This window comes from Eucalyptus grandis, chromosome 8 (genome assembly GCF_016545825.1).
Source record: "Eucalyptus grandis isolate ANBG69807.140 chromosome 8, ASM1654582v1, whole genome shotgun sequence".
NCBI classification, from domain to species: Eukaryota; Viridiplantae; Streptophyta; class Magnoliopsida; order Myrtales; family Myrtaceae; genus Eucalyptus; species Eucalyptus grandis.
Genome location: NC_052619.1, coordinates 20,825,136 through 20,886,083, shown reverse-complemented (window position 1 = coordinate 20,886,083; position 60,948 = coordinate 20,825,136). Strand labels below are relative to the sequence as shown.

The window sequence follows — 60,948 nt, the reverse complement described above, 5'->3', positions numbered from 1 at the left end:
CGACTCGCAATCCCTTATAAAAATCGACAATCCAATCTCAAGCCCGAGATTTGATTCGCGATTTAAAATTAAAATTGGTATCCGATCTCATGCGCGAGATACGGCCGATTTTTGGATATCAATATTATCTTTTATGTGATTTGCTATTGTCAAGTTGGTTGAGTCAAATCTTATTTTCGTAAAAAAAAAAAAAATCAAAAAAATCTTAATTAGGATTAGGTTTGTTGTCATCTTGCATATTTAGGATTGCAATCTTATTATGAATTTTTAAATAAAAAAATCAAAAAAGAAAGTGCATTCATTTAGGTTGTTAGTTTTTGAATTGCATGTTAATTATGTGTTAGCTTTAATTTCAAAATTAATTAAAAAAACCATAAAAAATCATTGTGCATATTAGATTAGAATTGCATGCTTCATTTTAACTTTAGATCATCTTTTTAAGATAAATGGCATTTTAGATTTAGATAATGTCTTAGTTTAAATTAGGATTTAATATGACTTAATCCCTAGTTTAAATTAGATAGAATCTTAATTTAGCTAGATCATTTGAAATTTCATAAAATTTGTCTTAGGATAAATTAGTTGCAATTTCTAGAATAGATTGCATTTTTTTTTTTTTTTTAATAAAAAATGTCACATGCATATGTCATGTAGAATTAGGGCATTCTTTGCACGTCATTGCATGCTAAGATTGCATATTATAGATTTAGATAATTTCTCCTAAATAGATTGCATGCTTATTAGGAAAATAAAAATCATGTGCACGTCATATAGAATTAGTTTCATACAATGCACGTCATTTAGTGATTTTGTTAGGTGCATTTAATTAGAAATTGCCCGTCATTAGAATTAAGTCATTTAATTTAGATTGCATATTTAAATGTTGCATTTCTTTAATTTCGAATCTCATAAAAAAATACAAAAATGTTATTTAGAATAAATCATCTCATGCTTAGAATAGATTACATGTTTGGTTATGTCATATTGCTTAGGTCATATAGCTAAGTCATTTTGCTATGTCATATCATTTCATGTTAAATTAGTGGCATGCATTGCATAAAGCATGATTCTCATTAATTAAGTGAAAACAAAACAAAAAATTGCGTGTTAATTAGAAACCATATCTAGGGTTGTTGATGTGGATTTTAATTTAACATTGCAGATGCTTACGTTGCTTTGAGGTAAGTCCCGATCATTTATTCATTTCCTTTATTAAGTGTTAAATTGGTGGTTTGCGTACGCATGGTCACCTCACATGTTAAGAAATTAAAATCAATTAAGCCGCCCAGAGAAAACATTTTTTGAAATTAAAAGAATGGTACCGAAAGGGCATTAGAGAACTCTAGTGTAACCAAGTCCCCGTACCCATAATCTCTGGTTCGTAGAAGTGAAGTAAATCTCCCATTACTTTACTTGGGTTTCTAATCGACCCACCAAAAATAGATTAGTGGCGACTCCTAATTGAAAATTAATTGCATGTTAAAACTTGAACCTAAAGTCGCGAATTGGTATGGGCTTGGGAGAGCCCGAGTTAAGTTTAGGCTTAACAATCCATTAGCCAAACCCTAGGTGGTTCACACTCGAAAAAAATTGGTCGCGACAACGGTCATTCTAACTATTCATTCTTGACTTTCAATCATGGCCTTACAGGCAAGTCTATATGTAGTGGTATTACGGCCCCACTCGGTAATGTTATATGTAGTGGCATTACGGCCCCACTCGGCAATGTTTAGATTTGATGGCTTTCTAGGATCAACTCACAACCTCTCACGGTCATTTTCCCATAAAAAACCAACACTAATCAACTTTGGGATAAACCCCCACATAAACATACATTCAATCAATCGATACAAACTGGACCTACCAACCAATTACGGTGCCAAAAGCCAACACCGGGTATTTTCAAGTTAAATACCAAAACTTCATCAATATCACTCAATTCCACACTTTTAGAATAATTAACCATAACCATCAATCACTCAATTTCTCAGTTTAAGCTTACAATTAACACAAACCGACCGCACTGCTGCGATTAGCGCGAAATTCTAACGACCGGCCATCCCGACAAAATTTTCGAAATTATTAAATAATTGAATTTAATTCCGAAAATGAATATTTATAATAATATAATTTAATAAAATAATATTTATAAATTCGAAATAATTAATTAGGGCTTAAACAAGATTACACTAATTTAATCATACAATTAGCCCTAATTAAACATCCATTAAGCTAATCATACAATTAATCTAATTTACATTAAAATAATCTAATCTATCCACCTAAACCTAATTAGACTAATCTAAACACCCCATTAAGCGTCATTAACTCACTAAGCAAGGATTAGAGGATAAACTCATCGGTTTTGTGTGCCGGTGAGTTCACGGTGACCATGACACCAAGGCGGTCGATAAACCCCAAAGCGGCGACACCAACGGAGGCCGGGAAGGGCTTGAAAACGGGCCACGAAGTCTCCAAAACCTTGCTGTCTTCTGCTTCTGATCTGGACTGAACTGCAGAGAAGAAACCAGCAACTTCAACGGCGAAAACGGGCTGATCAGAGCTCCGGCGAGCGGGTGGTTGGCAACCGGCGGCTCCCAGGGGTCAAAGGGATCTTGCTGGAGGTTGGTATGGGTGGAGGTAGGGTAGAAATGGGGAGAAAATGGCTGAAAACCGCGAAACGGGCGAAACAGGCGGAACCAGGCGAGTCCAGACGGTCCGGCGAGCGGCGACTTCGGGCGGACGTACGGGACGACCGGAGAATCGTTCCGGCGAGCGACGAGGTGCTACGAAACGGGCTGGATGTCTTCTTCGCGGAGATGGGTGGCTCGTTTTCTGATTCAACGGGAAGTTAACTTTTTACTCTGATCTTTGGCGAAAGGTCGGCTGGAGCAGAAACTGGAACGAGGGGAAAACAAGGGGAAAAAGAGGTCCGGCGGGCAAGCGACGGTCTTGGGTGGCTGAGGGCTGATCTCCTCTGGTTCTTTGAAGTTCAAGATGGACAACAAAAATGGAGAAAGCCTTGAATTAAGGGAGAAGAAGCTGCTGAAGAGTGGGGGGTCTCCTTGGGCTCTCTAGAGCTCAACACTTGCCATCTTCTCATTGGCTTTGCCCCACCATGACACCACATGACCTCAGCCACTCTCTCTCCTCCAATCTTCCTCTACAAGCTTGGCAATAGGTGCAAAATGTGGTGTGCCATGGGAGCTACGAATTTTGGACATTCCCCCATTCAATCCATTCAATTCTCTCTTAATTCCAATCAATTGAAGCTCAATTGAAGTTCAAATAAATTGGTCCATGTGTCCTCGGCCTTCTCATGACATTTCCCCGCCAAATGATCCAACTTGCATCCCGAATATTTGATTCAAAACGGCCCTCTGACAATCCCGAACAAAAACGGCCTTACTTTGCTTTTCCGCCAAAAATCTCGGTTTGTAGAAAAATCTTCTGAATATGAGTCGACGTTCTTAAAATGAATTGTGACATGCCAGAACCTTCAATTTCTGAATCCGGGTTTAAAATCAAGGTTAATTTCAATCTGGCGCGATTTGAGCGCGTCTTAATCTACCGGGTAGCTTTTAGGAAATTTTCAGTGCAATTGACCCGTGGTTGATTATTTTCAAGCCACGACATAATCTTCGACACATTGGCGACTTTCGATTGTCGTGAAAATCTCGAGGTTTCAAATACGGACACAGGGAACCCAAAACGACAGAATAATCAATTTAGTGCCGGTCGACGAGGATATTGAAATCAGGTGGAATCACCCACACTATAATTACATATCTCAGTCGAATAGACCTGTGCGATCTCTGTTCGGACAGATGGTGTCGTAATGATCCTTGCAGATTTATACGGTCGAGCAGTCGGTTCATGGTCAGATTCTCGAGCCTATTGCATTTAAATTCCATAACGGCTCACCTGATAGACTAGTTATCTTGTGAGTGATCAGCTCGGAGAATTGAACTATAAGCGCGTCGTTGAAAAGTCCGTCTTATTTAATTGAAAACAGAATCAGAAATTTGGGATGTCACACTCAAACCTCATACAAAGATCAGTGTGCAATGGAGCCAACATTCATTTATAATCACGGTACACTCTTTTACAAAGAAATGCTCTCCCGAGAATCTAATCGGAAAATGCATACAAGAGGGATTTTCAAAGTATTAGTAGAGTGCAGCAATAGGGAGGAAAATCTGGGCGTATAAGTGTAACCTCCCATGGCGGAATTCTACGTGGAAGGATAACTTAGATTGGGTTATCAAATATCTCTCCGACTCTAGCTTCTATCAATCGGTGGCTCGCTTTGGCTTTGCCGCCTTATGCTACCTTATTTGGAAGGAGAGGAATAACATCATCTTCCACAACCAAACCTTATCCCTCCCGGCTTTAAAGGAACATCTTCGCATGGCTATCAAGGATAGAGCCTTTATCTTTTCGAAGGTCCCGGATACGACTCGTAACAGAAGACTACAACTCAGTTGGGGAATCCATCCTTCGATATTTGACTGAGGCGTTTCATTTTGAGTAATGAGGCGTCCAATCTCTTCAGCTTTGGATGCATCCATGGTGTCCCTTCTTCGCTATCTTTCAATTTCCTGGTTGTATTCCTTTCCCCTGTGCGGGTTCCTTCGTTTTTTCCCCTTCTCTTCCTTTTTGGCTGTTGTTTAGCCTTCGTCTAGCTGCTATTTCTTTCGTTCCTCTTTATGCAGCTCCTTCCCCCCGCCCCCCTTCCCTGGCACCCTTCCACTCGCTTGGCTGATTGTCTTTTGAGTGCAAGCCTTGGTGTCAGGGTCTGTTGCTTTATTGGTGTGTAGCTCACCGGTTCTTGATCTATTATATATTTACCCTTTACAAAAAAAAAACAATAGGGAGGAAAATCACCCAAAAATTCATAAACCTAATTCAGTCCTAAACCTTTTTTTGGGCAATTCAATCATTAACATTTTCTATTTGTGCCGGTTTAGTCCATTCAATCACTTTTGGGTGGCTTTTCTATTTGTCTTTGGTTTAGTCCATTCAGTCAATTTTGGGTGATTGGCACCGATGTGGCGCTACTAGCATTGATGTAGCATTTTTAAAATTATATTTTAATAATGTTTAAATTTTAAATTTTCTTTTCTTTTCTTTAATTTATTCTCCCTTCCCTTCGAGCTAGTGAGGGTCCCCAGCCGATACTCGCTGACACTAGGCGCGCGCGGCCCTTGCTGGATTTGGCTAGGTGAGGGCATTGCGGCCTCGCCCAAATCAGGTAAGGGCCTCAACACCCTCACTAGCAGCACTAGGCGAGGATGTCATAGCCCTCTCTTGGTCCGGGCGAGTGAGGCAATTATGGCCTTCGCTCGTGGCCTATGAGGGTCGGCTGGCCGACCCTCGTTGGCCCTAAGGGAAGGGAGAAAAAGATTAAAGAAAAGAAAAGAAAAGAATTATAAAAAAAAATATTATTTTAAAAATGCCACATCGGTGTCGCGGTGCCATATCAACATCAATCGGCTAAAATTGGTCGAATGGACTATACCTTGGCACAAATGCAAAGTGTTTATGATTGAATTGACTAAAAAAAAAGGACTGAATTAGTCAAATTACAATAGATTTAGGATTTTTTTTTTTTTTTTGTAATTCTCCCAAAAATATGTTGGTAAAAAGAATCACCAGTCACTTGATTTTTTAGTAAGGAGTTACCGACACTTTCATTAAATGTATGGTATATTTACCTCAAATTTCGTAGTCAAAATATAAAGTGTATAATATACTTAATTAAGTGGAATGTATTATTACACGCATCGGACCTTCGTGGAATTCGTGCACACTGCTGGCAATTTGAGTTTGGACAGATGGAGTCCTCATCCCTTATTTTTTAAGGGTTAATATCCTAAATAACACTAAACTAGTATATCTATGATAAATTTACCTCAAACTAATTTTTTTTAATACCAAAAACCCCACACTAGTACACTTTTGACAAATTTACCCCAAATTCATACACTTATAACAAATTTACTCTCTGTTAGTTTCCATTAAAATTTACCGTCAAATTTCTAAATTAGATAACACGTGATAATTGACTAATATACTAGTTTGGAATTTTTACTTTTCGTTTGTTACATTTATACAATTTTGTAATTTTTTTGAGATATTAATCCAATTTAACGGATGATATATTTGTTACCGATGTACCTTTTGGGTTTTTGGCATTCAAACAAATTATTTTTGAGTAAATTTGTTATAAGTGTACCAATTTGGGGTTCTTTTGATCATTTAAAGTAAATTTGTTACATGTGTACCGGTTTGAGATTTTTTATTATCAAAACATTAGCTTTAGGTAAATTTATCAAACGTGTATTAGTTTGAGATTTTTCAGGATATTAACTCTAAAAATAATATGTGAATGGAAGTGTGGTCCATTAATTCATGTTTTGTCGTTACATCACTCCTTTTTCTGGTGCGTGGAGAGTGGAGCATCGGTGTATTGTTAGCTTTCTATTCTGAATAGCCTTCGTCCTGTTGTGACGTGGGGGAATATAATGTGGGACACTGGCTGACGTTTCTCAATTTACTGAAGTTATCTATAAATAAGACTAGGAAAAAGCACTAAACAAAGAAAGTTGATTAATTCCACGACACGGGCAAGAGCTCTGGCCATTAATGACGAGACATACACTAGGAAAAAAAAATGAAAGCACTATAAAAGTGCAAAATAGGGACCATTACCAATATAAAGGACCGCGATGACAACAAACCTAATTAAAAAGTACACAATATATGCAACTGATACACATTAATTTGGACAAAAGAAGACATAATGCACGACAAAACAAGCAAAAGCAATATTAAAAAACAAAAAATTTCTCCTGCCATCACTATCGTCTTTCCTATTGGTGTGATATTTCGATACATGCCCACACCTGTTGACATGCTGCTTTAACAAGATGCAATATCTTTCTCTTGGATGGACGAAGCATAGACTGCGCTAATTTGAACGAAATCAAACATGATTGGAGATCGAAGTAAATCACAAACTGGGATAAGAAGATGCAGAACTAACGCCCTTGGGTTACGTGTTGGTATCTAACTAACCAAGAGTTGGGCTTTGCTTGAGCTTTGTCTTCTTCTCTGAAAAGCAATGAAGATAAAAAATCAGATGCTTGTCGGTTCGCAAACATTTTAGCCATTTTAGGCCATTATTTGAAAGAATGTCCACTTTGTTCATTTTTTGAGGAAAAAAGACTCTTGTCCATGCCCTTATTTAGAATTTTCTTGAATAATAACTATCAAGCTAATACAAAAAATGCAATGGAAATGAGCCACCTATCTCAAGCCAGATATGAGCGTGTAGAATGAACTAGGGGTGTTACTTTTAGGGCAAGTTGGTTCCCACCCTAGAACTGGAAATCACCAAGGAAGGGCCGACTCCACAAATTGGGAATTGGGAACTACCCATTGGTTCTTGAACCCACCCAGGAAGTAGACCACCAGTCCAATCTAATTCTTGGGTGTGTCCATAAAACCAACCATGGAGTTGCGGGTGAGAGCATCGTGACTCGTGAGAGACTGAGAGAGGAAAGGGTTGAGAGAAATTAGGGATGAAATTAGAAATGAGAGAGCGTTGTGAGTTGAGTCGCACAATCACGTGAGAGTGAGAGAGAGAGTAGGAAGCGACAGAGAGTGACCAATAGAGGTTCGAAGGTGAGAGGTGACTGGGAGGGACTGAGTTGAGATTTGAGAGGATTCATGAAAGACGAGAGCGAGATGAGGCTTTTGTGAGAGAATTGAGGGTTAGAACTAGAAATGAGAGAGAGCATCATGAGTTGAGTCACATAGTCACTTGAGAGAGAGAGAGAGAGACAGCATAGGAAGTGACCGAGAGCGACCGAGACCAACTATTAGAGGTCTAGAGGTGAAAGGTAATTGAAAGCGAACGATAGAATTGGCGGCCGAAGGTGAGAGGCAACCGAGAGCGACTGAGTTGAGACTCGAGAGGATTCATGAAAGAGGAGAGTGAGATGAGCCGTTTGTGAGAGAAATTAGGGTTAGAAATAGAAATGAGAGAGAGCGTCGTGAGTTGAGTTGCATAGTCACTTGAGAGAGTGTGTAGGAAGCAACTGGGAGCGACCGATAGAGGGCTAGAGGTGAGAGGCGGCCGAGAGCAATCGATAGAATAGATGGCCAAAGGTGAGAGGCGACCGAGTTGAGACTTGAGAGGATTTGTGAAAGAGAAAAGAGTGAGATGAGATGTTTGTGAACATCACTCACCGAAGGAGATTGCCAAATTAGGGTTTTTGAATTTTTTTACATAAAAATTGAAATATATATAATATATATACCGGTTTGGTCTAAATAGTCTGGGTAGGCAATTCCATACATGGAATCGGGAATTGAACTAGTACTCACCAGTTTCAATAAATTGGAATGAGGAATTGGACCAGTCCTCATGGGAATCGCCTAGAATTGGCTAGCTTTGAGCAATTCAAGTGGTTCCTGATTCTTTTGCACACCCTTAAAAGGAACAAGGTGGTCAAAATCAACTTGATTGTTTTTTCTTTCTAGAGCGAAGTTACGTGGAGTGAAGTTAGCATGAAAGTGATGAGCAAATATTCCCTTGGGCTTTTGAGAAAGCAAAACCGACAAAGAAAAAGAAAGAGATAACGTCAAATCACATGGGATTCATAATGATTAATGTAATTAGTGCGCTCGATTAACATTAGTGATGTTCATATGTAACGTGGATTTAGATAACAACCAAATAAGCTGAAACTCTAGATGCAATGCCTACCACATCCACCTTACACTTTCGAAGTGCTAAGAAAAATGGGTTAATACATTGAAAAACCCCAAATTGGTACACTTGTGACAAATTTACCCCAAACTATTTTTTTGACCATGAAAAACCTAAAACTAGTACACCTGTGACAAATTTATCTTGACTAACTATAAAAAAAACCCTAAACTGGTACATTTATGACAAATTTACCCAAAACTAATTAATTCAACCACACAAAACCCTAAACTGATAAATTTGTGACTAATATACCCTCCGCTAAATTAGATTAATACCATAAAAAAATCACAAAAATTGTAAATTGTAACAAACAAAGTGTAAAATCCCAAATTGGTATACCGGTCAATTGTCACGTGTCATTTAACTTTATAATTTAACAAGAAAATTTAACTAAAACTAACAGAGAGTAAATTTGTCACAAGTGTACCAGTTTAGGGTAAATTTGTCAAAGGTATACCAGTTTGGGGTTTTGATGGTAAAAAAAATAGTTATGGGATAGATTTGTCACAGGTGTATCAGTTTGGGGTTTTTCAGGATATTAACCCAAGAAAAAATGGATAAAAAAATGATTTGTAGTGGAAACAAAAGATCCATGCTTCTAAAACATTGTGCGTGCACTTTAATAAGAAGCATGTAGAAATGAAAAGGAGGGCTAATCGCATTACTTTGTATCGTGCCCAAAACAATCTAGTTCTATCAAATCAAGAGCATAAACATGAGATTTTCTCATAACATGCCTCACGTATTCTAGTTATGATATTCTTCAATTCCAGCCTAATAAATGTTGGACCTCTAGTTTAGACATACTACTAATCTCGTGTCAAACGGTTGAGAGAAATTTAAAAGAGTTTACTACTGCAATCTTGCTAGTAATTATTCTTGTGTGTGACTTATTTGATTGATCTCTATCATCACATAATCCTCTCTCAATCACCACTCATTATTAGTCTCAGATCTCATTTATTTAAATCAATTCTGCTCATTAACCTTGAAAATGTTTTAGAGCATTAATTAGGGTATTCATTCTATAATCATTAAATAATATTATTCTAGACATTAATTATGTAACTATTACAAAACTTTAATGGATTGGTTGGACCAATAAAATGAAGTATTCATTCAACTGTTAAATTTGAAATTGTTTAAGAAATTTAATTTGGTCATTTGATTCGGAAATCGTTTTAGATTATTAAATTGACCATTGATTATGAAATTGTTTTAAAACATTAATCTACCCATTGATTCTTAAACTATTTTAATATAATGAATTTTGCCTTTAATTTTGAACTCGTTTGAGATCTTTAATTTTGCCATTGATTTTAAACCCATGTTAGATCTTTTATTTGGGTTTTAATTTTAAACTCGTTTCAGATCATCAATCTGGCCAATGATTCGGAACTATTTCAGATCATTAATGTGGTCATTGATTCTGAAACAATTTTAGATATTTAATTTTGCCATTAGTTTTGAAACCATTTTAGAACGTCAATCTTTAGCTCGATTCAATTTGATTGCCGCAATTGCAAACATATTTTTAGTATTGTCTCTTTCGTTCAAATGCCATTTTGAATTGGTTATGGTGTGTGACATGCCTAGGTTCTTCATTGAGTTGCAGTACGACTTGCATTAACACATTAGTACAACCAAGAAAACCGATTGTCCCAATCAATTTCCAATTTCTAAAATCACGAGTGACATCTGACAATACATTATGGCTATCCAGATAGTGTGAATATTTTATGAATATAATGAACCTGTTAGCTTTTCCTACCATGTATTCGATCCTTCTATCTTATTATGTCCCTGTCAAATAAAGGTCATGGAATTGTTTGTCAAGCTATCAATTCGATCGTATGCCCAAACCTAATTGACATGTATTTCTACAAGACGTGAACCGTTCCTTCTTGGTTATAACCCCAGCTGAGGATTTTAATGCACTTTCATGATTAAATCGCATGGTACATTAATATTCTATATTGTATATATAACAAGAAGATGGATTCCATATTGCGCACACATGTGCCTTCGTATATGAATAAACTATGATCATCAAGCATAGAGAAGGTTCAACAAAGCATCAATATGTGCATTTGTGAACCATAGCAATCCAACATATAAGTCAGTATCATGCCTCAAGTCGAAGGAATTTACATAAGACCAAAGCACGAGTGATTAATTATTGACCTTGCAAAAAGCTTCCACATTTCTAATCACTCTATGCTTGTCATCTTTAGTGAACTTGTTTGATATAGGCATTTATGTTCTAGCTCAGGTATTATAATACCCAGTGACTTGTGGCTCATCATTCCCTTAGAATCCAATATCGATTGGTGGAACTTGAAAACACATCGGTCTCAACAGAATAGTCAATATTCTCTCAATAATCTATCAACTGGCAACTATTTAAAGACTTAGTCTAATTATAAACCTATCTCATATATTCTTAATACCTTAAGAATAAGTTCAGTCGTAATTGATCTTATGAATTCATTCATATAAGCCGAATAATGAATCAATATGTTTTTACTATTAAATAAATAATGCAACTGAAATCCTTAACATGTAACTATTATATGATTGCTTTAGGGTATATAGCCAATATAATTCTTCTTATAGACTAAATAATTTAAATGGAATGCGTTTATTCACACCTAGATTAAGTCTTTCTTATGAATTCTTGCATGAATTAACCTATTCTTTTGAAAATGACTTGCACTTTGATTTGACAAGGATAACATCACTAAACAAATGGATTGCACAAAAGCACCCAATGTAAAAAGCCCTACTTAAGCAAAATATTTTTTGCTCCAAAGTAATAATAAAAAATAAGCTATTGGCATACCGATTAATTAGTTAAAGGTGTTTTTCTTGAAAGTTTTTTTTCTTTGAATTTATACATTAGAACGAATCACATTACTTTCAACTGGAAAAGAAAAGCTTGATCTATTTTCATGCCCGGGCTATGAAAGGAAAGGTAATCCTTATTCAATTGTAATGTGAATGCTTGGGGCATATATAATGTGACTTACAAATTATTGGTGAAGACATACATGGATCGAAACCCTTTTCTCAAATCAGCACAGGCATCTACGTAGTTGCATAACTAATAGGTCTTGTGTGGACTATTACAATTGATTTATATGTCGAAGCTATCCTCTCAAATTACCCAACAGGCCACACTCCAAATTTGGATTTCTTTGATTCCCATTGGATACTGATTTATTCCTAGTAAGCAAATCATGAAAGGCGTAGCAGAAAATGATGCGAATGTTAACTACCATAGTAGTAGGGAACAAATCACGCTAGCGACATTTGTTGGTAGAGCCCACCGGGCCCCACCCGCTCCTACTCTCCAATTTCCTTCCACATCCCTCTCATCTTCTTTGCCGACAAAGCTGAAAATTAATATCATCCCAAGAAAAAGAAAGTCACGCCTCGGGTTGCGACTGCCATTTCCTGGAAGGCACATCCTGTACTTTATTGGGGAGCCAATGGAGTAGCTTACCATTTAAGGTCTCGGTTCATCCTTCGGCACCTTCATTTCTCAAAATTCCAAGCAAACACACCAGCACCTGCCTCGTTTTACCAAAATTCTAATGGCTTCTTCTTCTTCTTCGAAACGTAAAAGAAATTACGATGTTTTCTTGAGTTTTAGAGGCATCGATGTTCGCAACAACTTTCTTAGTCATCTCTACACGGCTCTAGACCAGAGTGGTTTCTTCACTTATATTGATAGCGAGGAATTGAGAAAAGGAGAGCAAATATCGCCGGCGCTTATGAAGGCAATTGAGGAATCGTGAGTTGTGATCATCGTTTTCTCTGAGAACTATGCATCCTCATCGTGGTGTTTAGAGGAGGTGGCAAAAATCATGGAGTGCAAGGCACAAAAGGATTTGGTTGTGTTGCCGGTGTTTTACAAAGTGGAACCAAGAGAAGTGAGAGGGGGGAGAGAGAGTTATCGGAGAGCTATGGTTGAGCATGAGTCCAAGTTCGGGAAGGATTCAGAGAAAGTGGAGAGATGGAAGACGGCTCTGCTTGACGCCGGTAGGTTGTCCGGATGGGACTTGAATAATGGGTAAGTCGTAATTGATGTGAGGCATTGCTTTGTCATTGTTTTTTATATGGTAAATCGCATGATGTTTCTTGTTTTTTTTTTTCTCTCTCAATGAAACTTAATGATGTCCTTGTACCACTGAATCAACGCGTGAATTACTTTTCTTGTATTTAATCAGAGATGAGGCGGAGGTTATAAAGAGAATCGTGAAGGAGATCTCCAGGCAACTAGACCGAACACCCCTGCAAGTTGCTAAGCATCCAGTTGGGATACATGCCCGAGTGTTAAAGCTAGAATCAATGTTAAATCTTGAGTCTGATGATGATGTTCTCATGATAGGATTATGGGGACCGGGAGGCATTGGAAAAACAACTTTAGCTAAAGCCATTTATAATGTTATTTTTAGACAATTTAAGGGTTCTTGTTTTTTAGCAAATGTTTGAGCAGCTTCAAAAGATTCCAAGAATTTTGTTCCTTTGCAAAAAAAATTGTTGTTCGAAATATTACAGAAAAAAGGATTATCAGTGTTTAGTGTTGATGGAGGCATTAATTTAATACAAGATAGACTCTGCCACAAAAAAGTCCTCCTTGTTCTCGACGATGTCAATGACATAAAACAATTAAATGCTTTAGCTGGAGAGTGTAAATGGTTTGGTAAAGGTAGCAGGATCATCATTACTACAAGAGATAACCATGTGCTAACTTCCCATGGGATAGATAAAGATCACATCTATGAGGTAAAAAGTCTAGAGGATTGTGAAGCTCTTGAACTTTTCAATAAGCATGCTTTTCTGAGAAGCAACAAAATGGTAATACGGGGGGATCTCGTGGATAGTGCTTTGCATTATGCTAATGGATTTCCTCTAGCACTTGAGGTATTGGGCACTTTCCTATGTGGCAGAACAGAATGTGAGAGGGAAAGTGCATTGAATAAGCTTGCCAAAAGTCCTGATAAAACCATCAATGATGTTCTTAAGATAAGTTATGATGGACTAGAGGACTATGCAAAGGAGATCTTCCTTGATATTGCCTGTTTTTTCAAGGGGCGACATACAAAGTATATTATGAAAGTTCTTGACTCTTGTGACTTTGACACAACTATTGGAGTACAAGTTCTTGTTGAGAAGTCATTGATAATCGAAGAGAATGGCACCCTACATATGCATGACTTGATTCAGCTAATGGGCATGGATATTGTTAAGCAAGAATGTCGTGATGATCCGGGAAGGCGTAGTAGGTTGTGGCTTTTTGATGATGTTCAAGATGTTCTATCAAGGGATAGGGTAAGATCTACTACTATAGAAATTGATTTTACTCTCTTATTCTGTAACATTGTATATTAATTGCAATGCAAATTCTATAAATACAGGTAACAAATGCAGTAAAAGCCATAGTTTTGGATTTAGCTGAGCCAGAAGAGATATACATGGGTCCTAATGCTTTCGCAAACATGAGAAGGTTGAGGGTGCTCATCATGAATAATGTGCATAACTCTTTCCAAGGCCTTATCTGTCTTCCTAATGAACTAAGATGGTTCGAATGGCCTGAATGTCCTCCTTGGATTCCAGAATTTTCCTCTGGTCCAAAGAAGTTAGTTGGACTTGATCTACACAAAAGCAACATCCAAATAGTGAAGGAGCAATTTAAGGTGTGCATTTAAATGAAAAGTCTTTATTTCCTTTCTTTTATATATCCATATCCATATGCCTACGAACATGAGTGTGTATTATAAGTGAAAACTTAGAATGCAACAATTACTAATTATAAAGATGCTCGTTAATGTGCTTTAGAAACATCTACATCTATTAAACTGTTTATATTTGATTGAGGCATCGTATTCAGGATGTCGATCTACTTCATGAACCAACGTAAGTGGAATCTTCCCGTTTTAGGGGAGCATTAAACACTATCCTATGTGAATCTTGATGTTGATTCGAACAAAAATATTCAAGACAAAACTCCAATCTCATTTCAAGATATTACAGGTACTAAAAATTATAAGAACAATGAACTTAAGTATTGGTAACCTTTGAGTACTGATTATCAGAACGAAAACTTACAGGAAAATAGTTTAACGAAGGGATGATATATGTGCTTATATTTTTCTAATATAGATAACCTGAGGATTCGGGTTTTAAGTCTTTGAAATAACAGATCCTGAATATGTTTTTAAAGATCCTATGCTGTATAACAGAGATAAACTGACTAGATTCTTTTCAAAATTGCATGTAAAAAGAGAAATATTTTCTAACTTATTTGCCTGATCTTGAAGTGAGTGAACTCTAAATGCCTTTGACTGAACCTCCCATTGTTCTCTTTCCAACAGCATGCAGCCAATAATGAAAATACATATATGTAAAATGTTTAATGAAGGATCTTTATAGGAAGATAGTCTTTACTTAAGACGATCCAAGCTCGACGATTCTCAATCAAATGGCCAAAAAGTCCCATGTCTTTTTTGGTTGGACTAACCTAACGAATGGTTTCTAACATGTACTTCATTTTTAGAGGGAGGAAGAACGTATACTACAAGAAAGCTATCTTTTCTTTTATCGATAACAAATTCACTTTCAAATATAGCTAGAGACTTTTTTCTGAAAAATATCTCCTTCTCGTTTCAAGTATGGAACTTATTCTCCTCCTTTTTCTCAACCGAGCCATCCGACGTCCTTACTTCATTTCTTCCTAAAGTAAGAAATCGCAGGAGAAAAGGTGACTCTTCACGTGTTAGGGATACTCTGGCCTAGCAGTAGAACAGTAGGGTAAAAAGATCATCTAATTCCATCTCCTGCTTTTCAAACCAAGGCTTACGATCGAGTCTTTAGTCTTTAGAGGCGCTAGCGTGCTAAATCTAGCACTCGAGCCTTAATTCTCAAGAAAATTTCACACAAATAACTTGTTCCCCTTTTCCACACCAAGTCGATGGAATAAAGGTAAAGATCTCGACAAAATTGAGAAAAACTATTAAGAGTGGGGCACTTACATTCTTTATGCTTTCTTATTTTTTATTGATTCATATTGCTTTATGTGCTCGAAATATTAAATGTACTTATATTATTGTTCAATAAGCATTGCAAATTTTATGTATTATGTTTTCTTTTAATCAGACGATAAATCTACATGATGAGGTTCGAATCAACTTTGAATAAAATTTCACGTAAACCGCAGCAGAGAAATTGATTGATGTGGATATGTTTTTGTTATAATTTTTTTCATATATTAAATTTCTCTTGCGAAAAGTTCACTTAGATAACGATATGTAGAATGATATAACAAATATAGTGTTAGATTCAGGCAATGGATGGGTGTTTTACTAGTTTTCTATCAAATTTAGTATTTTTAAAATATTTGTAAGCTACATAAAAAATTGATAAATTATTTAAATAGTTGATAATTTAAAACTATCTAGTAACTGTGGTTACATTCTTAAAAGTATTGGTAAGTTACCTACACGTTAACAACTCAACAGGTTTTCAGTATAAACTTTGTCAGCAACGAAATTTGACAACTACCGACACCTTTCACCTTTTACCAGCACAACATAGTGTTGCAATTTTTGGCACGACAGGAATAGCATATTGTACCTATTTATTTGTTTAGGAAAAATGTAAGAACGATTAATTTACCCATGGACAAATAGAAGTAGTTACTACTTCATCGGAGTTTTCCAATAATGCTTATGAATAATGATGGGAGGTTCCCAGAATGTGGACATACCACTAGTTTTTATCAAAAAATTGGAGCCAGATTTTAAATATATATTTATTTTAGATTTTTTTTTGCCCATAATGTCTTTCCTAATTGGTTTTATGGTTCTCGCAGGATTTTAAAAAATTGAAGTTCATTTATTTTAGTGAATGCCAGTCATTGGTTTGTATGCCAGACCTCTATTGTACTCCAAATCTTGAGGTATTGGATCTCCATGGATGCAAAAACTTGAAGCATGGCCATGAATCAGTTGCATATCACGGCAAGTTACAGCTTTTGAATTTAAGTGGGTGCTCAGAACTTCGTCACTTGTCTGATGTGCTTCAAGCCAAGAATCTCCAATTCCTCTATCTTCATGATTGCTCGAAATTGCAAACATTCCCTGATATTCTGGTTGAAATCAAAGGTATTCGAGAACTTGATATGGTAGGGACTTCAATCAAAGAACTTCCGGCATCCATAAAAAATCTTGTCTCTGTGGAGGAAATGAATTTAATGGATAACAAGGAACTGGCAGTCCTTCTGTCTAGCATCTATAGTTTGCAAAATCTTAAAACTCTGACGCTTGCAGGCTGCTCAAAACTAGTCAAGTTTCCAAATAAGGAGGATTCGAGTGATCCCCCTATGAAGACGGGATTTCCTGAGCTATGGTGGTTAGACCTTTGTTACTGCAATTTATCAGAAGTAAACTTCTTGGAGAATCAGTCAAGTTTTCCTTCCTTAAGAAAATTGCTTTTGTCAGGAAACAATTTTACTAATCTTCCTACATGTGGACAACTATATAAGTTGCTCAGTTTGGATTTTTCGCATGCCCAACCACTAAAAGAGATTTTCAAGTTTCCTGAGAATTTGCGTCACGTATTTCACCTTGACGCTGCTGACTTATCTTCATGTCATGAACTGGTCCCTAGTGGGTTCACCATGAATGATTTGTTCAAGCCTGAGGTTAGACTCTCTCTCTCTTAATTTGGAGTTGTGTACATGTTGGCTGCATGGAGATTTTGTATATTACAAAAGGTTGAAAATCCAGGATCGGTGGGCTAATTAAGAAAAGCAAAGGTTGCCCTCTCTATTTATAGAACTCTAGTTTGCTTTGGAATTATAAGGATTACCCAATGAAACACTTAAAATAATACTTGTTCATCCAATTACAGAATCTTCGACAATACATATCTTGTTTCCACCACAATTGTACACAAGATCTTTGTAATGCTACCGTTAACTATGCCTGAACTCTCGGACTACCTACTTAACTCATTGTTTTGACCAACAAAAAACTCATTGTAACTCTTCTTTGTAGGTGCCAATTTCTAAAAGCTATCTAATAGTCTACATGTATGACAGCATCTTCATCCCATAACTGGTCGCCAAGATCTTCTTCTACCAGAAAGAGAAACACCAGAGTCGTTGCTTCCTGATAAAGAGGTTTCCATATCTTTTATGGCTTCAAAGGACTTGTATAAGAAGTTCCTAGTATTAGTTTTCTGTGTTTTATTTGAAGTAGAACAAGGAAAGAATGAGGCCAGCATTGAGCTTTCAGCATATGTAAATGGCGAAAGGACGAGGCAAATATTTTCGAAGCCTTTCAGTTCATTGGATCGGGACCATGTGTGGTTTGACTATTTTAAATCAGAGTGGCTGTGGGGACAGGATGCTTTTGGTCCAAATGACTGGAGCCACTTCCAAATTATTATCAGAGCATCTACAGAACAATTTGATGGTGGAATTTTGAAAAAGTTTGGATTTCAACTAATATGCAAGCCACTAGAGGATGAGTTGGAGGTTTTGCTTCAAGACAATGAGTTGCTAGATCCATCTTTTCTCTATGAGGTTTGGCATTATGACAGTCAAACAAGCACAAAGGAAGAAGGTTCTAGTGAAATAAAAGATATGCTAGATAGTTAAACTAGCACGAACAAAATATAGTTCAGGTAATTTGTCCGCAAAGGTCAAACATGGCTGACTTCTCACTTCAGGTCTCTCTCTCTCTCTCTCTCTCTCTCTCTCTCTCTCTTCTCTCTCTCTCTCTCTCTCTGTGATTGATACAGAGTCTGTTGGCTGCACTATATATTTGTATAATGCAAAAACTAAAAATGCTAGATAAAAAAAAAAAACAAGAAGGTCATTCTGCACCTATATGTAATAGCGGTGGCTAGAGCATGAAGATAATCAAACAAGCACTAGCGAAGACTGTTCAAATGAAACACAAGATTTACAAGATAGTCAAACAAGCACAGAGGACAATAGTGTAACCAAATAAGTCCACAAAGAATTGAACACGGCTGACTTCTCAATTGAGGTCTGTGTGTACGTTGGGCGTACTGTGTTTCTCAACTGAGGTCTCTCTCCCGCGAGTGCATGCGTTGATTCTGAGTGTATATTGGGCGCACTATGCTTGCATAATGCAAAAGCTGAAAATTCTGAAGAAACGAACAAATATAATATAAAGTGATTCTGCACATATATGCAATAGGGGTGGCAACAACACTTCCTAGGGAATGATTTCTATCGCAAGAGTATTGCATATCATGAAAGGAAGGATCAATATGTCCAATTATTGTAGAACTCTAGCTTAGGTTGAATTATAAGGATTATGCTCAAATCAAACTCTTCTACTTGAACTGATTGCAAATTTGGGTACTTCTAACAATTTATCCATGTAACAGAAGTATCTTTATTTCAGAATTTCACCTGTTCTCCTGATCATCAAAATGTTCTCCCTGGAGGAGAGATGCCAGAGGAGTTGGTCCTCGTTGAAGATAGTACCATATTATTGGTGGTTTCACAGGATTTGGGTGACAAATATCTAGGATTGGCTCTCTGTGTTGTTTTCAGTGTAGAAGATGGAAGCCTGGGAGAAACTCAGACCAGTGGCTTCTTCTTGTCTTCACTGTCTGATTCATATGAAAGCTGGAGGGCCGAAGTTGTTGCACATCCATTGAGAATACACAGGAACGCATGGTTAAACTAAATGGATGCAACGAAAGATTATCATTGCGGAAACTCAGAATGCAAGTCGTCCCAATTTTTATGGTATTGTAGTTTTGTTGGATAGTTTGGTCACGACGTCTGAGGCCATCAAGAGAAATCGGTGTAAATGAATTTATAACTCAGAGTAACGTTCCACATTGCCTTTTCCTTTCTTCATGATTTTGTGAGGACATTTATTGAACTCAAGTTGCATAATAACATTGACAACCGAGTTTCCTTGTGAGATCTCAATCACAAGGCACTCTTACTGCAATGAATTATTACCGCAGTCCTCACGATGCAAATTCATTGCAAGTGTTTGTATATTTCCTTGTCAATTCGCTCTTGATCTCATTGATAGATCTCACATTCTGCACAACATGCTTAGTTACACATCATTACTGACCTCGTAGTAGTCTTCAACAGTGAGCACTGTTAACTAGGGTGTCAGAAATCCTCGAACCAAACCGAAAATTTCAAGTCTTTTCGGTTCGCGTCTCATTCAGCTTCTCCTCCTTTTTTGGTTGACGGCGAGAGGCTGCCCGCCATGACCAACCTGACCTCATCATCTGTTGCGTGCCAGAGCTTCCTCTACCTTATGAGCTGCCTCTACATGACCGATGGCCCTTGGTCATCGCCGCTGTGGCTCACTGGAGCAGCAGGACGAACGAGCATGATGGTTCATCTGCGAAGCATGCATTTGGTTCCACAATGACCAACGACTGCAGTAGACAACGACCAAAAAAGATATCAAAAGAACCGGTGCGCGCGAGAGAGCAAGCAAGGGCTCGCTCGGCCATGGAATAACCTCATTGGTTTCGTTTTCCTCGTCCCCCGTTTACTTATCAAGCAGAAAATCGATCGATTCCTTGGTCAACAAATCAAGTAGAAGGTGAGGTGGATGAGGAGCGATTTCTCCTTGTTCGCTTTTAACATCTAATAGCAAACACGTGCCTTTGAACTGATGATTCGAATGGATCAATAAAGAAATCACAAGAGCTGCCATTGTTAACACGAGGGCAGAGCTTTTAATCGCAAAAATAAGAAGAAGAAGAGGAAATTTTGTACTTTTTATTTTCAAAACAAAAGTGAACTCTTCTCATCGCTGCTTTCACTACTAGCTGATTGCCCACCCGTCCCAGTCCTTCGCCGCCTACCGGTCACTCTGCCCGGCCACCGCTGATTGCCAGTTCTTAGTCACTGCCTGCTAGTCGCCAACCGCGGGCCGTTGTCTCTGGTCACCGGTCACTGATTGTCCGTCCATTGTCGCTGTTTGAGAGGGAGAAATTTTATTATCACTATCAAACAAATTTCTATTTTAGGAATAGAAATTTTGTGTAATTTTCAAATGCACATTTTTGCTCAAAAACTCATCCGAGGAATACAAATAGAAAAATCTATTTTTGGACATAAATTGATTTCTAGAACATAATGGTTATTATTTGTACCCTTAACTTGCCAACATATTTCCCTTCTATCAAGTAGCAAATAGGTCCACTTACAAACTAGTTAGTTACCAATTAACTAAGGAATTTGCGATTATACATAAAAGGGAAAAAGCTGCAAAAAAACTCCAAACTATGACCATTATAAAACATTTAATTTTTTTTTACGACAACAAAAACTCCAAATTATGCCCACTATAATACATTTACCTTGAACTTTTTCTTGCAACATAGAAGACCCCAAACTTGTGTCTATGTGACACATGTACCTTTGTCAAGATTCCATTAGATGTTTTTAGCCAAAAAAATATCATTTTATTTTACTCAAGCCATGTGAGTACCATATCAACATTATTTACTTTCCGACATTCATGCACGTAGATTTTGTGACATCCTGATTTTCGACTTTGTCCTGACTAAATGAATTAGGTTTTTCATTGACGCACCTGTAGCATCCCAAAAAAATTCAAGGCAACCTCTAGATATATTAAAGTCTATGATTAGGTAATGAAATTTGCCTTTGGGTTATGCCTTAGCTATTGTCTTACTTTTAAGACCGAGTGTTATGTATCTTGTGTTCATGAGTTATTAAAATTAGTATGATAGGATAAGTTGATAAGAAGAATTTGTTCTTGGCTATGCACCTCATAGATTTGATCCCTATAGTTAAAATGTTACAAGTTTTATGACCATATGAAATTGAGAATTTGAAATTTAAGATGAATTATTAAAAAGTAAAATTGGAATTTATTAAGATTGAACTTTAGGCCCAAGGGTATTGGACCTAAAGTGGGCCAAATTGGCTTGGCCCATGAAGCCCATGAAGGGGGCTGCCGTTGACCACAAGGGGGGAGGAGCCGGCCCATCTTCAAGCCCATCATGCATGGGATTTGCCAAGTGGCAAAAAGAGAGCTTCACCCATTGGCCACTTTGGGTGGCTCCTAATGATTGCAAATGATGGAATAAAAGGAAAGAGAGAGAGAGAGAGAGAGAGAGAGAGAGAGAGAGAGAGAGAGAGAGAGAGAGAGAGAGAGAGAGAGAGAGAGAGACTGGTTTTGAGAGAGGGAGAGAGGGAGCTGTCGAGAGAGTGAGGGAACCGAGAGCGAGGAGGAAGAGGCCGCGCAAAGGAGGAAGCCGCTCGTCCGTCGCCCGCAGCCACCCGTGCGTCCGTCGTTTGCTGCCGTCGTGCTCGCCGTAGCTCGGTTTGGAGGCAAGTTAGATCCATTGATCTGCTCTTGCATGTTGTGTCTAGGATGTACTAGTGAAAGGTGATGAATTTCGGATGCCTAGGGTGTGAAAAACCGAAGTTGTAAGGGTGTTGTTTTGAAATAGCAATCTGTTTTCGAGTAAACAGCCTGACCCAGAATGTTGTAGAGGCTTGCATGCGAGGTTTGAGTCAGATTTTAGTTTCTACTTCTTGACAAAAGTTGTATACAACATCTCAAAGTATAACATACTAAAATTTGAGACAAAAAGGCTGAATTTTGAGGGGTGAAACCCACCCTCTACGAAAATGCTAGATCTGAAACTGTTTTGTTGACCTCTTGGTAATTTTGTGTGTTGCATGTAACTTTACTGAGAACCTCAATTTGACCCATTCAAGAAAGTTTTATAGAACATCTTGAAGACTAACATACTCAAATTTGAGGTAAAACGAACAAGTGTAGCCTAGTGAAACGATTTTTCCATTGAAGACGATAGATCTGGAAATGTTGTACTGAACTCCAACGACTTCGTGGACTATAAAGTGAATTTCCTTTGAGAATCTCACCTGGATCTCTCAATTAAAGTTGTAGTGGACTTCTTGAGGCAAAACACATCAAAAATTCAGAGGAAATGAAGGAAGATAAGTAGGTGAAATCTTGATATTTCGGAGACTGCTAAACCTGGAATGTTCGGTACTAGGAACAGGGGCTTTGACCGTCCATAGTTAATTATCTAGGACGAATATGGCCTTTATGTCTCATGAAAAATCTACCTTAGGGTCTTGACTATCACCTGGTAAAATTTCATAATTTTTGGAGGTCATTCGGGTATTTAAGTTAAAATATTTCAAGAACCGCGCAATCTGATGTGTCCGAATTTTGCAAGCTGTAATGTGTGAGCTATATCTTTTTGTGTGAAGTTCTTTTGGGCATGTGTTCTTTATGGAGTTGCTGCCTTTATGTCTTGACTAACACATGTTCAGATTTCATTATTTTTGAGGATCATGTGGGCATTTAATTAATATGTTTTCTGAAATTGTGCAAGCTGGATTTTGGTAGATTTCAAAAAGTCATGATGTATGGATTATTCTAAGTTGTATGAACCCCATGGATTATGTTGTCATAAGTGATTGGATCTTGCTGCACATGTGATGATATTTGGAACTACATATAATAATCAAAATGCTGAAAATGATCTAGTTGCCATCATATCATATGCCATGTTGAAATTGAGCCATAAATGTGAATGTGAACTATTATAAATGAGAATGGCGTCGGAGGTGTGAGCCGACGATGCCCTGGGAGTGTCGGGATGCCCGACCAAGGAGTGTAAATGCCGGATGTCCTCGGGAGTTTCGAGATGCCCGGGATGTGGGGGTGCCGGAAGCCCGGAGGTGTGAGCCGGGGGATACCTCGTGATGCCAGTTAGGGTACGAGATGCTCGAAGTGTGTGTGCTGGATGCCCGAAGGTGTGTGTCGGAGGTTCCTCGCGATGCCAGGTTGGGTGCGAGTGATAAATGTGGGATGCAAATACTGGTCCCGGGAAAGAGAAATGTGGCGGCCCAAATTGAAAGAATAAAAATTGGGAAATTGAAATTGAATCATGCATGGTGTGGTAACATGTATGCATGAATGCTTGATGATGAGTGCATGGATGTATATGCACCTATGACATGATGGTATATGCATGAATGCTTGACGATGAGTGCATGGATGTATATGCACCTATGGCATGATGGTATATGCGTGAATGCTTGATGATGAGTGCATGGATGTATATGCACCTATGGCATTGTGGTATATGCATGAATGCTTAATAATGAGTGCATGGATCTATATGCATATATGGTATGATGACATGTGCAAGGCTGCAAGGTAAGTAATGCTTGGATGTATGAATGATATGAACCATACTATGATGTCTTGATTGTTCTGTGTGATGTATTGAGTAGTTTACTGGATCTTTTACCTGCTGAGTGGTTGTACTCATCCATTCGGGGACCAACATTTCATATTAGAAAGATGCCGCTCCCTACCATCACGCGAGGCACCTTCTATGGCCTCCCATCTGATGTGGAGGTAGAAGGTACAGAGATCGATTGCGTTACCATCCCTGGTCTGACGTTTGTGCGAGTGCGAGTGCTAGTCATGTACGATATGGGCCTAGCTGGGGGCCCAGTCATTCAGGAGTTTCTTTCGGTTCATGTTCGTCGAGATGGAGTGTTTAGGGGGATGTTGTCACCACCACCGCCCGATGTGCCAGGATGGGTGTGATGGCCACGTGAGGGGTAGAGAGCTGATGTCTATTTTTGGAAAGTAGCCGACACTGATAGATGGAGGATGTCACGTGATCGAATATAGGGGTCGAGATATCTTTTGGGTTGTAGCCGAGTGGTAGTTAAAAATCTTGGCTTTTCTTTTTGGTTGTACCGACCCAAAAATCCATCATGAAAATATGTAAATAAAAGTGGCTCGGCTTTATCTTTTCCTATGGTGATTAGTGGTGTGCATTGGATCATGATAGTTGGAGGGAGAGATGATGATATTTCAATTATGCTTCCGCTAATAAGTTGCGCTGGGACCGTTTAAATAAAAAAAGATGCCTATGAACTACAATGCTTCTACTAAGAGATTTAACTAGCGTTCATTAGGTATAGCGACAGGTACCTGTGGCGACCTTAGGTGTTTCAAGGTGCCACAGCACCTATAGTCCTTTTTCTCTGAGCTGATCACTCACGAGACAACTGATCTACCATGTGAAGTCGTTAAAGGATATAAATGCGACAGATTTGAGAATTCGATTAGAAATCGACTGCTTGACCGTGCTAATTGGCAAGGGTCAATACGACACCATTATAATCGATTAGAGATCGGAAATAGGTCGATTCAACAGAGGTATGCAATTAAATTGTGGGTGATTTTACTTGATTGCAAAATTCGTGTCGAACAGTACTAAATTGATTTTTCAATAGATTTTGTATCCGGTGCCCGTAATTGAAACCTTGATATTTTTACGACAACTAAGAATCGCCGATGAGTCAGAGATGCACAAATGTGGTTTGAAAACTATCAGCCATGGGTCAAACGCGATAAAATTCCTAAAAACTACTCGGTAGGTTAGGTTACGTTAAAATCGCGTTCGATTGAAATTAACTACAAAATTGAACTTGATTTTAGGAACCAAAAGTTCCAGCGTGTCACAATTTATTTTTAGGACACCGTCTCATCCTTTGAAGAATTTTCGGCAAGCCCGGGATTTATGGCAAAAAATCAAAATTCGGCTAAATTGAATCAAGAAATTCGGAGGGGCCTCTTTGATTGGATTTTTAGGCGACTAAATTGAAGTAATTTATGGAGAAATGGTGGAAATTGTATGGCAGCTTCAAGGAGATTTCTTGGTCTTCAAATTGGCTTGAAATTGTGAAGAACTTGAGGTGAATGGGTGCAAATTTGTAGGGTTGTGGGGCTGCCATCTTTTGGCCTTCATTCTTGGCTTATTTAAGAAGTTTGGGAGGGAAAATTGGCAGCTGGTCATGGCTGAAGACTTTGGGGCTGGTACTCAAGTGTTTTAGATATTTAAACTTAACTTCTAAGGCTTCTTGTCCCCCTTCTTCCCAGTAGCAACTCCATCTTCTTCTTCCTCAGCTTGTTCTTCATTTTCACTAGCTGCAACTTCCATTTCCAGAGCAAGCAAACCAGCTCAACCCCTCACCGAAGCCACCGGCCTTTGCCAGTCCTCATGCCGCTGTCTAAGCTACCCGTTGATTGCTCGAGCCGACGCCAGCCGGCGTCCGACGTGCATCCAACTCCAACGACGCTAGCCACCTCTGTTAGAGAAAACTCCGTTACTGTTTTGAATTTGACAAAACCTTTCCAAATTTATATCAAAAGATCTCAAGACATTATTGTCAAAGTCCGAAGACCGACAGACCACCGGATTTTAGTCTCAAAGTCTATCTTTACTGACAGTTCCAGACTGAAGTATGAAGACTTATTAAATTGCAGGATTATCATGCAGATGCAAGATTATCTTCAAGGTTTCGATTCATATGGTTACTGGAAGACCTTATAGCTAGATTTCACATATACTTGATTAATCATTTCTATTGGAAACTACTCCGATATGAAGATCTTTGAAAGGAGAAACAAACTTGGAAGGTTCCATTTATGGAAACTCAAGATCTTGATTTGTATGAGCGGACATGATTGATGGGCTTTCATCACAAATTATCTAATGACTTGGGATCACCTTAATTGATTCTATCTAATGGGTAGATTGGAAGAATTTTTTTGAAAAGTGCCAATGGCCGAGAAGGCATGAAGGAGTATTAAGGATTGATCCTTTAGTTGTTCGATATAGTGCTTGAGAGAGAATTCTCCAAAGTTTGAAGCTTTCTAGTCTCTTGCTTTCTCATTTATCGAGCTAAACATTGTATATAGAAGAGAGAAACTCTTAGTGAGACCGTGAGAGAGTTCGATAGAGACTCATCATTGTGATAGTCGAGATCACAAGCTGTAACATCTCTTTTGATTCTTAGTGGAATCCAGCCAATAGGCTGTTAGCGAGGGGAGTAGACGTAGGCTTGCTCTAAGCCGAACCACTATAAACTCTGTGTTCATATTTTATTTTCCCTGAACTCTTTATTTTTATTTATTGAGTGTTTATTTGCTCAAAGTTGAAATACGTTTAATGTTTATCATCTTTTAAAAGGAAAATTACTTTTACCAAGTCCTGCAACAATTTTTATACACACCTATTCACCCCCCTCTAGGTGTATTCACTACTCCTTTCAATTGGTATCAGAGCCTGCGTGCTCATTTTATTGAAGTGTTTTTACTTTTGAGTTAAAGATCTATGGCTAGTATTTTGGCTCCAGGTTTGATTGAAGGCCATAACAACACTAGACTTTCTTACTTTGGTGGAAATGAATACAATGTGGAAAAACAAGATGAAGGCATTCCTGATATGTTTAGATCTGCTGGAATGGGATGTGGTAGAAAAATGAATCATTCCCAAAGCTACACCAACTTCAAAATGAGGAAAGGAAGTTACAAAGGCTAGCGAGATGACACAAGCAGAAATAACCAAGAGAGAAGCTCTTGATACTAAAGCTATCTACTCTTTATATTACGCTTTATCTCCTACTGAGTATAACAATGAAATAGCAGAAGAAGTCTGGGACAGGTTGCACATTATCTACAAAGGAACTGATCGAGTTAAAAAAACGAAGATCAATATTCTACTCAGACAGTATGAAGCCTTCAAAATGAAGCTAGGAGAATCCATCACTGATATGTTTAGTCGTTTCATAGAGATTGTAAACGGTCTTGCATATCATGGACAACCAATTTCTGGACAAATGAAAGTTAACAAATTGTTGCGAGGACTCTCCAAAGACTTCAATAAGAGAAACCCAAAGGATCATCCTCTCTTAATGGACAAATTAGTGGGCACACTTCAATCTTATGAAGTGGAACAAATCAATGAGGAAGAAGATCCCAAATGTAAGAAGTCAATTGCTTTCAAATCTAGTGATGATTCTGATGATACAGATTCAAAAGATAATCTGGACGATGAAGAGCTAGCACTCATGATTAGAAAGTTCAAAAAGTTAAACAGAAAAGGAAGAAAGTTCAACTGGAGGAAGTAGAGTACTCTAAGATTTCAGAATAAATCAACTGAAGACAATGAGATCGACAAAGATGTGATTTGCTTTGAATGCAAGAAAAAAAAGGATACATCAGACCCAATTGTCATCTATTGAAGAAAAAGAAGGGAAATACAGAGAAATTCAAAAAGGCTCTCAAAGTAGAGATATGGAGTGACACTGAATGTGAAGAGAGTGATGAAGAATATGCCAACACCAGTTTAATGGCAAATTCAGAATCAAACTCAGATTCTGAAACTAATTCAAACTCAGATTCAGATAAGAAAATCGAGGTTAGTAATTTCAAAATTCCTGTTAAAGTCTCAAAATATATTGATGAACTTAGTCTCGGTCTCAAGATATCTCTTAAAAGAATTTCCGAACTAAAGAAGGAAAATTCCAAACTGAAGCAACAAGAAATTTCTTGGAAAGAAAAATTTGAAAATCTAGATAAAAATTTTATTATTTTGAAAGAAAATGCATATTCTCTTTCGAAGGAAAACATCTTTTCGAAAAAAGATATTTCAAATATCTCAAAAAGATTTTCAAAAGGATATGAGAAGCTAGATTGTGACACCCCGAACCCTTCAAGGGTCGCCACAGGCACCAACGTTTCACCTTACTATCTCTCCCTAGAAAAAGCATCGTAATTCATAGACATTTTTTTTTAAACGGTCTCAGCGCGACTCATTAGTGGAAGCAAAATAAAACATCACCATCTCTCCCCCTACCAACCATGATATAAATACACACCACTAATCACCATGTTTAATAGACAAGCCACGACACTTTATTTACATATATTTTTAAGATGGGATTTCTTTGGGTCAATAAATCAAAAGGAAAAGCTAGGACTCAACCATGTCCGGCCTAAAACCCCAAAAAGAAACCCTCGACCCGCTACAACTCACATGCTAAATCCCCATCATCAGTGTCGGCTAACTATCCCAAAAAGATCCAGCTCCTACTCATCACGCACGGGCCCTCACACCCAACCCAGTGCATCAGGCGATGGCGGCGGCAACATCCCTCGCATCGCTCCATCTCGACGAACATGGACAGATATGAACACTTGAATGATAGGGCCCCCAGCCAGGCCCACGTCGTACATCACTAAACAACGCACTCGAATAAAAGTCAGTCCAGGAACAGAGGGACAGTCAATCTCTACGCACTCGACCTCTACATCGGAAGGTAGGCTGTAAAATACACCCCGCATGACAGCAGGGAGCGGCATGCTGCTAATATGAAATGTTGGTCCCCAAAATGGGTGAGTACAACCACTCAGCAGGTAAAGGAATCCAATAACCACTCAATGCATCATACAAGTAATACATGCATTCCAGGCGTTACTTACCTTGGAGCCATGCGTATACTATCATGCATCATCACCACAATCATAATACATACATGTGTATCATCATGCCATACTCATATCATCGTCATCATGCCATTATTATATCGCACACATCTCATCATCACCATATACATGACATCATTATACCATACACATGTCATCATCATCATGGCATCATCACATCACACATGTCATCATCATCATGGCATCATAACATCACACATGTCATCATCATCATGACATCACCATATCACACATGTCATCATCATCATGCATCATCACATCACACATGTCATCATCATCATGACATCATCATATCACACATGTCATCATCATCGTATTATACACATGTTGTCATCATCATGCCATAGGTGATCATCATCATATCACATCATACATTATCATCATCATGCATATCATCATGCCATAGGTGATCATCATCATGTCATATCATATCATGCATGGTTCAATTTCCACTTTTAACTTTTAATTTGATCACCACATCACCCTTCCTTGGATCACCACTTTCATCTCATATTTTACACTCGCATCCCATGCAAGAAAAACCTCCAGCATTCAGCCATTCAAGGCCACCGGGCATCCGGCCCCCCACATTCCGGGCATCTCGCACCCCAACTGGCATCACGAGACATTCCTCTCGGGCAAAGACCTCCGACAAGGCTTCCGGCATTTACACTCCCTGGCCGGGCATCCCGCACCCCTACTGGCATCGCGAGGCATCCCCCTGGGCAAAAATCTCTAGGGCTTCCAGCACCCCCAACTTTTCGAGCATCCTGAAACTCTCAGGGCCATCCGACAATGTATCTCTATACATTCCGGGCATCATCATCCACCACAACAATCTCCTCATTTAACATTATTCATGTTCACCAATTTTTGGTCTTAATTTAGCATAGCATATGATGTATTGGTAAATCAACAATCATGTTCAGCATTTGAATTCCCACATGCATCTCGATTCATTGTCATGCGTACATCAAGACCACATTATACATGCAACATGGTACAATTATTCATAAATTTTTTATAGAATTTATGCCAATTAAAATAATCCATTTATCATGCCCTTTTTTACATTTATTTTAATTCCAGCTTGTGCCACTTTCAAAAATATTAAATTTAAATATCTATATAACATTCTCAAAAATCATAAAAATTAAGGCAAGTGATCATCAAGACAATAGGATAATGATTTCATGCAAAATACATGGCCAAATAGAATTTCACATAATTTCATAATTTCTCACAAAACAGCATGTAATTTTCGGATGAAATCAGAATGCACAGTTTCCGAAGAAATTCGATTAAAATATCCATACGACCTCCAAAAATTACGAAATTTAACCGAGTTATAGCCAAGACACTAAAGTACATTTTTCATGAAGACTTCCAAGTCAGATTATTTTTAGATAAATTACTACAGTCTCACGAAGCTTCTGAATCCAACACCAAATCGTCCAGTACATGCTTCTCCGAAATACTGAGTTTTCACCTACCTATTATTCTTATTTTCCAATGAAATTTGGATATGTTCTACATCAAGATGTTCTCTACAAGTTTCATGATGAGATCAAAGTCAAATATCCAGAGTATAGTCGTCATTTGGGTCCATGAAGTCTCGGGTGTCTTGTAATACATCTCCAGAATTACTGTCTTCAAGATCTAGTCGATTTACTAGGTTATACTTGTTAATTTCACTTCAAATTTGAGTATGTTGTATTTTAAGATGCCCCCTACAAATTTCATGAAGAAATAGAAGAGATATTCTTAGCACAACTCAACATACAACCACAAATCCATCAAAAGGTCAGTGAAATATTTCCAGATCTGAGGTCTCCGTAGGATGAGAGTTTGACCCTCAAATCTCCATAATTTTCCACCAAATTTTAGTATGTTGTATTTTAAGATGTTTTCTACAACTTTTATCAAGATATCGAAGCCAAAATCGGACTCTAAACATGCATGCAAGCTCTCACAACATTCTGACTCGAGCGGATTCAAACGAAAACAGCAACTTTGCTCAAGAACAAGTCATCCAAGCTTCGGTTTTCCTCTCCTAATCACCCAAAATTCGACATACATGTAACACATACACATGCAAGAGCAGCAAGAGGACTCCAACTTGCCTCTAGACTGAACGGACGACGGCACACGGCGGCGATCACAGCGGCACACGGCGGACGGACGGCGACTCCTCCTCTTGGCTTCTCCTCCCTCTCGGCCTCACTCTCCCTCTCTCGCACAATCTCTCTCCCTCTTTGGGCGAATGGCTAACTGGCCATTCTCTCTCTCTCTTCTTCCTTTTTATCTCCCCCAAACCTCATTATTAGTAATCATCACATGCCACTTAAATGGACCAATGCATGGAGGCTCTTCTTGCCACTTGGCAAGACCCATGCATGGGCCGGCCACCTTCTTCTTGGGCCTCAATGGGCCGGTCGACAGCCCCACCGTGGGCTCCTATTGGGCCGACTAGCTTGGCCCATCAAGGCTTCGGCCAATGGGCCTAAGGCCCATCCTAATAAAAATCAATTTTATCCCCTTTTATTATCCTTTATTTTAAGAATTAAATTACTAAATTCTACATGGCCAAAGTCTTGTGACATTTTATTTAATTCATAAGGTGCATGGCCAAGCATAGATTATTATCATTAATCTATCAAATTTAAAATCTCATAATCACTAGCACAAATCACCTAATCTTAAAAGAAGACTAATGGCTAAATCATAAGCCATATGAAATTTCATTACCTAATTACGAGCTTTAATACACCTTAGAGCTTGTCTTGAAATTTTGGGATGCCACAATTCTCCCCTCCTTAGAGAATTTCATCCTCGAAATTAGACACCACTCGTGCCTTCTTGAAATAAGTAAGGGTACTTTTCCTTCATCCGATCCTCACTTTCCCATGTGGCTTCCTCCATATCATGATGTCGCCATAATACCTTAACCAATGGGAATCTTCTTAGTCCTAAGAATTTGCTCCTTTTGATCTAATATCTGCATGGCTCTTCAATGTACCTCACTTTCTCATCCACTTTGATGGCTTCATGATCGAGTATGTGACCAGGATCCGGCTGGTACTTCCGCAACATCGATACATGAAACACATCATGCAAATTTCCCAACTTAGGAGGTAGCGCTAAGCGATAAGCTACGTCCCTTATCTTTTCGAGTACTTCAAAAGGTCCTACAAATCTAGGGCTTAACTTACCCTTCATCCCAAATGGAGATATCCCTTTCATTGGAGATACCTTAAGGAATACATGATCTCTTATGCTAAATTCCAGAGGCCTTCTACGCCTATCTGTGTAGTCCTTCTCCCTACTCTGAGCTGTTTTAAGCTTTTTCCTGATAATTTCAACAGCCTCAGTGGTAACTTGTACCAGTTCTGGTCCTGTCAATTTCCTTTCACCTACTTCGTTCCAATAGACAGGAGTCCTACATCTCCTTCCATATAACACTTCATAGGGAGCCATGCCTATACTTTTCTGAAAACTATTATTATAAGCAAACTCTACCAAATGCAATCTTTCATCCCAATTTCCTTTGAAATCAATTACACAGGCTCTCAACATATCCTCTAATGTCTGGATCACTCTTTCTATTTGTCCATGTCCATCTGTCTAGATCACTCTTTCTATTTGAAATCAATTTCACCTATTTAGACGGGAGTCCTACATCTCCTTCCATATAACACTTCATATGGAGCCATGGAAAACTATTATTATAAGCAAACTCTACCAAATGCAATCTTTCATCCCAATTTCCTTTGAAATCAATTACACAGGCTCTCAACATATCCTCTAATGTCTGGATCACTCTTTCTATTTGTCCATCTGTCTGGGGATGAAAAGCAAGTACTAAGCGAAGCTTAGTTCCTAATGCAATTTGAAGACTTCGCCAAAAGTTGAAGTAAACCTCGAATCCCGATCTGAAGTAATAGTCACGGAATACCATGTAGGCATACTACTTGACCTTATATATATATCCGCATACTTATCCATTGGGTAGTCCATGCGAACCGCTAGAAATGAGCCGATTTAGTCAAACGATCCACTATTACCCAAATAAAATCATGGCCATTTGATGTCCTTGGCAATCCTTGCACAAAGTCCATCGTTATATGCTCCCATTTTCATTCTGGAATGTCTAATGGTCTCAAGAGTCCTGCGGGTTTACGATGCTCCGCTTTTACTTGCTTGCACGTCAAACATTAAGAAACATGCTTAGCTGTATCTGCCTTCATACCATTCCACCAAAACTGCTGACGCAAATTCCTGTACATCTTTGTACTACTTGGGTGGATACTATAATTACTCTTATGTGCCTCCGACCAAATTTCCTTCCTCAATTCTTCATTGTCGGGAATACAAAGTCGTCCTTGACACTTTACTATTCCATCATTAGAGACATGAAATTTCGGTCTTTTTCCTAAAGACACGGCATCTTTCACTTTCAAAATCTCTAGGTCAGATCCTTGTAAGATTTTAACCTTCTGAATAATGTCGGGTTCTATTCTTAATGCACTAAGCATACCAGTAAGACAATCCATTTTCAATTTAAATTCTAAGTCTACTACAGACTTTAACAATCCCCATTTTGCCATCCTTAAACTAGCCATTTCCATAGCCGACTTATGACTAAGGGCATCTGCTACCCTATTCGCTTTCCTTGGATGATATCTTATCTCACAATAATAATCCTTTAACAACTCCATCCACCTCATTTGTCTCATGTTCAACTCCTTTTGTGAGAACAGGTATTTCAAACTTTTATGATCCGTATAAATCTCAAACTTCTCTCCATACAAATAATGTCTCCATATCTTCAAGGCAAACACTATAGCTGCTAGCTCTAAATCATGCGTTGGGTAATTCAGTTCATGGGGTTTCAATTGTCTAGATGCATAGGCTACGACCTTGCCATGCTACATCAAAACACATCCTAGTCCTTTGTGAGATGCATCACTATATACTGTAAAACCATCAGGTCCAGTTGGTATAGTCAGGATTGGAGCTGAAGTCAATTTCCTTTTGAGCTCCTGGAAACTCCTTTCACATTCCCCATTCCATTCAAATTTTACATTCTTTCGGGTTAATTTAGTTAAGGGACCTGCTAGCCACGAAAATCCTTCAATGAACCTCCTATAATAACCAGCCAGTCCTAAGAAACTTCGTATTTCAGTAGGTGTCGTCGGTCTCGGCCAATTCACTACCATTTCAACTTTTGCCGGGCCTACTGCAATTCCTTTTCCTGACACCACATGTCCTAAAAATATTATCTGATCCAACCAGAACTCACACTTACTAAACTTAGCATACAACTTATGCTCTCTAAGGGTCTGCAAAACTATCCTCAAATGTTGCTCATGCTCTTTAGGCCCTTTTGAATATACCAAAATATCATCAATAAAAACAATCACAAACCGGTCTAAATAAGGCTGAAATACTCTATTCATTAAATCCATAAATGCAGCTGGCGCGTTAGTCAATCCAAATGGCATAACAAGGAACTCGTAGTGTCCATAACGAGTCCTAAACGCAGTCTTAGGAATGTCCTCCTTCTTAATTCTCAATTGATGGTATCCCGACCTTAAGTCAATCTTAGAGAAGACCGAACTTCCTTGGAGTTGGTCAAATAGGTCATCAATTCTAGGCAAAGGATACTTATTTTTAATGGTCACCTGGTTTAGCTGCCTATAGTCAATGCACAAGCGCATCGATCCATCTTTCTTTTTCACAAACAAGACCGGTGCACCCCAAGGTGAAGCACTTGGTCTAATGAATCCCTTGTCAAGCAACTGTTGCAGTTGCACTTTCAACTCCTTCAATTAGACTAAGGCCATCCTAGATGGGGCTTTTGATATTGGTCCTGTTCCAGGCATTAACTCAATTTCAAATTCAACCTCTCGCTCTGGTGGTAATCCAGGCAATTCCTCAGGAAATACATCTTGAAATTCGTTAACTACATGAACTTCCTCAAGTCTAGGTTCCTTCTTTGCAACATCTTTAACTATGGCTAGGTATCCTTGACATCCTTTGTCAAGTAACCTACAGGCTTCTACTGCCGAAATAAGTGCTACAAGAAGATGGGTCTGACCCCCTAAAAATTCACAACTAGACTGATCAGGTAAGACAAATTGGATCACTCTCCTGTAACAATCCATTCTAGCTCGATACTTATGAAGCCAGTCCATTCCTATAATAACATCAAAATCATACATGGCCATTACAACTAAGTCTATTTCCATATCCTTTCCTTCTATTGATATCTTACAATTCCCACACACCAGCGTAGACAATACCATATCCTTTAAAGGCGTGGAAACACAAAGAGGCGTCTCAAGAAGCATAACTTCTATCTTATTCAAACGTCTATATCTTTTTAGACACAAATGAATGCGTTGCACCCGTATCAAACAATGCATATGCCTTTTCACCATTGATAAGAATCATACCTGAGATAACATTTTTGGAAGCTTCCACTTCCTCTTGGGTGACCACATACACCCTTCCTTGTGCTGGTGGTCTCTGAGGATTTCCTTGTGGGTTTGATCTAACAGCACTCTGATATCCCCGTCGCACCGAGCCAACACTCACTTGCAACCTTTCTTGTGGGCAACTTCTCCTAAGATGACCCACTTGTCCACAACCAAAACATTTCAGTCGTCCATTACAAGGTCCTGGGCCATGTCGTCCATTACACTTTTGACAAACACCAGGCTGATAGGGTGCTTTCCCTATATTCGGACCATTTCTTGCTCCTCCAAAATTTCCAAAATTACTCTTCTTCTTCACATTCCAGGTCTAACCTTGACCATAATAAGGTCTCTTACCCCTTCTCACATCATTAAAATTTAGCGGTTTCTTAAACTCCGACCGTTCTCTTAATAGCTCCTGCTCCACTAATTGTGCCCTTTCATAAATCTCATTATAGTCTCTTATGTTCAAAGGCACCAGTTGTTTACTAATGTCAATCCTCGACCCTTTCAGAAATCTCTTAGCCTTTTCCTCCTGATCCTCAATCAATCTAGGAGCATATCTAGATAGTTCAGAAAATCTAGCCTCATACTGGTCTACTGTCAGCTCCTTTTTTTCTAATTGAACAAATTCTGTAATCTTCCTATCATTAGCACAGTCAGAAAAATGCTTTCTATTGAAGGCTCTAACAAACTCCTCCCAGTTAACATCAATACTTGGTGGAAAGATTATGTCCTTCGAAGCTCTCCACCAAAACTTTGCATTTCCCTTCAGTTGGTACTCTGCCAAACTATTTTCTTAGCATTAGTGCAGTCCAACAGCCGGAAAATTCGCTCCATCCCATCAATCCATTGCTCCGCCTCCTCAGGACTTCCCATTCCATTGAACTTAGGTGGCTTCAACTTCAGAAATTGCTCCACCAATCCTTGAGTACGGCGTTCTGCTTTTGGCTGTTACTGCGTCTGCCTTTCCATCAGATTTCCAATATTGGCCAATGCCTGCAGGATGTCTTCCATTCGGGGTTCAGCCCTTGCAGCAAAGGCTTCAGCCCTCGATGGATGAGCACTTCCAGCTCGCACCATGACTTTCCTGCAATTTCCAAGCATTGCCTCAGGAATAATCTGGGACTCACTGCCTCCATTCAAAGCAACCACTACTACTACATAAGTAACACATACAAGTTACTAGTACCTAAAAGAAACTCAAAATAAACTACTAGGGATCTACGAGTGAATACTCATCACCTGTTATTCAATTATTTCGTTTTATATCCTATGGTGTGCATTGTCATCATGTTCCTCAATTTCCAAATGAGGCTTCTTATCACTCCACCTATAACCACTTGCTCTGATACCAAAAAGGGCGGCTGTGACACCTCGAACCCTTCAAGGGTCGCCACAGGCACCAACGTTTCACCTTACTATCTCTCTCTAGAAAAAGCGTCGTAATTCATAGACATTTTTTTTTAAACGGTCCCATCGCGACTCATTAGCGGAAGCAAAATAAAACATCATCATCTCTCCCCCTACCAACCATGATACAAATACACACCACTAATCACCATGATTAATAGACAAGCCACGACACTTTATTTACATATATTTTCAAGATGGGATTTCTTTGGGTCGATACATCAAAAGGAAAAGCCAGGACTCAGCCATGTCCGGCCTAAAACCCCAAAAAGAAACCCTTGACCCACTACAACTCACGTGCTAAATCCCCATCATTAGTGTCGGCTAACTATCCCAGAAAGATCCAGCTCCTACTCGTCATGCACGGGCCCTCACACCCAACCCAGTGCATCAGGCGGTGGCGGCGGCAACATCCCTCGCATCGCTCCATCTCGACGAACATGGACGGATATGAACTCCTGAATGACAGGGCCCCCAGCCAGGCCCACGTCGTACATCACTAAACAGCGCACTCAAATAAAAGTCAGTCCAGGAATAGAGGGACAGTCAATCTCTGCGCACTCGACCTCTACATCGGAAGGTAGGTCGTAAAATACACCCCGCGTGATGGCAGGGAGCGGCGTGCTGCTAATCTGAAATGTTGGTCTCCAAAATGGGTGAGTACAACCACTCAGCAGGTAAAGGAATCCAATAACCACTCAATGCATCATACAAGTAATACATGCATTCCAGGCGTTACTTACCTTGGAGCCATGCGTATACTATCGTGCATCATCACCACAATCATAATACATACATGTGTATCATCATGCCATACTCATATCATCGTCATCATGCCATTATTATATCGCACACATCTCATCATCACCATATACATGACATCATTATACCATACACATGTCATCATCATCATGGCATCATCACATCACACATGTCATCATCATCATGGCATCATCACATCACACATGTCATCATCATCATGGCATCACCACATCACACATGTCATCATCATCATGGCATCATCACATCACATGTCATCATCATCATGGCATCATCATATCACACATGTCATCATCATCGTATTATACACATGTCGTCATCATCATGCCATAGGTGATCATCATCATATCACATCATACATTATCATCATCATGCATATCATCATGCCATAGGTGATCATCATCATGTCAAATCATATCATGCATGGTTCAATTTCCACTTTTAACTTTCAATTTGATCACCACATCACCCTTCTTCGGATCACCACTTTCATCTCATATTTTACACTCGCATCCCATGCGAGAAAAACCTCCGGCATTCAGCCATTCAAGGCCACCGAGCATTCGGCCCCCCACATTCCGGGCATCTCGCACCCCAACTGGCATCACAAGGCATTCCTCTCGGGCAAAGACCTCCGACAAGGCTTCCGGCATTTACACTCCCTGGCCGGGCATCCCGCACCCCTACTGGCATCGCGAGGCATCCCCCTGGGCAAAAACCTCCAGGGCTTCCGGCACCCCCAACTTTCCGGGCATCCTGAAACTCCCAGGGCCATCCGGCAATGTATCTCTATACATTCCGGGCATCATCATCCACCACAACAATCTCCTCATTTAACATTATTCATGTTCACCAATTTTTGGTCTTAATTTAGCATAGCATATGATGTATTGGTAAATCAACAATCATGTTCAGCATTTGAATTCCCACATGCATCTCGATTCATAGTCATGTGTACATCAAGACCACATTATACAGGCACATGGTACAATTATTCATAAAAAAAAATTATAGAATTTATGCCAATTAAAATAATCCATTTATCATGCCCTTTTTTACATTTATTTTAATTCCAGCTTGTGCCACTTTAAAAAATATTAAATTTAAATATCTATATAACATTCTCAAAAATCATAAAAATTAAGGCAAGTGATAATCAAGACAATAGGATAATTATTTCATGCAAAATACATGGCCAAATAGAATTTCACATAATTTCATAATTTCTCACAAAATAGCATGTAATTTTCGGATGAAATCAGAATGCACAGTTTCCGAAGAAATTCGATTAAAATATCCATACGACCTCCAAAAATTACGAAATTTTACCGAGTTATAGCCAAGGCACTAAAGTACATTTTTGATGAAGACTTCCAAGTCAGATTATTTTTAGATAAATTACTACAGTCTCACGAAGCTTCTGGATCCAACACCAAATCGTCCAGTACATGCTTCTCCGAAATACTGAGTTTGCACCTACCTATTCTTCTAATTTTCCTCTGAAATTTGGATATGTTCTACATAAAGATGTTATATACAAGTTTCATGAAGAGATCCAAGTCAAATATCCAGATTATAGTCGTCATTTAGGTCTATGAAGTCTCGGGTGTCTTGTAATACATCTCCAGAATTACCGTCTTCAAGATCTAGTCGATTTACTAGGTTATACTTGTTAATTTCACTTCAAATTTGAGTATGTTGTATTTCAAGATGTCCCCTACAACTTTCATGAAGAGAGCGAAGAGATATTCTTAGCACAACTCAACATGCAACCACAAATCCATCAAAAGGTCAGTGAAATATTTCCAGATCTGAGGTCTCCGTAGGATGAGAGTTTGACCCCTCAAATCTCCATAATTTTCCACCAAATTTTAGTATGTTGTATTTTAAGATGTTTTCTACAACTTTCATCAAGATATCGAAGCCAAAATCGGACTCTAAACATGCATGCAAGCTCTCACAACATTCTGACTCGAGCGGATTCAAACGAAAACAGCAACTTTGCTCAAGAACAAGTCATCCAAGCTTCGGTTTTCCTCTCCTAATCACCCAAAATTCGACATACATGTAACACATACACATGCAAGAGCAAGAGGACTCCAACTTGCCTCTAGACCGAACGGATGACGGCACACGGCGGCGATCACGGCGGCACACGGCGACTCCTCCTCTTGGCTTCTACTCCTTCTCGGCCTCACTCTCCCTCTCTCGCACAATCTCTCTCTCTCTCTTTGGGCAAATGGCTAACCGGCCATTCTCTCTCCTCTCTTCCCTTTTTATCTCCCCCAAACCTCATCATTAGTAATCATCACATGCCACTTAAATGGACCAATGCATGGAGGCTCTTCTTGCCACTTGGCAAGACCCATGCATGGGCCGGCCACCTTCTTCTTGGGCCTCAATGGGCCGGTCGACACCCCCTTTTGTGGGCCTAATTGAGCCGACTAGCTTGGCCCACTAAAGCTTAGGCCAATGAGCCTAAGGCCCATCCTAATAAAAATCAATTTTATCCCCTTTTCTTATCCTTTATTTTAAGAATTAAATTACTAAATTCTACATGGCCAAAGTCTTGTGACATTTTATTTAATTCATAAGGTGCATGGCCAAGCATAGACTAATATCATTAATCTATCAAATTTAAAATCTCATATTCACAAGCACAAATCACCTAATCTTAAAAGAAGACTAATGGCTAAATCATAAGCCATAGGAAATTTCATTATCTAATTACGAGCTTTAATACACCTTAGAGCTTGTCTTGAAATTTTGGGATGCCACATAGAGAAAATTCTTTCAATAGAAAGATCTTATTTCAACAAATCAGGTTTAGGAATGACATCATAAACTATTCCTTTAATTGATTTTCCAAAAGTAAAAGAAAGAATCAAACAAAGACCTACAAAAACTTTTTACTAAAATCATTTTCAAAAAGTTTTTGTAAAACCTGTAGGTCGAAGTGCTCTCAAATGTTCAAAGTGTAATAGCTCAGAACATTTCAAGAAGGATTGTTCTAAAGTTTGGAGGCCTGTTAAGAGAGATTGGGTAAAGACAGTTTTTGGTACTAACTCCCTTGGACCTAAGAAAATGTGGGTACGAAAGAAAACTTGAAATCTTCTTATAACTGCAAGTCACTATCAAGAAAAAGATTAAATGGTATTTGGATAGTGGCTATTCAAGACATATGACTAGAGATTCAAGCTGTTTTATAAAGTTTATTCAAATAAATGGTGGAAAAGTCTCTTTTGGTGGAAATAGTAAAGGAAGAATCGTTGGACGTGGAACTATGAAGAGTGGAAGTCTCATAATCAATAATGTCTCCTTGGTGGAAGTCTTGAACTATAATCTGCTCAACATGAGTCAACTATGCGATATTGGATTCAAAATCAACTTCCAAGAAGGCATTTGCTAGGGAACTAGTAAAGATTTGTCTTAACCTTTTACTGGATAAAGACATGGAAACATCTATCTACTGGATATAAAACCAGAGAAATCTCAATGTCTAATCTCCATTCAAGATGAAGCAAATCTCTAGCATAGAGAGCTTTGCCATGTTAATATGAAGCAGATTGCCAAGATCTCCTCCAAGAAACTTGTTCATGGACTACCCAATGTGAATTATCAAAAGTCAGAATTATGCACACCATGTGTTTTAGGAAAACATGTTAGAAGTTCTTTTAAACCTATAAATCAAGTTTCTACTAATCGAGTTTTGCAGCTTTTGCATATGGACCTCTTTGGACCAACCGGAACTCAAAGCGTTGGTGGAAAGAAATACTGCTTAGTAATCGTGGATAATTATTCTCGTTTTACTTGGGTATTCTTCTTGGCAAGTAAGTCTGAAGCATTTTCTTACTTTTCAAAATTCGCCAAGAAAGTTCAGAATGAGAAAGGATATGCTATTACAAGTATACGAACAGACCATGGAGGTGAGTTTGAAAATCAAGACTTTGCAAATTTTTGTGATGAATTTGGTTTACATAATGTTTTCTCGTCACCAAATACTCCAAAGCAAAATGAGGTTGTGGAAATAAAGAACATATCTCTACAGGAAATGGCAAGAACTCTCTTGATTGAGAGTGGTGTATTCTTTCGATTTTGGGTTGAAACAGTTTCTACAGCTTGTTATATTATTAATACTCCTTATGAAGTATTTAAAGGTAAGAAGTCAAATGTTTCTTATTTTCATGTGTTTGGTTGTAAGTGTTTTGTTTTAAAAAATGCAAATGATCGAACTGGTAAGTTTGAAAAAAAGTCAGACGAAGGTATGTTTCTTGGCTACTCAACATCAAGCAAAGCTTATAGAGTATTCAACAAAAAGACCTAGTCTGCGGAAGAATATATGGATGTTAAGTTTCAAGACTCTACACAGAATCATGTGGTAGAGACTCAACTTGAAGAGACTGAACCTACTCGAGATACTACAAAGTCTACTTCCCTCGCAGAAGTTCAGACTTCTGAAATTCAACAACAAAAAGAACTAGAAGATTCAACTGAAGCAGAGGATGAGCAGACTCACAAACCAACCAGCAATTGGAAGCATAAGTCTAGTTATCCCAAGGAACTCATCATTGGCAACATTGATGAAGGAATTCGTACCAGATCCAAAAGGCGAGAAGAGTCTAGTGTTTTGGCACTTATTTCTGAAGTTGAACCCAAAAGTATAAAAGAAGTTTTGGCTGATGAAAGCTAGATTGAAGCTATGCAAGAAGAACTCAGACAGTTCAGCATCAACGATGTTTGAGAACTAATTTCCAAACCAAAAGGTAAGTCTATTATAGGAACTAAATGGGTTTTCAAGAACAAAGAGGTCGAGAAAGGAAAAGTGATCAGGAACAAAGTAAGACTCATGGCCAAAGGATATACACAAGAAGAAGGGATAGTCTATGATGAGACTTATGCACTAGTAGCAAGGTTAGAAGCAATTAGATTACTACTTGCTTTTGCTTGTTATAAAAGTTTCAGGTTATTCCAAATGGATATAAAAAGCGCATTCCTAAATGGATTTATCCAAGAAGAAGTCTATATGGAACAACCACTTGGTTTTAAAGATCCAAGAAAGCCAAACTCAGTCCATAGACTAAAAAAGGCTGTATGGACTGAAGCAAGCACCTCAAGCCTGGTATGAAAGGTTGAGTAATTTCTTAACTCAAAATGGATTTGTTAAAAGAAAAGTATACACTACCTTGTTTATTAAAAGAGAAGGTAAAGATTTTCTACTCGTTCAAATTTATGTTGATGATATCATTTTTGGATCACCTAATGAAAGTTTATGCAAGAAGTTTTCTAGATGCATGCAGGATGTATTCGAAATGAGTATGATAGGTGAGCTAAATTTCTTTCTGGGATTACAAGTAAAACAGTCAAAAGAAGGGATTTTCATTCATCAAGAGAAGTATGCGAAAGATCTTATCAATAAGTTTGGATTGAAAAACTGCAAAAAGACAGAGACACCTATGTCAAGTTCTTCAAAGCTGGATAAAGATGAAGAAGGAAAGAATGTGGATCAGAAGCTATACAGGAGTATTATTGGATCACTTCTTTATCTTACTGCATCTAGATCTAACATTTTGTTTAATGTTTGTATTTGTGCTAGATTTCAATCGAATCCTAAAGAATCTCATCTCAGTGTAGCAAAGCGAATCATCAAATATGTTGCAACTACTCCAAAGCTAGGACTGTGGTATCCCAAAGAAGGAGACTTTACTCTCTTTGGATATTTAGATGCAGATTTAGCAGGATGCAAAGTGGATAGAAAAAGTACTTCTGGTACACGTCAACTACTTGGCAATAAGCTGGTATCATGGTTTTCAAGAAAATAGAGTACCGTAGCTCTTTTAACAGCTGAAGTGGAGTATGTAGCACTTGGAAGCTGCTGTTCTCAAATCCTCTGGATAAGACAATAGCTAAGAGACTTTGGTATTGAAGAATCACGCACTGAAATCAAATGCGACAACACAAGCGCCATCAATCTCACAAAGAATCCAATCCTTCATTCAAGGGCAAAGCATATAGAAATACGTCATCATTTTATTAGAGATCATGTTCAGAATGGAGAAGTTATGATTTAATTCATTGACTCAAAGAATCAACTGGCAGATATATTTACAAAGCCATTGGAGAAAAGTTTATTTGAGTTTATTCATGCAAGATTGAACATTCTATCTTTTGCCGGGTAAAGTCTGAAGGGTTCATACTTAGAATTTCCAGATGTTATGACTGTAAGTAAGTTTCTTCTAATTGAATGTGAAGTTATTTTCTAGATAAAATTTCAAAAAGGTATGTTATCCTTTTAATTGCTTTTTGCATATTTCATTTTTAGAAATTATCTTTATTGACGACTGTTCATTTTTAAAAAGGCAGTTATTATTTTTGAAAAAGGCAGTTTATCATTTTAAAAAAAGCAGTTTTTACTTTTTCATTGCGATGTTTCGTATACTTACTTTATATTCTGTTGAAACTCTTCTTCTCCATTTATGCCTTTCTTGAAACCCTAGAATACTGTGATTTTACTCTCTCTCTCATTTTTGCTTGAGTTTGATTCAAAAAGTTTTCACCTTTTCAACAAACGAGTTCGAGAAATTCCCCTCAACTGCTACAATGGCTTACCAAAGAAAGTCTTCGAGAATTGCAAGCCGGGGACCACAGCATATACATGAGGGACCCACGCATTTTGATTTGACCGAGGAAGAAGATTCTCTTTAACAACAACAACAACAGCAACAGCCAAGACAACATTCTCAACAGCGTCAACAAGTAGCGCAAAGTCCTCCTCCTTAGCAAGAACAAGAAGAGGTTATTGAAGATGTTGAATCTGTAAGGACTTAAAAACCCCAATTTATCTATAGACTGTATTCCAACTTGAAAAGGGGTGGTTCTGCTATGACTCTGATTGATGAGTTCTTAAGCACACGGTTACAAAAATGAGACCTTTTTCTTGGACACTATGGAAAGAATAGGAGTTGCACCTCAGGGTCTGGCACAATGGACGTTTGAAAATTTTCCTAGTGATCCAAGATTTGGTTAGCCAAAGGAGAAGGACGACGATGAAAGGATGTTTGCTCATTTTCAACCTAGGATTGGCGTTGCTATGAAGGTTCGTGATGAAAGGACAAACTTATTTCGTTCCAAGGACCACAAAAAGTGTTACTTGAGTTTGCTGAAAAAGAGGTGTTATGTACCCCAGAAGAGTGGATTTCGATTTTCTTGACTCCTTGAAGGTTAATTTGAGGGAGAAGCTTGGTTTGCTTCAACTTGAATGCTTTTGCACCGAGACGACCGTCGCATACCCCAAACTTACTGCCTACTTTTATTGGAATCTATCATTTTTAGATGCGAATAAATTTAGTTTTACTGTGAGGGACAAAGAGTTTATAGTTGATGTAGACACTTTGACTGACATAATTGGTGTGGAAAGAGGAAGATTCCAACCAATTGGTGTATCTTATGCCCATGCTACCTTGTCCATTGTTAATGACAGAATGGTCGAAGGCAAGATTTCTTATTCAAGAATGAATGCTTCCAATATTCTTCTTCACAAGGTGGTGATTAATTGCATCAGACCAAAGTCTACTTCAAAGATGGATGTTTCTCGTTCTGAAGCAAAGCTAATGTATGCAATCAACACTGGTCGTAAGTTCTCTCTACCTCACACAATTCTTATGCACATGTATAGGGGATTGTGGTGAAAGACAAGGGACAACTCCCTTACTCTGCGCTTATCTCTCAACTCTTCAAGCATTTCAAGATCAATTTTCCTACTCCTCTTTGTGTTAGAACCATTACTCTAATGGTTATTGGTCTCAAAATGGTTTCAAAGATGAGGCTGAAGAAATTGAGCAAGGAGCTAGAGCGTTTCAAGGAGAAGTCCCCTGTGAAGGCGGAGCACGACTCTGCTGCAAAGAAAAGGAAAGGCAAGGAGCCTATGATAGAACAAGTGAAGAAAAGAAGATCTCTTATCTTGGAAGATGAAGAAGAAGAAGATGATGATCTAACTATCTCAGCTCTTGCCTTGCGAAATCTACAGAGTTTTATGAGCTATAGGGAAACAGAGAACAGAGATCGAGAAAGAATAGATATAAGAGACGAAGGAAGAGAAGAAAGAAGAAAAGAAGAAGGAGGAGGAGGAGAAAGAGAAGAACAAGAAAGAAGAAGAAGCGAAGAAGAAAGGAGTCGGGATGACTCTTTTGAACCAACACTGGCGGCATCTTTGTCCGTTGATTCAAAGAAGACAAGGAGTGGAAAGACTGGAGAACAACATTGCTATAGTGTTGAAGCAGAGCATGAAGAAGAACATAATTCTACACCTGAATGCACGAAAATAGGGGGAGATGGTGCAAAACGAGGTATTTCTTCACCCATCTTTGCTAGTGATGTTAGTAGATCTCCACCAGACCCAGAAGAGGTATATGCCTCTCAATTCCCTGAAGCAGATTTTGAGGCATACACTCCTAGTCATGGTGATAGAGCAACTGATGTTCCCCCTCATTTTCAAACTCTTGCAACTGATTCGGCTGGACCTAGCACTACTATAGATCACTCAATAGATTTTTAGATAGTGATGGAGCTTCTTTTAGAATTAAAGGAACAGCAATATGCTTTTGAGTTTGAAATGAAGCACTTGATGACTGTCTTCAAGACATCTACAGACTCTCTTCAAGAACAAATTCAAGCCATAAAGCTTTAACTTCAAGAACAGGCAAAGGGTGGGGATATTCAACAGCTTAAGGAGTCTTTGAAGAAGTTTGAAGACACTGTCAAGTCCAGGGGGATTTCCAGCTTGTTTGTATCCCCAAGCAACCCTGATTCAACCCAACTCTTTTCAATCGTTTTTGTCTCCACTTTTTGCTGATGACAAAAAGGGGGAGAGTTTGAGTGCAGATTTGCATTGGTTTGTTTTTGGTTTGGTTGTGGTTTTATCGATTTTTTTATTTGACTTAATTTTTTTGTGGACTGTTTGACTTTGAACCTTTTGATGCTTGCTTGCAGTAACTAATGTTTGCAATATTGATTATGACTGGACTGTTATTTATCCTTATGGATTAGCATGTGTTTTATGATTGCAGAATTAAAATTTCCAGGTCCTAATGAACTTACTTTTGTAAGATATTATGTATGCATAAGTACTGTTTTGTAGGTCAAAAGTTTTTCAAATCTGCAGGAAAGTTTTGTCACCATAAAAAAGGAGGAGATTGTTAGAGAAAACTCCGTTATTGTTTTGAAGTTGACGAAACATTTCCAAATTTATATAAGAAGATCTCAAGACTTTATTGTCAAAGTCTCGAAGACCGATAGACCACTAAATTTTAGTCTCAAAGTCTATCTTCACCGATAGTTTCGGACTGAAATATGAAGACTTATCAAATTGCAAGATTATCATCTAGATGCAAGATTATCTTCAAGGTTTCGATTCGTATGGTTATTGGAAGACCTTATAGCTAGATTTCACATATACTTGATTGATTATTTGTATTGGAAACTACTTTGATATGAAGATGCCGAGCGGTAAGGCGGGGGACTGCAAATCCTTTTTCCTTTTGAAAGGTGAAATAAACTTGGAAGGTTCCACTTATGAAAACTCAAGATCATGATTTGTATGGAACATGATTGATGGGCTTTAATCACAAATTATCTAATGACTCGAGATCACCTTAATTGATTCTGTCCAACGGGTAGATTGGAAGAATTTCTTTGGAAAGTGCCAACGGTTGAGAAGGCATGAAGGAGTATTTAAGGAATGATCCTTTAGTTGTTCGATATAGTGCTTGAGAGAGAATTCCAAAGTCTGAAGCTTTCTTGTCTCTCACTTTCTCATTCATCAAGCTAAACATTGTATACAGAAGACAGAAACTCTTAGTAAGATTGTGCGAGAGTTCGATAGAGACTCATCACGGTGATAGTCGAGATCACAAGCTGTAACATCTCTTTTAATCCTTAGTGGAATCCTGTCAATAGGCTGTAGCGAGGAGAGTGGATGTAGGCTTGATCTAAGCCGAACCACTATAAACTCTGTGTTTATATTCTCTTTTCCTCGAACTCTTTATTTTTATTTATCGAGTGTTTATTCGCTCAAAGTTGAAATACGTTTAATGTTTATCATCTTCTAAAAGGAAAATTACTTTTACCAAGTCTTGTAAATAATTTTATACACACCTATTCACCCCCTCTAGGTGTATTCACTAGCCCTTTCAGCCTCGACCGGCTCTGTCCGCCAGGCTTGACATCGCCAGCTCGCCTCTGCCATAAGACAGCTCCCTTGACGCCACCTCCAGCCTCCTGTCCCCGTCCCAACTCTAGCCAACCGCTCCTCCAGCTCCCCCAAGCCTCGCAACCAGCTAGCCCAACCTGAAGTAGAAGTGAAACCCAGCAGCAAGCCGTGAGGTTTGCTAGGCTTTTTCAGCCCTTTCCCAACCTCCTTTGGTGTCACTGTAGGCTCGAGTTGTGGTCGTCGTCGCGCCACCGTCGCTGTGAACCGGTTTGCTCACTAAACTGGTGAGTTTACGTCATAATCTCTAATTAGGAGGCTAATTACACTTAAGGATGGATTAGTGGGCTAATTAGTAGATTAGTGAATTAGTTTAGGCCTAAATAGAATTAAGGGTTAATTTAGTTAGTGTAATTAGTTATTTAGTTAATTACTTAGATCAATTAGGTGGTTAGATAGCTTAAATGATTAGTTTAATTAGTGTAATGTATTTATCCTAGCTAGGTTAGTTAATTAGTTAAATTAGATGGTTAGATTAGCTTAGGTAGATTAATAAAGGGTTTAATTTAATTATTTTGCAATTTATTTAATTAAATGTAGTTTATTTAATTATTTATTATTTAGCATAAATTATACCAGGATAGCCGGTTGTCAAAATTCCATGCTGGTCGTCATGGTTTTGTTGGTTTGTGTAATTGATTGAAATTTATGCAATTGAGTGCTGGGTGATAATTTTTAATTATTATTTCAAAAATATGAATTTTTGGCATTTAAGTGGGAAAATACCGGGTGTCAGGTTTTGATGCCAAAATGTATTTTAAGTACTACATCAAATTGTGGGATTTTTAAATAGGAGAATATCATGCTTTATGGTTCAAATTGACCGTGTGACCACGCACAATTATTTTACTGGGGGTTTTTAATATGAAGAAAATAGGCCAAGTACATTATTTGAAATTAAGGCATTTAAGTGCAAAGCACGATATCCTTGGCCAAGATTAGATGTGCGTGTGATAGCTATGAGAACCTGTCATTCGATGAAAATCGAGGGCGATGCTCCTATATGGAATGTCCCATGTCAACGGATGCCAGTCGTAGTAGAGGCTGGACCAATGCTTCTTCGAGAATGTCGTCTAAATGTAGACGTTGCCGTGCCTGATGAAGCGGGACAACGCCTAGTTATGCCGGATGATCGCCGATTGTTTAGTTGGCCGTGGCCGTTGGGTCATAATTAACTGGAATGCTTGAATGAGTGAAATAGCCACGCCTGATTGTGGGACAAAATTGTGTGGCACGGAATGAGATGTGTCATAACGATTTGGCGTTATAATTGGGAGCCCTATGAATATTTGGTGATTGAGGTGCAATGTTACAGTTATTAGATATGTTTACTGTATGCATATGTATATGAGCTGTACTAATGTGCAGGGAGGTGCTGAGGAGAGGTAAGGCTTATATGATGTGTGTTTAGGTTGTGTCTAGGTGAATTTTCTTTCTAATCGGGGTTTAGGGTGTAGAATCGTTGAGACATTGTCTCACCTCGTCGTAGTTTAAACTTTACAGGTCCTTAGATGGAGGTACGCATTGTACGCTATGGGGTCCTGCAGGTGATGGACTTTTAACACTCCTATTTCCCTATTCTCGAGACTAACCTGACCCGTGAGTTAGTTGAGTCCACGATTTGGGTCAAGGAGGGCCGACCTTAATTGGTACCTCACCGATTCATAGCGTGGTTCATTAACTTTCCTCAAAGGGGTTGGGAGGGTCCCATATAGGGTTTTGACAAGCCTCTCGTTGGGACCAGGGAGTGGGAAGTAGGGCACCCTATGTATATCGACACCTTTGATGGTGTTGTGGAGGACCTAGAGCTGATGATTGCAGAGTCCGGAGTTTAGATGGTTTAATAGTCCTTTTTGAGTTAGACTCTTGTAGATGAATCCGGTTTGTTTATAAAATAGGTTTTTGTGTTAATTGGTTGTTTTGTTTTTTCTATCCCATGTTCGTTTGTTATCTGGAGATTGTTTAATTCGCTTCTGCATGTGTATAAAATGAATAGGTTGGTGACGCGTCCTGGGAACATTGCAATTTGATCGACCACCGAGGGATGTGCGCGCGCTCGAGGTTCAGGGCGTGACAGATTTTTAATAAATCTCATTGACAAAAATTTGACGAAAGATAAATGTATCATATAGGTACAAGTTTTGGATTTTTGAGTTACAAAAAGAAGTTTAGGGTAAATGTGCTACAATGTGCATAGTTCATGGTTTTTGGTGGCTTTTTCCTATATAAAATTGAAGTTAAATTATCGTTTTATTGAGTAACTCACCTACTGTCACACCTCGAACCCCACGCATGCACACATCCCTCGGTGGTCGACTAAAATGCGACGTTCCCAAAATGTGTCGCCAACCCATTCCTTTTATGCACATGTGGAAGCGAACTAATAAACTCCAGACAACAAACAAACACATGGGATAGTAGAAGCAGGACAACCAATTAACACAAGCCTTACTTTATAAATAATCCAGGTTAGCCCTATAGAGTTATATATAGAAGGTTTATCTCAAAAAGAAGCTACTAAGCCAATCCTACCCCGGACCCTACCTAGTTGGGATCTAGGTCCACTATGACACCATCAAGGATGTCGATGTCTAAAGAATAAGCTACCTCTACTCTGAGCTCTTCAACCTCGGGCTCCTGGTTGGCCGCAATATTTTCCAAAACATCGGCATCGAAGATGGGGTCGAGTACCTCTTCATACTCGGTATCGACGGTAGGTTCATCAAAACCATCCAGGGGGCCCTCTCGAACCCTGTTAGGCCCGATACAGAACCACACTTTGAAGCGATGAGGTACCATTTGAGGTAGGCCCTCATCGACCCAAATGGTGGTCTTTACGAGCTCATAGGTCTAGAGGGTCTCGTGGATAGGGAGAATGGTATGCTCGGTCTCCGCCTTTCTTGGCCACCCAAAACGAACAAGTTGAACCTCCATCTAAGGACTTGTAAAATTTTAAACCAAGATAGGATGAGACAAAGTCTCAGCGAGTCAACACCTTAAATCTCGATTATGATGAGAATTTACTTAGAGGCAGCCTGAACATGCATGATATATGACTTACCTTTCCTCAGCACCTCCCTGCACATTAGTACATCTCATATATCATGTGCATACAGTAAATGCATTCAATAATTGGAACACCTCATTTCCACGTTTCAATCAATCATAAGGGTCCCGATTATAAAGCCAAATCGTTATGACACATCCCATTCCGTGCCACACAATTTCGTCCCATAATCAAGCACGGTTATCTCAATCACTTAAGCGTGTTCCAATTATTTATGACCTAATGGCCACGGCCAACTCAATAGTCGGCGGTCATCCAGCATAACTGAGCGTCGTCTTGTTTCGTCGGGCACAACAACATCTACATCTAGACAGCATTCTTGAAGGAGCATCAGCCTAGCCTCCACTACGACCGGCATCTGTTGTCAAGGGCATCTGAACTTAATTAGGCATCGCCTCCCCAAGTTTCATCGGGTGATAGGTTCTAATAGCAATCACACGCACATCCATGTTTGGCTAAGAACATTTTGCTTTGCACTAAAATACTTACATTTCAAATAATGGAATTGGTCTATTTTCTTCATATTAAAAATACCCGGTAAAATAATTGTGCATGATCACACGATCAAATCAGACCATAAAACGTGATATACTCTCCTTTCAAAATTTCATGATTTTATATAGTACCTAAAATATTTTTGGCATCAAAACTCGACACCCAGTATGTTTCTAGTTAAATACCATAAAATCATATTTTTGCAATAATAATTAAAAATCATCACCAAGCACCCAATTGCATAATTTAGTACTCAATTTCACAAATCAACACATTCACGACGATTGGCGTAAAATTCTAATAACCAGCTATCCCGGTATAATTTGCGCTAATTTACAATTAATTAAATAAATTGCAATTAATTAAATAAATTTTAAATTTTTTAAATTAAACCACTTAATTAATTTAAATAAGCTAATCTAACCAACCTAGTTGAACTAATTAAATTAATCTAACTAAGCTAGCTAATTTAATCTAATTAAACTAACTACAAACCTAACTAACCCCTAACTAAACTAGTCTAACCAACCTAGTTCCTCTAACTAACTAACCAACTAAATAGTTACACTAACTAATTTAACTTTAATGCTAATTAGGCATAAATTAATCCTCCTAAATGTAATTAGCCTGCTAATCAAAGATTAGAATACTAACTCACCATATTAGTGAAATAACGGGTCCATAGCAATGGCGATGTGACAGCGACCAAGACTCAGGCCTACAACGATTCAAAAGGAGGCTTGGAAGAGACTAAAAATGGCCCTAAGGCTCATGGCTAAGTTGGCTTTGGTTCCACTCGATTTTGGTTCTGGATCGAGTTAGCTTCAATGGCTGGCGGTTGGGCTTGAGTGAGCTGAGGCGACTAGTGGAGGCAAGAGCCGGGTGGACCAGTTGGGCGGACGGCCGACGGTGCTAGTTGATGGTCACGCTTGGCTGCTCGGGGACGGCGAGAGGCGGCAAGGTCGGGGACATTTGTCGTGGGGGATGGCTCACGGGCTGAGGCGGTCGTTCGATGAACTAGACGCTGGAGTGGCGGGCGTGCGGGTGGCTGGTTGTGTTGGCTTGGTTCTAGGCATGAGGTAGCAGCAAAGATAGAGAAGAAATGGAGGAATGAAGAAGAAGAAGAGCTGAGGAAGAAGAAGAAGTAAATGATTTCAGCTCGGGGGAACAAGGGAGAAGAAGAGAAGGAACAAGGGGGACAAGAGGGCCAAGAAGTCCACCATGCAGCCAATCCCCTTGCATGAAAAATATCTTGCACTTGAGTAAAATGCCACAAAGTCTTTTGTGCATATTTGTCAAGGCATGCACCAATGGCTAATTTCTTCACATTTTCCTCACAAACAAACCCAAATTGAAGGTAAAAAATGGCTCCCCTACTGCCCATATGAATTTGCACCCATCTCTTCTCAATTTCTTCACAAACCAAGCCAATTTGGTGGTCAATTTATCCCTTTGAAGCTGCCAAACGAATTTCCCTTTTACTCTCCACAAACCCATCCATTTTGAAGGCCAAAAAGTCCCTCAATTTTGCCCATCCGAATTTCATTGAATTTTAATTTGTCGATTTTGATTTTTTTTTTTGGCCAAAATTCTGGGCTCACTGAAAATTCTTCAAATGATGGATTCCAAATCAAGAGTATAAATCTCTTTGCTCAATTATATATGTTCTTGTTGCTAGTTATGGAGATCTTGGGTGCCATTTTTGCAACTTACATGTGATATCAAAGCTGTCCATAGCCTAGAACTCAAACGTATGGACTTGGCTATCATCAAAATTTTTTTCAGGTGAAAATTGATTTTGATCACATAATAGGTAAGAGCTCGTCAAGATAAGCATTTTGATATGCAACAAGCCACCAGGGTAGGCCACATGCACACCCACGTGTAGTGATGGCTAGTGTGTGTGTTGCAAGCGCTAGGACTAACATGATGGTGACGTCAGTGAACCATGGTCTCGTTGACCTGACTCGACTTGACGACCTGGGTCTAGGGGATCCAACCCATTGACCCGCCCAAATTAGTTTTATCATTGACCAGACCTGTCAACCATTCAAACAGTAATGGGTCGAACTGTGAACCAGTCAAACCAGCAAATAGAGTCAAACAATAGTTGTGATATCCACAGTTTTGGGCCATGAGAAATGGCTATGAAATTAGTGCATCGATAGTGGGGATCGAGAAGGACTAATCCAAGGATTAATCATGGACCAATTGGCCTGATTAGAAGGGAAACTAACAGATCAACCATAGTTTGATCAAAGGATCAATAAAAAAATAGGTAGTGAATCGATTCACTGACCACACAAGTTGAATAGATCTATTGGGCCATGGATCGATGGCTCAACCATAAGGGTAGATTGTGGAAAGGTCACACATCACCACATATTGATGGATGATCATGAATTGTTCCCACATGGTCATGCTCCGATTGCGAGTGATTCTACTCGATCATGTAGTGATTCCGGGTGACCATGAATCAATTCCGTACGACCGTGTGTTGGTTGCGAAACGATCCCACACGACCACATGACAACTAAGGGTTGACCATGGATCACTTGTGATGGATCATGCACCAACCATGAATCAATCATTGATTGGCGCAACGATATGCTACTCGGCCATGAGCCCAGCACTATGCTAGGCCAAGAGCCAGTCATGTGCTCGGATGTACTAGTCACCGAGCTATTCAAACAGGCCATTGACCTAGTTACGCTAGGTAGACTAGGCCACAATTAGGCTCACTCAACCATGAATTTACCATGAAAAGTAGTTGATTGTGGGTGAATATGAAAAACTCTCACCCGATGATGTTAGCACTTCCACCGGCCTCATTCTCATGTTTGGTTAATGTTTTTTTGGAAGTTAGTCCATAATTGAAGAGAATTCAATGGAGGGTTCTAGAAGGTTGGCTTGGAGAACAAGGAAAGGCATGAAGCATGTGACAAAATCCACGCTTCATGATGACCCTATCTTGGACATTAAATGAAGAGGGTGATTCATTAGCTTAGGTGGCCATGTGAAGATATAGTCCTCATTACCAAAGATTTGCCTTGGAGAATAAGCTAAGCTAAGTCATGATTATAGGGTGACTCATTGCACAAATGGACCAATAAGGAGAATAACAAGTGTTCTTAATCATTCCCATAGAACCTTAGAGTGCCACACCATTAAGCTAGGCATGTCACACCTTAGAGTGCCACACCATTAAGCTAGGCATGTCACTCCAAGAGAGTCTATTGAACCACTTGTTAGGACCATTAATGAAAGGCATGACTCATCCATCTTAGGTGGCGAGGTGGAGATTTGGTAATGATTGCTAAGAGATTTGGCTTGGCGAACAAGTAAAGTAGGCCAAGCCATGATTATGTGATGACTCATGAGCTTAAGCAGACCAATGAGGAGCCTAACAAGTGTTCTTCATTATTGCCCCTAGAACTTAGGTGTTCCACATCTTCAAGATAGCCTTGCCACTCATCTTATTAGGCATGCCACTCAAAAAAAGTTTATCGGGCCATGTGTGAGGCGCATTAAATGAGGCTTGGCCTATAAATAGAAGACCACTCCTTCATTTCTTTACCCTTGGCTCACTTGCCCGTCTCCTCTCCTCTTGCATGCCTCCTCTCTTGCTCCCTCGGCCTCACTTGCCACTATCCTCACCGATCGGTCATTTCTTGACCAAATCCTATTACTTCAACAACTATAAGTGAAATCTCTAATCCTCGGCCAGAGCGATGCATTATGTTGTTGGATTTAGTCATGTATTGTGTAGTCAGGTCCATGACAAGGATTGATTTTGTATGGTTTACTCATGTCTTGCATTCATAAGTTGAATCACACCTCGGGTTATGAATGAGCCTTGCTTGGTTTTGAGATTGGCGTTGAGGCATAATGGACCAAACCTCGCCTGGCCTAGAATTAATATTGAGGCATGTTGATCCAAGCCTCGATTGGCTTTGAGCCAACGCTTAGGCATGTTAGTTCAAGTTGTGAGTCACATGTCACACTCGGCATATTCAGGCTTAGTTGTGTGCAAGTCGATGAGCATTTTGCATAGTTTGCATTCATAAGGATGATTACACCTCGAGTCATGGATGAGCCTCACTCAGTTTGGAATCAGTGTAGAGGCATTGACAGACCAAACCTGGCTTAACCTTGGATTTGCATTGAGGTGTGTTGGTCCGAGCCATGCTTGGCTTTAGGTCGGCATTTAAGCATGTCAGTTCAAACCATGAGTCATATATTGTGCCCAAGATATTAGTATAGTTATGAATATATAGATCATGACATGCACACTTGCATGAGCATGCTCTTGTACCTTGTTTGCATCGGTTAAAATGAAAGAAAACGAACTGACTTACGTGAGGCACAACGTGTGATTACCTAATGTAAGATAAGACTGTTTGCCACTTGAGGTGGCCATGATGTCCACACGCTAACAAGATGCCTCGTTCATGAGAACATGATGTCCTAGTTGAGTTAGGAAGCCCCTGAAAATATGTGATGGCTGGCTTGATAGTTGGATGCCCAACTTGAGGCTAAAACCCCTTAAATATGGAAAGAACCATTTGAGATGGTTAATCAACCTTTGTGCATGCTCCCGTGTGTTGTTTGATGAGTTTCTTTGATAATTTTTAGGTAGATCATGCATTGACAATAAGCTGATAATGATTATATGCATATAGTCAAGCCACATCAAGGGAATTACTATTGATTTGCTATTGATGCTATAGTGTGAGTGATGTTTTCTTGCTAGATTCAATAATAAGTCGTTCTCCTATTGGAGGATTGGTGGTTTTACTTATGAGTTCTCAACTCACTCTTTTCTCTTTCAAACTTATAGGTATGGATACTAAATTTGAAGTTGCGGCCTCCATAAAGGAGATAGGGATACCCCAACCTATGCGAATAGATATAGCATGATGTAAAAAGAAAATGGCTTGTAAATGTACTGATGTAATAGAAGAGTAATGGGTTGTGCTGTGTTTTATTGGATGTTTGTTTATTGTTTTATCTAGGAGATGGTTGTTGTACACACTTCCGCATGCCCATATCAACAATATAAAAAGAAAAGAAAAAAGAAATGGGTCAATGACATGCCTGAGACATTGTAATAATAACCCCCCGCTAGTTCAATCCCATGACCAAGGAGTTCGAGGATGTGACAGCAGTTGCGCATGTGTTCCACGCGCTTCGCACTCAATCGACATGTGTAAACACGTAGAAGCTTCAATTGGAGTGTTCTTGAAGTTTACATGCTCATATGGAGATTCTCTATACTATGATATATTTATTTATATGTTTGATAATTTTATAGATGTGAAAATACATGCAAAACCCTAAATATGTGTATTTTTAGGGTATTTTTGCCTATTTTCCTATATTGTTCTATGATTTTATAAATATAGGTGTTGGCTCACGTGTGCATCATCACATAAGAATGTGTAGAGTGTGATTCATTGATAATGTGTAAGGTTCAATATGTTTCCATGAATGGAGTAAAGAAATTCGCTTGTCACGTGATTTTGATGACAAATTACCCGTCTTCTATTCTAAAATTACATGTATATGAAGAATGTGACATATAAAGTTTATATCAAGATTTAATCAAGTTGTGACTACTAAAATGCACACTTAACTAAATTTGAGAAATATCAATCTTTTATTATGGTGGGATATCTCCTATTCTAATGTGTAATTATACTCCAAAATGAAACAATTGTGTATTGATTCAGGAAGGGATACACGAACATCATATAATTGAGGAGTGATTGATCCTAGTGGTTCATATACCCAAAAGTGATGAATTGACAGAGGTTGAAATATATTCTTTTGGCTACTATCATGTGGAGGGTATACAACTGCATGTGATGTATTATATATAAAAGTGATTATGTGATGATGTATGTGACTTTCTACTTGTATACTTTTATAGTTTCAAGTTATATAATACTCACATGATGCTGATTATATATATTGCTTGTTTTCAATCACCTTCTCTATAAACAGTAACTTCATAACTATTGAGATTCTTACTAATCCAAACTTTAAGAGATTGAGAGAGAACTTTTTGTTTGGTATGAAGCTAGCAAATGTTCATATTGCTCTTATTGCAAATAAGTCAGCACAAATTGTTGCTTCGGAAAAGAGCAATTGAATTTGCTTGTTATCCATGAAATGTTTCATTTAGGAACACTTAAAAAGTAATTTGCCAACTAACTGCACTGCTAGACAGATGATGAAAGCTTTGATGGATAAAAACCATATCTCGTCTAATGTTGAGATAGAGACATATCTATGAGCACTCTTGAATATAAAATATCATGGTTCTAGTATAGTTAGGGATTACATTTGAAGGATGGTAGATCTGTAGACAAAACTTCAAGCTCTTAATGTTATTATTCTTGTTGCTTGCATTGTGCATCAAGTTTTAAACACTCTTTTTCCTGATTTTGGGATTGTTAAGACTAATTACAATTCCTGAGATGAATCCTGATCAATTAATGACCTGAGAGTAAGGATGATGGCAGAGGAAGAGAAACTGAAGAAAGATAAAGGGTACATTGCCCTGTATACCTCTAGTTCCGGTAGTAGGAAGAGTAAGAGGTTCAAAAATCATACTCATAAAGGAAATTTTGAAGCCATCGGTCCTTCTAATATTCAGGGTCCTAAGAAAGCATCCTTTAAAAAGAATAGTGACCTTTGCTACTTTTGTAGGAAATGATAACACATAAAGAAACACCGAGACAAATACAAAATTTGGTCGTCCAAGAGTATTATGGTAGGTATGGCAATGCTGGGTAAAGGGCCGTTTGCCAAATACTTGGAGGATTCTTGGATAATAGCTTAATTTACTATGCTTAGAAGTCCGGAATAGAATGGTGTAACCGAAAGACGTAATCACTCTTATGGATATGATGAGGAGTATGATTAGTCGGACCAATAAACTTGATTTTCTATAGGGTGAAGCTTTAAAAACAATGCTTTACATTCTAAATAATGTTTCTATCAAAGCTGTTCCAGTGGCTCCTTTTGAGTTGTGGATTGAACGTAAAATTACCTTGAATCATCTTAAGATTTAGGGGGTATCCTATAAAAGTAAAGTTATATAATTTAAAATTAAGTAAATTGGACTCCAAAACTACTTGGTCTTACTTCGTATCTTACCCAAATTATTTGAAGGGACATCAATTTTATTACCCCAATGGAGAACATGTGTGACAGTTTGCTTTTCTACTCTGATTTCGATTGAATGAGATGGACTTTTCATCAATGCATCTATAGTCTTTTTCTCTAAGCTGATCACTCATGAGATAACTAATTTATCAAGTGAAGCCGTTAAGGAATCTAAATGCAATAGACTTGAGAATTCGATCAAAAATCGACTGCTCGACCATGCTAATCTACAAGGGTTAATACGGCACTATCAAAATTGACTAGAGATCGAAGATAGGTCAGTTCGACATGTGACATCCTGAAATTTTCAATCTTGTTTTCAATTTAATAAATCGGGCCTTTCATTGACGCACCTCTTGAGATAACTAGACTATCTAAGGAAGTCATTAAGAGATTTTAGTGCAATAGACTTGAGAATTCGATTAGGAATCAACTACTCGACCATGCTCATTTGCAGAGATCATTACGGCATAGTTAAAAATCGATTAGAGATCAAAGATAGGTTGGTTCGATAGAGATATATGGCTAACCATGGGTGATTCTACCAATTTGCAAAATTTTTGTTGACTGACACTAGATTGATTTTTCAATCATTTTGGTACCTTATGTCCGTATTTGAAATATTGAGATTTTCACGACCACTGAGAGTCACCAATATGTCAAAGAGGTTGATTGTGGCTCGAAGAAAATCGACCACGGGTCATTTGCAATAAAAATTTCTAAAAGCTACCCAGTAGCCTAGGTTACGCTAAAATCGTGCTAGATTGAAATTAACCGCGAATTTGAATCCAATTTTAGAAATTGAAAGTTCTTTCATGTCACAAGTCATTTTAGGAATGTCGACTCACCATTCAAAGATTTTTTTGCAAACCAAGATTTTGGCAGAAAAAGTCGATATAGGGCAATTTTCAACCGGAAAATTCAAGGGACTATTTTTTATCGCGAAATTGGGATGCAAGTTGGATCTATTGGCAAGGGAAACTGCCAATTTGATCGAGGATGTGATGGTGGGATTTATAAAGGCTGAATTAATTTAATTGAATGAGGAATTGGATGGAATTGAGGTGTAATTGTGCAAATTCGTAGCCCCCCTTGTACACCACTTTTGGACCACTTCCAAGGCTTCTAGAGGAAGCCAAGGGTCTAGAAAATGCTGAGGAAGCTAGCCTTGCATTGTGGGACCAAGCCAAGGAGACAAGGAGATAGAAAGGTGGGCAAGTGGCCCCCTCAAGCCAAAGCTGTCCCTTTCCTCACTCCCTCTCACCATCAACCTTTACCCCCTCCATTTCTAGACCTCTGGAAGTTTCAAAAAACTAGAGAACCAAGCTTAGCACCTCCCTAAGCCGTCGCTAGCCTCGTCCGAGCCTTCCAACATCGTTGGAGTCCAATCGCTTCGCCGTCGCGCCCCTGTGAGCCCGCGCCAGGACCCGTGCGTCGTCCCGCCCCCTCTTGTGTCTAAACTGTCCCTCTGACCAATCCAGCCACCGTCGCAAGCTACTCCCGTCGCCTAAGTTGCCGTGAGCTGCCATTCGACCGTCATTCACCTCCACCAAGCCGTCCGCCTCCTCCTTGGCCGATTCTAGCTCGAGCCAAGCTCGAGCAACCCCCTTTGGCCCCTCAACTAGAACCAAGAAGTCTAGGTTTGTTGGGCACTATTTGGCCTGCTTTGGTGCCATTTCGAACCTTGAAAGGCGCACCCACTTTGGAGTTTGTGGTCTGTCTCCGCGCTCCCATCGAAGTGAGCCCGTTGGATCGTTAATCAAGTGAGTTTACTCACTAATCCCCACTTAGGGAGTTAATTATTTTTAAGGATTGATTAGTTTAAGTTAAGCATGGATTATGTGGTTAGTTATAATAGATTAGCCATTTAATTAATCATTTATGCATGTTAGGTGGCTAGAGTAGTGTAATTAGCAAGTAGGTAAGCTGTAGTATTTATCTAGAAAGGTTCAAAAATTTTCTGGGCCCGTTTCGGTATTTATTTAGGCATTTCCAGCCTAAGTGTGCATTTATACTATTTATTAGTATTTATTTATTAATTTTTGAAATTATTTAATTATTTTTTTTCTAAAAATTAGGCCAAGATA

General features: G+C 38.8%; 1 protein-coding gene across 2 annotated transcripts; it reads left to right on the top strand.

Annotated features, from left to right (window-relative positions):
• The first annotated feature begins 12,226 nt into the window (after positions 1-12,226).
• LOC104416609 (TMV resistance protein N) lies at positions 12,227-18,514 on the top strand. 2 transcript variants are annotated; one of them, XM_018859931.2, is made up of 5 exons: positions 12,227-12,857; positions 13,015-14,119; positions 14,206-14,484; positions 16,659-17,489; positions 17,889-18,514. In XM_018859931.2, exons 2-5 carry the CDS (start codon positions 13,643-13,645, stop codon positions 18,447-18,449), a joined length of 2,148 nt encoding a protein of 715 aa, XP_018715476.1. In that variant the 5' UTR covers positions 12,227-12,857; positions 13,015-13,642; the 3' UTR covers positions 18,450-18,514. The 2 variants fall into 2 exon arrangements, with proteins under 2 accessions (XP_018715476.1, XP_018715477.1); XM_018859932.2 differs by having other exon boundaries at positions 17,845-18,031.
• The last annotated feature ends 42,434 nt before the right edge of the window (positions 18,515-60,948 follow it).

Bases quoted from the DNA above. Each gene is read 5' to 3' on its own strand.
- LOC104416609 (XM_018859931.2), top strand. From the start codon at position 13,643: ATGGTAATACGGGGGGATCTCGTGGATAGTGCTTTGCATTATGCTAAT. The intron at 14,120-14,205 runs GTAAGATCTACT...CTATAAATACAG, and splicing joins ATGTTCTATCAAGGGATAGG to GTAACAAATGCAGTAAAAGC. The intron at 14,485-16,658 runs GTGTGCATTTAA...TGGTTCTCGCAG, and splicing joins TAGTGAAGGAGCAATTTAAG to GATTTTAAAAAATTGAAGTT.